This window comes from Pagrus major, chromosome 4 (genome assembly GCF_040436345.1).
Source record: "Pagrus major chromosome 4, Pma_NU_1.0".
NCBI lineage: Eukaryota > Metazoa > Chordata > Actinopteri > Spariformes > Sparidae > Pagrus > Pagrus major.
This window is the reverse complement of record NC_133218.1, coordinates 5,906,666-5,967,613: the sequence shown is the minus strand read 5'-3', so window position 1 is coordinate 5,967,613 and position 60,948 is coordinate 5,906,666. Positions and strand designations below refer to the sequence as shown.

The 60,948-nt window shown below is 39.6% G+C and overlaps 6 protein-coding genes across 14 annotated transcripts; 4 read left to right on the top strand and 2 right to left on the bottom strand.

The window, feature by feature from the left end:
* The first annotated feature begins 3,448 nt into the window (after positions 1 to 3,448).
* dtwd1 (DTW domain containing 1) lies at positions 3,449 to 8,493 on the top strand. 2 transcript variants are annotated; one of them, XM_073464775.1, is made up of 5 exons: positions 3,449 to 3,525; positions 5,458 to 5,773; positions 5,975 to 6,112; positions 7,661 to 7,949; positions 8,092 to 8,493. In XM_073464775.1, the coding sequence occupies exons 2-5, from the start codon at positions 5,516 to 5,518 to the stop codon at positions 8,319 to 8,321; spliced, it is 915 nt and encodes a 304-aa protein (XP_073320876.1). In that variant the 5' UTR covers positions 3,449 to 3,525; positions 5,458 to 5,515; the 3' UTR covers positions 8,322 to 8,493. The 2 variants fall into 2 exon arrangements, with proteins under 2 accessions (XP_073320876.1, XP_073320878.1); XM_073464777.1 differs by lacking the exon at positions 3,449 to 3,525 and adding an exon at positions 3,540 to 3,711.
* Positions 8,494 to 9,373: 880 nt separating this feature from the next.
* On the bottom strand, positions 9,374 to 25,523 carry LOC140994356 (NAD(P) transhydrogenase, mitochondrial-like). Of its 4 annotated transcripts, XM_073463936.1 has the most exons (23): positions 25,286 to 25,523; positions 24,790 to 25,045; positions 24,505 to 24,670; positions 23,510 to 23,739; positions 23,241 to 23,440; positions 21,713 to 21,800; positions 21,487 to 21,575; positions 21,204 to 21,391; positions 19,983 to 20,116; positions 19,688 to 19,879; positions 18,993 to 19,146; positions 17,927 to 18,088; positions 17,731 to 17,841; positions 17,488 to 17,633; positions 16,472 to 16,667; positions 15,423 to 15,656; positions 14,758 to 14,918; positions 14,451 to 14,630; positions 14,199 to 14,358; positions 11,015 to 11,096; positions 10,313 to 10,431; positions 9,845 to 9,960; positions 9,374 to 9,758 (listed from the first exon to the last, which is right to left on the bottom strand). In XM_073463936.1, the coding sequence occupies exons 3-23, from the start codon at positions 24,632 to 24,634 to the stop codon at positions 9,612 to 9,614; spliced, it is 3,219 nt and encodes a 1,072-aa protein (XP_073320037.1). In that variant the 5' UTR covers positions 24,635 to 24,670; positions 24,790 to 25,045; positions 25,286 to 25,523; the 3' UTR covers positions 9,374 to 9,611. The 4 variants fall into 4 exon arrangements, with proteins under 4 accessions (XP_073320037.1, XP_073320035.1, XP_073320038.1 ...); XM_073463934.1 differs by lacking the exon at positions 24,790 to 25,045; XM_073463937.1 differs by lacking the exon at positions 25,286 to 25,523 and having other exon boundaries at positions 24,852 to 24,942.
* A 1,021-nt stretch (positions 25,524 to 26,544) lies between these two features.
* On the top strand, positions 26,545 to 33,168 carry afg2b (AFG2 AAA ATPase homolog B). The gene is made up of 11 exons (XM_073463939.1): positions 26,545 to 26,601; positions 26,815 to 27,426; positions 27,507 to 27,692; positions 28,323 to 28,607; positions 28,694 to 28,879; positions 29,253 to 29,411; positions 29,518 to 29,727; positions 29,833 to 30,060; positions 30,929 to 31,063; positions 32,715 to 32,840; positions 32,950 to 33,168. The coding sequence occupies exons 2-11, from the start codon at positions 26,836 to 26,838 to the stop codon at positions 33,085 to 33,087; spliced, it is 2,244 nt and encodes a 747-aa protein (XP_073320040.1). The 5' UTR covers positions 26,545 to 26,601; positions 26,815 to 26,835; the 3' UTR covers positions 33,088 to 33,168.
* A 203-nt stretch (positions 33,169 to 33,371) lies between these two features.
* c4h15orf48 (chromosome 4 C15orf48 homolog) lies at positions 33,372 to 34,446 on the top strand. The gene is made up of 5 exons (XM_073464849.1): positions 33,372 to 33,454; positions 33,558 to 33,616; positions 33,743 to 33,831; positions 33,953 to 34,013; positions 34,293 to 34,446. The coding sequence occupies exons 2-5, from the start codon at positions 33,578 to 33,580 to the stop codon at positions 34,359 to 34,361; spliced, it is 258 nt and encodes an 85-aa protein (XP_073320950.1). The 5' UTR covers positions 33,372 to 33,454; positions 33,558 to 33,577; the 3' UTR covers positions 34,362 to 34,446.
* A 4,804-nt stretch (positions 34,447 to 39,250) lies between these two features.
* On the bottom strand, positions 39,251 to 51,814 carry slc30a4 (solute carrier family 30 member 4). Of its 2 annotated transcripts, XM_073464183.1 has the most exons (8): positions 51,696 to 51,814; positions 50,845 to 51,367; positions 47,634 to 47,780; positions 45,513 to 45,666; positions 45,097 to 45,325; positions 44,727 to 44,832; positions 44,511 to 44,645; positions 39,251 to 41,479 (listed from the first exon to the last, which is right to left on the bottom strand). In XM_073464183.1, exons 2-8 carry the CDS (start codon positions 51,239 to 51,241, stop codon positions 41,325 to 41,327), a joined length of 1,323 nt encoding a protein of 440 aa, XP_073320284.1. In that variant the 5' UTR covers positions 51,242 to 51,367; positions 51,696 to 51,814; the 3' UTR covers positions 39,251 to 41,324. The 2 variants fall into 2 exon arrangements, with proteins under 2 accessions (XP_073320284.1, XP_073320286.1); XM_073464185.1 differs by lacking the exon at positions 51,696 to 51,814 and having other exon boundaries at positions 50,845 to 51,379.
* Positions 51,385 to 58,513, top strand: bloc1s6 (biogenesis of lysosomal organelles complex-1, subunit 6, pallidin). Of its 4 annotated transcripts, XM_073464189.1 has the most exons (7): positions 51,871 to 51,963; positions 52,202 to 52,302; positions 55,371 to 55,530; positions 56,528 to 56,615; positions 56,722 to 56,808; positions 56,919 to 57,073; positions 57,210 to 58,513. In XM_073464189.1, exons 2-6 carry the CDS (start codon positions 52,239 to 52,241, stop codon positions 57,036 to 57,038), a joined length of 519 nt encoding a protein of 172 aa, XP_073320290.1. In that variant the 5' UTR covers positions 51,871 to 51,963; positions 52,202 to 52,238; the 3' UTR covers positions 57,039 to 57,073; positions 57,210 to 58,513. The 4 variants fall into 4 exon arrangements, with proteins under 4 accessions (XP_073320289.1, XP_073320288.1, XP_073320290.1 ...); XM_073464188.1 differs by lacking the exon at positions 51,871 to 51,963 and adding an exon at positions 51,385 to 51,478 and having other exon boundaries at positions 56,919 to 58,513; XM_073464187.1 differs by lacking the exon at positions 51,871 to 51,963 and adding an exon at positions 51,410 to 51,482 and having other exon boundaries at positions 56,919 to 58,513.
* Positions 58,514 to 60,948: the final 2,435 nt, after the last annotated feature.

Here is a 60,948-nt window from a genome sequence, read left to right as displayed (position 1 = left end):
ATTTAACAAAATGTTTGAGCCCCACTGATACTTTATGGTTACTGGACTGGAAATGCATTCTACAGAATAAATTGTCCCAATGAAATCTATTAACAACAGGGTCTGGGGATTATCCAGAGGAACAGGGACATTGTTGTTGAAAAGCCATGCTGCTATTGAGCTTTTCAAGTTTAATTTTTCAGTGCTTTGATCAGCACAATGAATAACCTGTCCCTCCATTGTGTTGAATATCTGAAAGACTTTGCAAATAAAAACCCCAAAAACCTATAATTTGTTTAAACTTTTGACCTAACGGATAAGTGCACCCAAAAACGAAAATGTAGTCATTATCTATTCAGCCACATGCCGAAAGAAAGTCGGGTGAAGTTTTGTAGTCCACAAAACCGCGTTCTCCTAAACAACTGAAGCAGAATGGGACTTGTTTTTAAAACATAGAAAAACAACTGGGGAAGTCAGGCGTACTCCAAGTCTCCAGAAGCACAGATTTCAAAAGACGTTATTTACACCCCTTTATCAGCCATTTTATGGTGGGTTTTTTTTTTTGGTTGTCTTTTTTACCTTTCAAAAAAAGTCCCCAGCTACTTCAGTTGTTTAGGAGAATGTTGCAATGCTGTTTTGCTGAGAAGCTCCAGGAATGTTTTGTGGACTACAAAACTTCACCAGACTTTCCATCAGCATGTGGTTGAGTAAACACAAAGCTCCCATTTTTGGGTGAACTTATCCTTTAAGTTTAAGTTTTTAACTTGGCTTAATATTCTTCAAGGGAAAAAATCACTCTTGATTTCAGGAGGTTATCCTGAGAGATTGTGTGCAAAAACACACTTTGGGAATATTTCTGACCATGAGGGTTCTTTTCTATATAACTCACCTGCAGTAGTGGGCAAACTTGACTTCCTGTACTGCCAGGAAAAGAGTTTGGGCCTCACACCTGGAAAGAACACCCGGCAACCGTTAAAAAAACTCAAACTTTGTGAAATATGTTAAGTTTGCATGATGTATCATGAGTGGGTGGTCACCTGTCATCCAGAACGTCAAGTCTGCAGTGTATCTGCTGTAGCTGGCTTCCAGTCGCTCTTCTGATTCAGGGAATGCTCAGTAAAATGCTGCTTGGGCAAAGCAGCTTGGATACACCTGAAAGAACATATTTCAAATATTTGATTTTCATTTGTCAGAGGAACCAAATTTATCAGTAACAATTTTGTTTTAATATTATCTGGACTGCTGTCAACAGTAAGAAAACATTCCTGAAATGTGGCTTGATAATTTGTTTTTTCATCCCTCTGTGTTAGACTAAACAATGAATGACAATGAATGAATTTTAATGATCAGACATGTCAGAAACCGTCTGATCATATTTGATGCAGTTGGATGTATCTCTACCATGACATTTTTGTGTCAAGCTATGTATATTTGCAGAGCTTGACCAAACTAAAGCTGCCCTTTTAAAACACTCAGTAAAGGTTTAGATAGCAGAATCACCTTAAACCCGTAGGCGAAGAATCACCAGGTGATGTCTTTAACCACAGCTGCATATTGTAGAAAGAAGACACAAACAGGCTACAAGATAAGTCTGGTGTGATTAGTAATGGTAAAGACTATATTTCACTGTCATGTTTCTGAAAGCAACCTGGCACACAGTACACATCTGGCTGATTTCTGATTGTTTGGAATCTAATATCACAGACACCGGAAGATGTTATTCGACACACATCTGTTTACCATGCAAGTCTGCATGCGATTGTCTGTTTCATAAAAAGTGTGACAGCTCAGGTATATTTGAAATCTAATATAAAACAATCTGTTTTATATCACACCAAGCACATCTGGCTTTGAACAAGACAAATATTAAGGTGCTAGTTTACCTGGAACTAAACTTTCAGGTTTTGATCTGTCATACCGGGGAAATATCATCTGTGAGACTCAATTATTTAGACTTATTTTGCGAATGCAACTTTAAAGGGCACCAGCTTCTGAGATTATAATCAAATTTCCATTGCAGTAGAGTGAAAACAAATTGAAACAATCAAATTTTATTTTATTTGACATTGTTCATTTTTTTTCATATTATTTAATAAGCTGAAAAATGTGGGATGTGGACGGCAATCAAAATCTGGATCCAGGCTATGATGAAAAACACTAAATCAGAATTATGTCAAGAGAACAAGAAATTAGACTATGAAAAATGGCATCATTGCCTACATACGTACACTAAAATGATGGCCTTATAAGGAATGGGATACCCAGGAACTCACTACTCGCTATGCTGACTAAAATCTTGAACAGTTGTAGCTTGCGGGGAGACTGTCAAACAGTAAGGGACTGTTTTATGTACTTTTTAATGACCTTTTATGTAGTGTGGTTTACACACAACATATTTGTTCACAGACAGATATTTTCTGTGGGCTGTCTGGGGACGGGAGTATGTTTAAGGGACTGGGGGGGAAAAATGAGCCATAAAAATTGAAAAATTCCAGTGAAAAAGCTCTTTGGATAGTCTAAAAAGGAGACTTTTCAAGGATTTTAAACATGCTTACAGTAGATAGTGACATGTAGTAAAACTGGTATGGCACTTTAAACATGCTGACACAACATGACTGTTACTGCACCAAGTGCATGTATTTTTCATGTGGCAGCCTTTATGTCTACTAAATTTCCCTCAGGACAAATAAAGTAATGTTGAATTTTGAATCAGTCTGTTGTGTTTAGTATTAATCATACTGATACTTTTCATCCCATATTTTAAGAGGAAACTGAAATCCCTTCATTTGTTTAACCAGTCAAAATGTGTCATGCACTTAATCCTCATGTGATATTGATCAAACAAAATATGGACACCTGACTTGCATAATATATTGTGCAATATTGCATATTGATAATAGTAGTTCCTGCAAGTTTACTTTTTATTTTTTATTTTTACTATGAAATGTTATTGTATACAATAAAATAAGTGTCTCTAATTTTCTGTCATGTAGCACATCGCTCCACTGCTAAAAGAAAAGAAAGCAGACTCACTGCCAGTTGCAGTGTCCTATTTTGATTTGCAGACTTTGTTATTTTTTTGTCTCAGTGATTGTCATTATTAATACTTAATGAATATAAATCACTGGATATAAAAAAGACTAATCAAAATCAGCGTAAACGTTAATGCTTTTTATTATCCAATATGGCGGATTCGCTAAAGTATCGCGGCAACGGCCGTCTACGTATATATATATCTATGGCTTAAACGTCGCGGTTAATTAAAGTAGCAAACCCAAAGTGCTCCGTTTACAGTGACAGTATCTGACGCCTGGCAATGTTTGTCAACGAGCAGTAGCTAAATGTAAATGTTATTCCTGTTTGCTGTCTAGCTTTGGTACCTGCTGTCCACCATCCTCAGGTACAGTCGCTACCCGCCATCTGGAGTCCAGAATTCGGTGCCTAGCAACGAGGAACTGTCAGAAGAACTCTTTCCTTTTCACGGTACAGCACTTCCGGCGTAGAAGAAGACGCTCACGCTGTTGTGCATCATTGAGCCACATACCGGTACACACGTTTTTTGTGTTATATGTGACTATCTAGTGAACAACGTACTGCTTGCAACGTCTGTTTTCATGTAATGTCGCTATTAGCCAGCCTAGCTACCCACAAGATTTAGCGGAAGCTAACGTTACAGATGTTTAGCGTGTGTCAAGCTTGCTAACAGAAGCTAGCTTCACTAGCATGAATCAGGTAATGTTGACTGTACTGTAACGTTCTCTGCGGGCAGATGTCAGTATATAGTCTACCGTCAGATATCATTGGAGTAAAGAGAAAAGAGAGATATACATTGGTATGTAATGGAAACTGCATGTTGTGCTCAGTAAATGTTACTTACCGAGTTGTGTGGGAAGTTAGCTGCTTGTGCTCGGCACGCTTGTCATTCATTCAATAGCTTCTCACCCAGATGCGCTAACATTAGCTAATGCTCTCGATTCAACTGGTGTCAGGTATTAACAGTTTGTCTACTGACTTTATCAAGTGGCTAAAGTCTTGTAGCTAATGGACTGAAGTGAATATCATTTAATGCTGTGGTGACACAAGTTCCTCCCTTGAAAGCTCCCTGTTAAACTGATCAGTTAGGCTATTTTGACTCTGCTTGTTGATGCTGTATCATTTAAACTGGGAATGGCTGATAAGATGTCAGAAAAAATCATTACTTAACTACTGATTATTTCACAGTTAATTAACACTCGATCAGATGTGGAAGAAGTATTCAAATCCTTTACTCAAATGAAAGTACTAATATCACAATGTAAAAATACTCATTTCCGAGTGCAAGTCCTGCAGTCACAATCTTACTTCTACTATCTCTTAATCTTCATAAATAAAGTGTAATCAGGATAATGTACTTAGTATTAAGAGTATGATATTATATATGATGTCACTAGATTATGTCATGCATTATCATTTAGTAGGATTTTACTGTTGCAGTTGGTTGAGGTAGATTTCATTTCAAACTATTTTCCACATGACCGCAATTGATAATTATTTTCATTATTGAGTAATTTGTGTACTTTCTCCAGTAATCAACTGGTTGGTTGGTTTGTAAAATATCAGAATATAGTGAAAAATGCAATCACAATTACCCAGTGCCCAAAGTGACACCTTCACAACATTTGTCCAGCCAGCAGTCCAAACTTCAAATATTATTGAAAATGAATTAACAGTTTTGCATGAAAAATTACCAATCTATTATTAAAATATTTTTAAAAGAACTTAACCTGTTTATGCACACCTGAGAGTAAGAAAGGCTAAAATGTAGTGGGCAAAGATGGATTAATGTTAGAATTTTTCAGCCTGATATATATATTATGCATCTGTACAAAATAGTTGCTGATTATCAAAATTATTGCTAATGAACTTTCTGTGAATCGATTTATCAAATAATCTTTACTTCTGTACCTTCATAAAAAAAATTTTTAAAAAATCCTTATTTATAAATAAACAAGCAACTGAAGCTGTCAGATAATTGTAGTGGGGTAGAAGTAAAAAGTGGCATGAGAATAAAATACTCAAGTACAAGTATGTTAAATTTGCTCCTCTTAGGAAAATATACTTAGTTACATTCCACCACTGCACTCAAATAAGGTCAGAAAATGGTATGACTTTTGATAATAACCATAATTGTGAACATCTAGGCAAACAATAAAACTAATAGATGTACTAATTGTCATACATGTGCATACATACAAGAAAAGACCAACTCATTATCCAGTGTGATCATGCTATTAAGTTACAGTAGTGTGCCCAATATCTCCCAACTCATTTCAACTCATGTGTCTGAAAAAAACAACAAAAAAACTCCTGTATGACCTTCTTAATAACAACCCCTGGCTTGTTTAATGACTTTTCCACATTATTGCACTCCCTCTTGTAAATGTTGGATTACTTCTGTCTACTAATATATGCATGATTTGTTTGGTCATTGTTCCTCAGCCATCAATGTGGGCTCCACATACTTCAGCACTGGTCTGTCAACATTTATAGAGCAAGCATGAGTAGCCTGGATCAAGACCAGCGTCTCCATCCTAGTTGCCGTGACAAAACAACAGTCTCCAGTGATTCATCAGACGTTCGTACCCCTGCCAAGCAGCCTCTTCAAGGTCTAAAATTGGCGTCACATGCGGTGCTGGAGGAAGCGCAGCAGAAGGGCAGGTTGAAATGCTCTAAATGTGGAGGATCAAGGATGTTCTTCTGCTACACATGCTGCTCATTAGTGGGTGTCACCCCGCAAGAAATCCCCTCAATCGAGGTCAGTAAGAGGTTAGGACTCACTCAACTGTTCTTTGCAGAGAAGCCTTCAGCAATAGAGTTGCTGCGATAGAAATACCCTAATGTAGTGGAAAATGTTATGTCTTTTATGTAAGCTCTATGAAATTACTGCGCATGGTGTGGTTGAGATGTAACTGTCTGCTGGACCCGACTCCACATATTCCACATGTGATTTCTTCAGCTTCCTGTGAAGATAGACATCATCAAGCATCCCAATGAGACGGATGGAAAGAGCACAGCAATCCATGCCAAGATCCTCGCCCCCGGTGACGTCACCATATACACCTACCCCTGCATACCTGACTTTGACAAGGACAAGGTTAGTTGTTTATCAACCAGGAATTTAGTTCATATAACTCTTACACCTTTAATTCTTATTTTGAAGCTTTACTCTTTATGGCTCCTAAATAACAACTATTTTTTTTATCACTGATTTATCTGCCAAATATTTTTAATTTTTTAATTGGATGATACGAAATGAGGTGCGTTTGATACATGAGAAGAGAAACAAGACATAACTCTGAAATCAAAATCCCACATTCACAACCAAGACTGGATAATAGTAATCTAAAAATGAACAGTTTGCAAAGTGACAAACATACAAAAACAGTGATGGTATTTTAACCTGATGGCAAATAAAAACAAATTTTTGAATTGTTTGGAATAGGGCTATATAATATCATTGGGAGAAAAAAAAGTCATATTGCGATTAATTTGACAGACACTACGACTGCGATATGATTCACAATTAGTTGGAATGATCCTTTCTGCGTCACAGTTTTCATTTTCACATGATGATGTGACATTTGTCGGGCTCTGTACCACAAGATTTGTAGGTGGGGCATCTCTGCATCACTATAGTGCCTCATTATAATGCAGTTTTTTCACATATTTCACCTTCATCAAGCAACTGCAGCTTCTGCCCATTTGGATGTTGCGCCTGGTCATATTGTGATTTCGTTAATATTTAGCCCTAGTTTCGAAAACAGTTTGAATTGTTGAACTATAAAATCGAAAGAAACAATAGAGAGCGAAAACCGTCTGTTACATTTTTCTAAAGGCCTTGAAAACATCTTCAAATGTCTTGTTTAGTCTGCTAAAAAGCCCATAACTCAACAACTTTTAATTTACTGACTTTATACAAAGAAAAGCAATTCCACATGAATAAGGGCTTGTTTGGTATGTTTTGTTTTACTATTTTCTTTCTGTCAACTAATCAATCAATCAAACTAATTCTTTTAGACTTAAAAAGCTCTTTAATGTCTTCTTATATTTCTTCTTTTTCCCATTGGGGAAACTCACTACGCCTTATTAGCTCTATTTATTTATATTTTCAATGCAAGCAGCTGCTTTTGAGTCTTGTTTTGATATTGTTACTATCCACTAGTTTCACAGTTAGTAAGTAAATTACTGTTTATGAATTATGCTGTCCGGTGTTTGTCATAAGTGATTTTAGATCTTGATACTGTGTACAACTTTATAATGAAAAACACTGGAATCTGTAATAGATTTAACATATTGAGTCAGTTGCTGCTTTTCCATATGTCATGCTTGACAAGTTTGGTTTCATAACTGTAGTTATATTGGGCATAAGCAGATACTGTAATTTGACTTGGCTTACAGAATTATGGTGACGTTTATCGTGTTTGACAGTTTCAAACTTTGAGTTTTTTCTTCTAACATTCTCAACTATTTTATTTCATTTAATTACCTCATGTTTACAGTTTTCAGCTTCATTTTTCTCCTATCAATCTGTATTTTTCTCTTTCTGAAGGTTAGACATACATCATTTACCATATTGTTACTCTAGTCTTGGTTTGTATGATGGCGTTTCACTCTGAATCTGTCAGCTCTCTGCCCTCTCCAGGTGGTGTTGGTGTTCCCTGGTCCAGGGGCCGTCTCAGTTCAAGACATGATGCAGTGTTTGTATGACCAAACTGACAGCAAGTCACATTACACCTCTGATATGCCCTGCACAAAGAGGCGGAAAAGTGAGGAAGTTCAAGGTGCCACACACGCTTCAGACAGCTCAGAATCAGGGACCCCAGATGAAGCAAAGGGCCCAGAGTCAAGGGTGTCTCCCCTCCAGAGGGTGGTCTTCATTGACAGCACATGGAACCAGACCAACAAGATCAGCACAGACGAGAGACTGCAAGGTAATCATAAAAGATTGCATTTGTGCAGATTTTTAAAGAGCTCTGACTGCTGGTGATTATTAGGGGCAAGTTTACCTCACCCACAATGCTGTTGAGCATGATCTCACTGTGTGTTCTCTTACTGACCTGTGCTCTCCTCTAGATCTACTGCGGGTAGAGCTGAATACGAGGAAAACTTGTTTCTGGCGCCGTCAGAAGGGCAAACCAGACACCTACTTAGCCACCATCGAGGCTATTTATTATTTCCTCAAGGACTTCCATGAGCATTGCCTTGCTGAAGACTACAATGGAGAATATGATAACCTCCTCTTCTTCTACTCTTACCTGCACTCAGTTGTAAACAAAGCCAAGATTTCTGCTGGAAAAATCTGAGAGAAAAAACTGGCATCAGCTAAAAGAGACTGTTATGAACTGTAGCTGAATGCAAGCACCTCTGTGTCTGGTTCTATTTTGTATTGCTGAGTGATGTTTTATTTTGTAAGGGATATTGACATTTTTTGTATAAGAATGTGTAATAAAAATCAAAGGGTTTATAATTGCTCAACATGGATGAGATGTGTTTGATACAAGACAAAACTCTACAGTCAAAACAAAGACTGGATAACAGTTTTTTTTGAGTCAGATGGGAAATAGTTTTTTCTTAGTCTTAATTTCAAAGTGTGGAAAATGATTCTGATTCAATCAAAAAAGAAATGGTGTTGACGTTTGATATTTGTGAACTTATTTCGGTGTGACTGAGACATAAATCCATTCTTTAAGCCATTTTCTTTGCTCTTCCCACGTTATTTCATTTAAGTTACAGTAACAGGTGGCAAAAGTACTCAGATTCTTTACTCAAATAGAAGTACAGATACTTGTGTAAAAAAAAAATAAGACTGGGAAAAGACTACTGATTCATCTTAAGTAAAAGTAATTAAAGTACAGGCTCTGAAATGTACTCAGTATCAAAGTTTCCCTCTGAAGGACATTTCTACCCTCCATTTCTGTGCAAAGCAAACTGAAGCTCACGGCATATTAATATAATTCAAAGACTATTAAACTTAAAGGTAGGATCAGTAGGATTTGTCCCAGCTGTTCCTAAACGCACCATGAAGATAGTTGATGGTTGAGTCTCATTCCCAGGACGTCAAACAACATTTTGGGGTAGTTAAGTGCTGTAAATAATTGATAATTTAAATCAAATGCTTTAAAAACTAAAGTTATGAGCCTATTTTGAACATGTAAGGTGGAGAAAGTACAGATGTGTGTTAAAATGTCAGAGGTAAAAGTAAAAAGTTGTCAGAAAAATAAATACTCAAGTACAAAAACATGAAAATCATACTTAAGTATAGTATTTGTACTCTGTTACTTCCCACCTCCTACAGAAAGTGATCTGACTAAATCTAAAACTATAAAATGTAAGGTGCAATAAAATGGACTTCAGATATGTTTAAATATTTTTATTTACAAATCAGTACACATTTGCTTTTGAGTTGTTCATGTCCCATATCTTTAAAACATCATCTTATGCATTTTGGGTATCTTGGGTATCAGAACCACATTTGTTTCAGACCCAGTAAATCACTTCTCCAAAATATATATACTGAAAGCTAATGCTGGAAATATATTATCTGTCAACCTGCCTCTGTACTGTCCAGCTGTTAGCTGTTAGCTGTTAGCGCACTAGTAGTAGGACTCTCTGATCTTGGCCTGCAGGCCGTCACATGTCTTCTTGGCATCTCCAAGCAGCATTGATGTGTTGGGTTTGTAGAAAATGGGGTTATCCACGGCAGCGTAGCCCACGCCCAGGGTACGCTTCATCACGATCACCTGGGATGAAGTTTAAATAAGTGGTCACTTTCTGAAACACAAAGCTAAAATGCATCAAACTATCAAAAGTAAATTTAAAAACAAACCTGTTTGGACTTCCACACCTCCAGGACGGGCATGCCAGCAATTATCGAGTTTGGATCTTCTTGTGCTGCAGAATTCACGGTGTCGTTGGCGCCAATGACCAGTGTCAAGTCAGTCTCTGTGGGCCACAGACGTTTGCACACAAGACAGATGGTCACATAAACAGCAAGCGAAAGGCTCTGCGATTGTCCTCACTAATGTTATTGGGTTCCCCGGCACCACACTTATCTCCCTCTGTCATAAACAGAACCATGTGTCTCGGACTGCATGTCTGGTTGCTAAGAAAACAAGACTGTTGCCCCGATAACATGGCACGTCTAAATATCAAGACAACACGAGGCTGCTCCAAGTGCAGATGAAAGAGGGGTGTGATTATTATACATAATTCATCTCGTATTATAATCAGATAAAGTGACAAATATGTAGCAGTAATTAATCCAACAGAAACTTTTTTTTTCAAGATTTTTCACCTGGGAAGTCGTCGTTGATCTCATCCATCTCCAGGACGATGTCATAGGGAACACCAGCCTCAGCCAAGAGGACGTTCAGCTGGCCAGGCATACGACCGGCCACTGGGTGGATACCAAACCTGGTGGAGACGGATGCAAAATATTAAAGCTCATCAACTCAGGCCAGATGATGTGGCCTAAAAACTCACTACTCCCTGATCAGCGGAGTCTCAAGTACAAATGCACCCGTCTCTTTCTATAAAAGTTTGGATTTGTTGTAAAGTGCTTAGAAAAAAACAAAGTGGTTGATTATTGAGACCTTTTACTTTAAATTAAAAAATCTACTTAAAAGTTAAAAGTACATATTTCATTACTGATGTATTCAGGAAAGCAGCATTTTCATGTTGTTGCTCGTAGAGATGAGGCTATTATTGACTACTTTCTTTATGGTTGGGTAGCTGGTGATCTAAATCTGAAAAGTAACTAGTAACTGTAGATGTCACATAAATGTAGTTAAGTACAATACTTCCTCTTGAAATGTAGTGGCAAAGAAGTATAAAGTTGAATACTCAAAAAAGTAATGTACAAGTACCTGAAAATTGCACTTAGTAAAGAGTTGTTTTTTGGTTATAGAGCCTTTTTTTAATGTATTCAAATAAAAGAAGAAGAGCAGCGGTCATCTAGTTTATAAAAGAGAAGAAGAACATGAGTGTAGACATTCACCTGACAGCCTTGCCCTGCTCCTTCAGCATCTTCACCATATCTGCAATTGGGTACTGGGCTTTTGCTGCACACAGACCCCAACCTAAACAAACACAAACCAGACAGAATAAACATGCAGTAGACGAAGAAAAATTACATTTTAATCTTCGGATATCATTATCTTTATCTAACGAGCATCCAGAGAGTTTGTAATCCGTCCCTCGGTTACTTGAGTCTATTATCTGATAGCATTTCCTCTGGATTTGTGTTTTGGAATAATCATAGTTCATTTTTAAATGAAGCACAGCAAGGGGTCAACAACAATAAAACCAGTGATTCCTCTAGCCCTTCATTCTTTCTTTTGTCCTCCTCTCTGAGTCCTCATCTACCACAAGTCTCTGTGCTGTACTAAATCACAGTGGTTCACAGTTCTGAGAGACGTTTTTCTTAGGAAAACTTTTGCATGTGTGGGTCCCCTGCGTGCAAAGAACTGCTTTCCCCGGGTCTGCATAACCCCTATTTAACCCTGGTGGTCAGGTACCTTGTAGAGTTCAGCATTACCCCTCATCGAGTTTTTGAAGCCAGTTGCCCATAACCCGTATCTTCTAATTCCCCAGACAATGGGAGCCTTCTGTTTCCTCACTGCCGTGCTTTGTTGTTGACAGCACATGGAGGAGTCTCGAGTCTGGACTCAATAGCTCTCATGACTTTTCACTGTTTCTCTAATCAAACCAGCATGTTGGACCACACAGCTGTCCTTGCGTTGGTTCGGAGCCACTGGAAAACAACAGCAAGCATCCAAGAGAGGTTCCTCCCGCTCAGGCCACTCAACAACCACTCATTTGTGAGACAGGTTTGGCTTTTTCTATTCAATTAATCAAGACGTGTTCACCATCTGACACTCAAACCCATCATCCTTGACTCTTTGTTCACAAACATGTACTGAATCATTCGCTTTATTTACACCGCAAGGGTGTCAGCAGACCAGGTAGCTGTGGGATCATTTGTGTACAAACTGCTCCCTCTTGTGGTTTCCCTGTTTCAATATTCTGACTAATCAATTACTACCATATCAATCATTCTAAAATCAAGACCTTTCACCTTGCAAAGCCTCTAGCTTTCTCAGATCTGCTGCGAAGACATATTTGAGACAGATTCTGGCAGCGCAGTCAATCTCAGCCTTCTTGTCAGGTGAAGACAATCAGATCAGAGAGATAGTTGATCGATCCAGACCATGTGAAACGCTGCAGCTGGAGTGCAGAGGAGGATCCACGCCGTCCAGTGATGAGAGAATCTGCTCCTCCTTAGTCTCTGATACAAATGTCTCTCCCAGAGGCTTCAATCCTCACAAAGTTTGTTTATGTATAAAAGAAGTGTCTTTAGCTGATTAAAATTATGAATAAAAAAGGCAGACTTGCCATATTGGCTTACAATTCTTTGGAAGGGTTACATTTGAATGGTTTGGTTTAACCAAAATTCAAACTTTCCCTATTCTCAAACTTTATTCATGTTGACTACTGTGTAACCATTTTGATCAAAAATGCTACTGATTAAGCGGTCAGCTAGATTGGATCCACACAAAATGGTGGTGTTTAATTGCTTCTCTGCTGTCCCTGTGACACAATGGTGGCTAAAGTTTTGTGGCGTTACAAAGAAGTGAGGTTACCGGACCTCTGTAGCTGCTCCTCATCTCTGCTTTAGGCTAGCAGCTTAAGGTTACATTAGCCGCTACCAAACTTTTTACATTCGAGTGACTCAAGTTGAGTTGTATTGTGGATAATGAAGGCGCTTGGTTTTGTTAAGGAAGAAGAATGCATGAAATGATAAAAAGACAATATCTCTGGTCCTACCGCATCACTTTTGATATTATCTTTTGGTAATTGTCCATCATGAGTCCAACAATTTTACAAGAGCGCAACTCTAGAAAGTAGAGTAGTCTTAAAAAAGGTGCGCTATGTAGTTTCTGAAAAAAAATCTAACTCTAAGAAAGTTAATATTTTACAAAATGAATGAGGTAACAATATAAACTCAACAATAGTTATTCAATATAAACAAGCCGTCCTCGAGGGGAATAAAGGTCTCCAGAACAGTTTGACATGAGAAACAGCTATTTAGGACAGTCCTGCTTACATAAACAAAGTAAAACAGTATTAAATTGTGTTGTCCTCTGAGGACAAGTTTATTCAGTCATGATAATCAATAAGTGAGGATTTTTCTCTTCCTCTAAACTACATAGTGCACCTTTAACAGTTTCATGTTGTGGTGGTTTTTTGACAGAAGACAAAGGTGACTTTTAAAGTCAACCCGTCACTTTGCTTACCATACAACACATAATAAAAATGTTCTCACACACATACATCTATAAAAGTGTATGGATTATTTTATAAAAATGTGTTTTGGACGTTGAGCCAAATGTTAATTCTGGCCACAAAGTTGGAAATCACATTGCTTGTAAATACCCAGTGGACTCTGTACATGCAACTCAAAACAAGGAATTTGTGAACAGTGGCTGAGGTCCAATACCCATACAACCATACAATTAAGTATGGCAGAAGACTCAAGAGTTCAACGCCACTGCAGAGGTAGACAGACTTTGATGAGCGATCTTGAAATTGAGAATGAGGTTCAGTTTTTTGTTCCCGTCTATGAGGACAAAAGGAATGTACTCTTTATTCAAATGTCCTCCATCTGCTGTGTTCTTTTGGTTGGATTAAAAAAAAAAAAAACACTTGAGTTGTGCTTGAGAAAGGGATTCTTGTTGTAGCAGATTTTGTTTGCCAAGCTTGGAGACAAGGCAGAATATCTTGTTTGAGATCAAGCTGCAAAATAACCTTTAATTTTGTAATGAAATCAAATGGTAATGAAATGTTTGGCCACTGCAACTGTACTGTACTTGATACGAAAATCAAAGAAATCGAATCAGTATGTCCCAATACTTAATATGTCAAATTCAGTATGCCAGAAATACCAGGATGTCCTAATGCATCCAGTTGCATTTTACAGTGTGTAAGCCAGCATGCTTTTCTGGCTATTCTGACCCACAATCCTCTGCACAGTGGAAGATATGCGACATGACTGAGCCGCTGAGAGAGCACAGACTGTGACGGCTGTTTGAAGAAGAGGGTCAAAGTTCAAGGCACAATATAATGAGTAGTATGTCCCAAATGTATGCCAGCTGCAGTATGTACTACAAGTAAGTGTTTACCTGGTGTGATGATGATGCTGCTGGCCTCTTTGATTATGTCAATGGTCTGGTCCAGGTTGACCTCAGTGTGAGTGCCAACAATCTCCATGGGCTTACCACCCGCTGTGGAGGTGGTGCCGTACCCACCCAGGATCACATTGGGCAGGGAGCGGTTCATAGCCTGAGAGGAGAAGAGGAAAATAAATCAAGTAACTGCAGCGAGTAAAGTGTGTAACTTCACACATGTGGCTGGATGTGTGTTTGTGTACTCACCACACACATGATGTAAGAGAGGATAGCACCAGAGGAGCCAATCAGAGCTCCGACAATTGTCATGAGATTGTTGTCTAGCAGGAAGCCCTCAGCACAGAGCGCCCATCCAGAGTAGCTGTTCAACACGGTGATGACCACGGGCATGTCCGCACCCCCGATGGCTGCTGTCAGAGTTACACCCTGTGGGGAAGTCATTTAAGTGCGTCTTATCTCTTATAATTAAGTTTTTTTTCAGCGTTTCACCATTTTAACATCAAATTTCACTTTCTGCTTCACCTGCTCAGTTCAGTGAATCTTTGATACTCACCATAATAGTGGAAAGTCCAGACACTCCCACTAGACACCCCATGCCAGTCCCATAGCTGGAACTGAGCATGAAGGGGATCATGCCTCCTATGGACGCTGCCATCAGACTGGCGTTCAACATGTGACGTCCCGGCAACAGCAGGGGGGCGGAGTTCAGGATGCCTGCAACCAAAGAACATCTTCAACAAACATTTTATAGAAACCAGAAATGATTCCAACTCGTTTGGAAACAATTTGACAAGATAAAAACATGTAAACACACTTTTCTTTTAAGCAGTGTCGAGTGTCTTTGGACCGCGGAGGCCTCTAATCATCTGTCTAAGAGTCTTTCCCATCCACCAACCACAGCCATGCAGTCATGGCCTTGCCCGACCCGTAACAAATCACCAGAAAGCTTCTCATGTGTTCCTCTTGATCAGTCGCACTACAATGTAAATTAATGACTCCTGACACATGCACACAAACCCCACAGTCCAGGCCTGGATTTAGAAGAGGATCTTTGGCTTTAACCAGATGAAAGAGACAATCAGCATCAGAGGACACAGAGCTCAGTGTGTTTATAAGGGTATCAGTATGTGTGTGTCAAATAAAGAACAAGATGAGCTTCTAAAAAGGACAGAGTCACATGAACAATATCTGAATGTACTTAAATTTAATTTCCATTACCTTGAAGCTTGCCGTAGGCCACCAGCGAGCCACTGAAAGTGACTCCTCCGATGTAGGTGCCCAGATACGCCACGGTCTTGAGCACACCGGCGGCCGGATGCGCGTCCAGGTGGGGGTACTCAATCATGAACTCTGCGACACAGGTAAGAACAGCCGCCAGCCCCACGAGGCTGTGGAAGGCTGCCACGAGCTGCGGCAAGTCTGAGATTTCAATACGCTTGGCAATGGTGAGACCTGCAGCCGAGACGTGAAGGTCAGCCAGGAAGAGGGGAATGAAAGAGTTTCGGTAAAACTCATTGAATTACTACACAGTGTCTGGCTCAGTGAACCAAACTTCTCATGCACATTGGCTACATTTGAAAAAAAACAAGTTAACATATAAAAAAGGCAAACACCTGTTTTTAGTAACTAGACACTTAACAAGCAGGCCTGATCTTCAAAGCCGATCTAATGAGGCCTGAGTTTAAGTGCGTTTTCTCCAAAACATTGGGACGCTAGCTCTGAATAAACTGTCATGCTCTGCTGCCTGTGAGTGTATGTATTTTGACTGCTACATCATTCATCATCCCACTTTCTTACTTAAATTACAATTAACATGTACAACGTTCACACATGATGGTGAAATCCACTCATCTCTGTATCTGGACAGGATGATTGATGTTCTGTTATGAATTAGCAAAAAATTCACACTCTTCAAAGACAGAGGCGTCGCATGCAAAGTTAATAACATGTAACTCGTTCACGGTGGTCTTGTGGTTTTCTAAACAAACTGTTGGACTTCAAAAAGAAGCCGTGCCAAGGCTTTATTAATTTTGTTTTTTTTTTAAGTGGAGACTGAAACCCACAGATGCCTCGTTGATGGTGAGATTCCTTGCTGTGATACAGCACAGCTACGTTGTGGACAACAACAAGATCGGTTCTGAAACTAAATTAGGCAGTGATGAAAGATAATGCAATAGTAGGCAATTTTTCCATCTAAGCAATTTTCTGCGATCACGACATCATGTTCATGTCAATTGTAGATCCTCTAAACACAGGAAGCTACCTACCCAGGGTTCCTCCAGTGGCCATGGCCAGAGACATCTGAGACAGCAGCTCCGGTGAGGGTTTGAGGGCACCCAGTGTGGCAGCGATGCCCCCTGCAACTCCCATCATGCCAAGGGCGTTCCCCAGGCGACTGGTGCCCTGAGCAGAGAGGCCTGCCAGCGCCCCAACACAACACAAGCCTGAGCCCAGGTACATCATCTGAGGTAAAAGAAAAACACAAGTCAGGATAATTTGTGTAGGATTAATCAAGCCATTCTTAGAGCAATAATAACGCACAAACAAATTAATAAAACGAATGATAAAATCAAAAATATGTAATTAAAATACTTGTGGTTGTAATGCACCTCAGATACTGATCATCAGCTGTCATTAAAATACAAAGAAGTAGAAATACTATAGTTTGAATTAGTTGATTGACAGAAAACATATTAGCAACTAGTCCTAGTTGACAGGTCTTTGGGGGTACTACTGCATATGTGAAAAAGTAGTATAAAGCCTTTTGTGCTCAAGAGGAAGCTGCATGTAATCCGATAAATCGCCTCCATTTTACAAAAGCAGTCCACTGGTCAATCATTACACTCCTATTACACTGTTGGACAGTTTAAAAACAAATGATCAAAATCTAATTTTGCAGAACGAGATTAATCCCCTTTTCATTCCACACATTCTTCCCTTTTTAAAACCGGGTGCCTATATTACCCACAATGCAATCACTGGAGGCAACTCACCAGATTTGTTCAGCTTCATCCTACACACTGGAGCTTTTTTGTTGGTCATGCAAGTTGAATATCTTTGACATTTTTTAATATTCCCGGACAATTTATACTCTTAATGACAATACAGCCCAAAGAATCATCAGTGAAATCAACAGAAGAACACAAAATTGACTATGAATACAACCAAAGTCATCTTGAGTATCACAAACTTTGGCAATTGATCCATTTCACTGACAGGCTACCTACATATCTTTTTAATAAGAACAAATCTGATGGGAATAACAGGCTCCGTGTCCTGTCACCTGCTCAATGTTGTATCCAGCAGCCAATGAGGCTCCATATCCCCCAACAAATGCAGTCGCAGGCAGTGCATACAGGTAGTTGTACTCAGGAGGGTCAGTGGGACGCTTGAACATGTCCAACATCCTCTGTGTGATCAGGAAACCACCTGTATGTCAGCAGAAAAGAAGAAATTAGACTTTTCTCAGTTGACTGGTCTTGCAATTAATCTTCTCAATTGTTACATTTGAATTTAAGTGTCAGACCAGCAATGTTGATGGAGGAAACAAAGGCAGCAGCAAGAGCCAGACTCTCAGGCAGAGTGGAGGGTGTGAGACCTCCACCCATGAGCACCAGACCTCCAACAGCTGTCAGACCTGACACACAAATAAAAAAAACATAGAAAACAAAGATTAAAGACATAATGTCACAAAAAACTAAAATCTGTTATCGACTCCTGACCTGAGATGGCATTGGTGACAGACATGAGGGGTGAGTGCAGAGCAGGGGTCACGCCCCACACAGTGTGGTATCCCACAATCCCAGCCAAGCCGAAGGTGGTGACCATCTGAGTGAAGGCTGCGTTGGGGGAGATGATGCCCAGAGCCAGACAGGTGGAAACACCTACAGAGAGACACAGGAGTGTTGTTGTTGCTGTACGGCTCTTTATGGAAAAAAAACATGCAGTTTTTGATGTTTTGTTCTGTTCTCTTTTTAACCTTTACAGCAACGGAATAACTGAAGAGTAAAAACAAACACTTTTGCATTTTCCTAGCAGGTTATGCAAGTGTGGTGATTCATAGTTTCTCTGAAGCTTCAAAGAACTGAACTTTGCTGAATAATGTATTCCCCACCGTGCTTTATTGTAATGGAGTGTCCACATTAAAAAGACCCATTAAGATCGAGTGATCTCAGTGGGCAAAAAGGGCAAAACTTTCCAAATAAGATTTTCTTTGGAACTCGGGCTGCAACTAACAATCTTTTTGATTTTTATTAATGAGCCTGCTGGTGATTTTCTCAATCAATCTGTGAACCGTTAAGTCAATACAACATCAGAGAGTAGTGAAAATCTCAGTCCGAGTTTCCAGAAGGGACATTTTCAAGCCAAACTGGATGTCTTTATATTGCCTTTTTTCTCTGACCAAATGTCCAAACTCAAAGAAACTTTATTATGATGTCAGAGGAGGAAAAGCAGCCAATCCTCACTTTTGAAAGGCTTGAAAATGGACTTAAAATTTGGTTAATTTTTCTTGTCAGTCAAATAATTGATTGTACTCTGTTTGAAACTACTATATATTGTACAAAAAGGCCAAACAAAACTAAAGAATTATCTCCAAAAATGTTTAAATTTTATTTTTTCTCCAGCAGGAAAGTGTCACAGACATTGGGGGAAAAAAGCTCTATGGGGATCTATGAGCTAATGACATCTATGATATCAAATTCCTTGTAAAATAACCTCATAGCACATAAAATTGTGCCAAATGTCTCATAGTCTGAATATTTTCGCATTGATCTGCACGTGTCTGACCTGCAGTGTAGGCGCCAGCAGAGGTCATGGTGCGGTGAAAGGGAGAGACCTCAGCCGCTTTCGCAGCCTCCAACTCTGCGACTGTTTTCTGTTTGACAGGGGCGGCTGGAGGGGCTGTTTTGGGGAGCGGGGAGGGGAATATGTTCTCGCCTTCCTGGACACATCAAGAAACACAGAGGACCAGTGTGAGAACCCAGAGGACGTCCGCAGAGATATGCGTGAGAAACACACATCAAGACTTTAGGGTCCTGCACTGTGGGAGATCTCGCCTGGACAGTGGGAGCACTCAAAGTACAAACTCATGGACCACATAGGAGATTACACTGAACAAACAGCAATCACAAACCAGTTAGCCGTGGTTTGGAAAGATAAATTCCCTTTAAAAAGGGGCCTGAATAACGCTGAGTTTAACAAGGGGTAAACTGATATGTCCTGTCGAGATTGCATGCTTTCACTGCCATAAACAATGCGTCAAAGCCAAAATTCCAGGAAAAGTATATTTTGAAACGTTCATAACATTCTTGCTGGAATCCAGCATGAGCTATTCCCAGCTGGGAATGGGTTTTTAGTACTCATTTGGCGCAGTATCGGAGCATGACGGGCTCTGACAGCTCACGCCGAGAGGGAGCGAGGGATGCCAGCGGTGATGGAGGCTGCCAGTAGACAGTTACAACAAATAATAATAAGAACCCCACCTTCATAACAAGAGTCCCACGGATGACATGGTCAATTGTTCCATAGTCAAATTCGTCTGTGGGCTGGTAGTGGAAGTATTCCTTGTCTGGGCTGATGGCCTTCAGCAGCTTCAGTACGTTGTTTGAATACAGAGTGCTGGCCTGGGTGGGCATGCGGCTGGGCAGGTCTGAGAAGCCGATGTGTGTTACTCCCTAAAAAAGTATTAATATAGTGGTGAATAAAACATAAAAACAGGCTTTCGAGGAGTTCTTTTGTTTTTTTAATTCAAATCTGCTGGCTAAGCAGAAACCTCACCTTGTGAATGTGCAGTTCTCCAGGCCTGGTGGTCTCGATGTTGCCCCCTGCCTCTGCAGCCAGATCCACCACCACAGAGCCATCCCTCATCGACTCCACAAACTCCTTCTTGATCAGAATGGGAGCACGCTTTCCTGAATGGGAACAGGGAACAGAAGACAGGTGAGATGCATGAAATGTTCAGAACACCATGAAATCTGAGAAACAGGAAATTTAGAGTCTACATTAAAGCTGAACTAATCCATTTTTGGCCACAAGGGGGCAGAAAAACACCTAAACAAGCCATTAATTTCCTACTTACTTCATCAACACACAAAACAACATTAATTGAAGTCATGTGTTTGGTTGTGTCATCACTATACTGGAATTTCTAACCTCAAGACAATACCTTGAAAAATATCGATGTTCAATACCATGGTCGATACCACGGAGAAAAATTAACTCAACATTGAGGGCATAACATTTTTTAATTTTAAAAAGAGATGAATTTATCAAGGAACGTGGACTGCGAAAAATTATTATTGAAATGGTGTCTGGCCTCCTCACATTAGCCACGTTTCCACCTATGCAACCACTGTATATAAACAACAATTGTCATCAGTCCACTGGTTTGTGGCTGTGGAACTGGTGGCTGAAATAAAATGCTCTTACTACTCGACTAATCAGAAATGTTCAGCCATGGAAGCAGGAACTTTTTGGGGGCAAAATAATGTCCCTGGGGCTTAATTTAGACCCTGGTCCCTGAATTGGAAACACACAGAGGTCCACAAAAGGTTCCTAGTCCCCGGGGAAAGTTACTGCAGTGGAAACACAGCTATTGTAAGTTCTACGGTTACTAAAAATGCAAATCTAATAAAACCCTTTTTACTCCAACTCCTAACAAAAAAAGTCTGGGTCTTTAGCTGCTTGATGGTCAGCTTTGTATGATCACCAGCCAATCTGAAACTTCATCTGTCGGCTGTAGGCAGGAACACACAGGTTGTTTATTTGAGATTTTTGCTGCCAGTTGGGAACGAGGAATAGCCGCTAAACCAAAATAATAAGCTAACAGAAGCAAAAAAGCTCAGCACACTTTTTGGGTGGTAATTTTCAGAGGGCTTCATCACTATGAATGATCCTGTTCATATGGTTCAATGTTATTGTACCATAAATACTGATTAGCTTTTAACACCAAAAGATAAAAGACAAGAAAAGGTAGTAGAAGGTACTGGTGAGACTGACCTGGAATCAGAGCAGTGCTGATGACAATGTCGACCTCTTTGCACTGCTTTGCGAAAAGTGCCATCTCAGCCTCAATAAACTCTTTAGACATCTCTTTGGCATAACCTCCAACCCCCTCGCCAGACTCTTTGAGGTCTACTTCTAAAGGCTCTGCCCCAAATGACTTAAACTGCTCAAGGGCTGCCGGCCTGAAAGTCAGGAAACACACAGGTTATTATCAGAATCATGATCATCACTCAGTCTGCAGACTGAGACGTAATGTCTTTTATTGTTCAACTTATACCTGGTGTCAAATCCTCTGACTATGGCTCCCATCGACTTGGCTGCGCCTGCTGCTGCCAAACCAGCAACTCCACCTCCAATAACCAGGACCTGTGTACAACAGAGACATCCACAATGTAGAGGAAAGAGACTGACCGTCCACTATTACACATTTTATTTGAGGTACAGAAAACTGTGGGAAATCCCTCATGCTGACTTGCATATAGTATTATGTAGACATTAGTTACCTTAGCTGGTGGTACTTTTCCTGCAGCTGTGATCTGACCAGTAAAGAACCTGCCAAAGTGGTTGGCAGCCAGAACCACAGCTTTGTACCTAGAAAACAAACCTTCAAGTCACATTTACTGGAAGCAGACATTCCTGAACAGCTACAACATTAAAACCACGAACAGAGGAAGTGAATAACATTGATCATCTTGTCACAATGCAGAGTTCTGCCGGTAAACCTTTGGCAGATGCTACTTTACAAGCACTGTTGCAGCCCAATCGTACCCCCACTCGACAACAACACTCCCTGGTGGTAGTGGCTCCCCCAGCAGGACAAAGCCCCCTGCAATGCCACAAAAACTGTTCACAAATGATGCGAGGCCTCCAAATTCTTCAGATCCCAATCCGATCAGTCCTCAGTGGGACGTCCCAGACTAAGTCCGATCCATGGAGGCATTGATCCAACTTGGCCCTGTCCCTTCTTGGCATGGACACGGGACCTCTGGGGGTGTCCTGTCGTGTCTGGCACCAGTGCATTGGTTGAGTCTAGTGGCTTGCGAGGTGGGGCCTCAATGGATCAGTCATTTTCTGGGTTCTCCTATGGATGCTCAATTGGATTGGGATATGGAGAATCTGGACAAAATGTCAACGTCTTGAGCTCTTTGTCATGTTCCTCGAGCCATGTCCGAGTGGATTTTCCAGTGTGGTAGGGTGCATTGTCCCATTAAAATCAGGAAGTGCTGTGGCCATGAGGGGTTGTACTTGGTTGGTACTCCCTAAAAACGTATTTCGTTCAGTGTGTTACATTCTGTGTCATCCAGGTGGCATTTGGCGTCTTATCGCTTGTAACCTCAAACAGAGGGTATTTTTTTAGTTTTTGTGATCATCACTCTTCGTTTCCAGTGTGAAAAATTAATGTTGACCAATAATTTTAATCCAAACCATGATCGTTTCCTTAACCTTACCAAGTAGTTTTGTTGCCTAAATGTAGCCAAACCGCAACACAAAACTGAACATCTTCTTTTAAATACCTGAAGAAAAATTAAACTTATTAAGCCTAAATGTCAAAATCAATAAAAAAAATGAAAAAAAAAAACTCCACACAGGAAATGATCTCCGGCTGCCCGTGACTACCTCAATCCATTCATCGATCTCAACTCTTTGTGCATCTTTATGGTATATCACTTAAACGCCTACCTTTCCAAAAGGTGTTCCAGCTGAGAAAGTCTCGTATGACCCAATAAGTAACATAATAAAACGGTCTTACATAGATTAGGTTAAATACACAAATTATTGAAAAACAATGTGCACTCAGAGTCTAAGGCTGAGATGGTCACGTAGCTTGTCCAGTGTGCAAAACCACGCCCATCCAGGTGAAATACCAAGGTTTTAGTGAGACCCATACTTGGTCTGCAACAGTTTCTGATTGGGTGGTGCGTTTCCCAGCAGAACACTGTATTGTAATCAGATTATCACTGTCATTCCCTTTACCTGTCAGAACAGATGTGTGGTGAAAGAATCCGCATGTAAATGTATATTTTTCTTTACCCAGCGATGTTAGCCATGGAGCTGAGTGCGTCGTAGCCCTGTGCGATGGTGACTCTGGGCACCTGGTCCATGGCCAGCACATTGCTCTGCCTCTCTGACAGCTTCTTCATCAGCTCTGGGTTCTGTGCCGGATAGATGAAGCTCACCAAGGTGGACTTGGGCTTCAGGAGGTCTGCCTCGCTCAGACTGGGGGCTCGTACCTACAGAATGAAAAGGATGTTAGACGAGTAGAAATGCAGTAATATTGAGACCAGCAGATGTGTACGAACCTTGAGGACCAAGTCTGAACCAAAGGCTCCCTTGACGTCAGTGATGCTGGCTCCAGCTTCTTTGTACTGCTGATCGGAGAACTTGGCTTCCTCTCCAGCTCCGCTCTCCACCTGCACCTGGAAGCCCTGTTTGACCAACGCCTCCACGCCGGCAGGAGACAACGCCACACGTCGCTCATTCTGTAACGTCTCCTTAGGAACACCGACTACCAGGTCCTTGTAGAGCACACCTGAACACACAAACCAGCTGATAGTTGAGTCTGCAGCACATTAAAACCCATTTCTTTCTCTTCTTTCTTTAAAAACAAAAACATTTTCAGATGAATATTAGAACATTTCACACAAAAAGTAACATCGATCTTTTTGTGCAACAACAGGAGAGCATGTGCATGTACGGCCAAGATTGTGTGGCTGAGACCAGTGTCAGGTTACACATTTCTCTCCATACACGGCGTGGTGACCTCGCCGCCATGGAGACATTATTAGCAGGTGATTGGCTCAGAGCCAGCCCACACAGTGAGGCCTGCACTCCCACACCGACACGCTCAAAATTCAAACTTAAAAAGCACTCGGCAACTCACTGAACTTTCACAAACCCTCGATGACATGTGCCAAGCTAACAGCATTTACTCCCTAAATAAATGTCTGTGAACTGAATCTGCCAAACAGCAGTCAAACTTTCACATGTCACCTTTAACTGACCTCTCATTTGCCCTCACATGTTAGCAGCTCCTACAGCTCAGTGAGCACAGCCACTACAGCTCTCCCTATTTTGGGAACTTCTCTAAAAACCAAACAGTTCATGATCTGTGGATTTTTTCCACTCTTCTGGCCAGAGGGAGCGTGTCCTCAAGTGAACTGTTACGCTCTCATTCCTCAAGTCAAGACAGAGGAAATCCAGACCAAAGAAAGCATGCAGGGCCTGGATGTCCTCTGGGAAAATAAATATTGTTAGATTACACAAAGTGATTTTAACAGACAGGCACAGTTCCTACCTCTGGAGGCCTTTTGGTCCCATAACGTGGGGAAAGTCCTGAAATTCCTCCTTCCAGGTAGCTTCTGACGGACCCCTCGCTGAGTCAAAATGAGGGAAGAACTGGAGATGCAGCGCAGGAGGGTCGACATGGCCTCTGAGCTTCCTCCCTTAAACTCCCTCTCGCTCTTGAATATGAACACAAACAAGATAAGCGATAAGTTAACACTACTTCTACACCTTCTGTTATGAAACAAAGCACATTTTAAACCCCTTCAAGTAGATCCTGAGCCTCCCAGTCACACACTCAGGTTGCTGCGAGGCCTACAGACAGCAGAGTGACACTTCAGCTCTGCAGGACACACACACCGGGCCCAGGCTTGATTACACACTCCGGGCTTGTTCGCGAGATCTGGAATTATGACGGCACAAGAGGGAAACTGTGCCAAGTCTGGCCTGGTTGTTGTTGTGAGGAGAAGCAGCTTGAACCGGGCAGAGAAGTCAGATAAAATGTTTGGTGCTACAGGGGACAGCTCAGGACTCGAGACACAAACACAAGCAAACTGTCAAAAAAAAAAAAAGAATGTGGTGTTTAAATATTTGTCCTCAAAACACACAATTTCATTAACACAAGTCAAAACAGACTGTGGAAACTTGTAGTACTCTGCTTGGTGAGTCAGACCAGTTGTTTCTGATCAAATATTTGATTTTCATTCAGTCAGTGAATCACAGAGTTGTCATCCTCCACCTAGTACTGATTCATTCATAAACTGAAGGATTTGTTGAAGTGTTCTCAGACTTGCCTTTCAGATTTGCAGAAAGAGCAGGTTCAAGTTTCCCTCAGCAGCAGGGTACACCTGTGAGACGTCCTACCCAAATCCCTCCGTCTGCTCGCAGGAACACACAGACGACCTTCCGCAGTTTCGATATCACCGCTGCACTATTTATGTATAAATAGCGGAGCCATGTGACCTCACTCATGACCACCCCTGAAGCAGATAAACACCTCACGGCCGCTGCTTCAAAACTCTGCCAGACGACCTGCGAATCAGAGCCTGGATTAACATGTTTATCAGAAATACTCCTTTGATTTTTTTAAAAGCTACACATTTGTGGACGGTCTCGCGGTAGTTCCTCTCGCACCCTACGCAGCTCTAAAACATAAATTGTGTTTAAATAGCATATACACATATTTATTGAATATCTAACAGTCATGTGTTTGTCTAAATCTTTCAAAGTAGACTCACCGTCCCGGTATTTTCTTTTCTGGACACAAGATGGCGCCAGAGCGCCAGAGGAAGGTGTAAAACTAAAAATGTTGGACGACCAAGACTTTTCCGGAGCTTTCTCTCTTTTACATCCTGATGTCAATTTATTTATTATTCTTTTTTTTTTAACATTATTTACGTCATCATATATATATATATATATATATATATATATATATATATATATATATATATATATATATATATATATATATATATATATATATATATATACATATATAGGCAAATGTATTACTTTTTACTTCACTACATTTACTTAAAAGTTTTAGCTACTAGTGACTAGTTGACTTTGTAAAAGAGCAAATTATAAGACAGAGCAGTTTTTCAAATATCTCGCCTTATATACATGTATACAGTAATAATGGCATTAAGGATAAGCTCATATTATTTTATGATTTCATAATAATTGAACAAAGATATAGAATTTCTGTGTATCATAATAGTATTATAGATTAAAGGTACATTTTATATACACACAAGGTAGTTGGTTTTTTTTATTCCTCCAAGTTCTGTGGCATTTAAAAATGACTCAAAAATCGTTTTGTTTGTCTGTGTTTTTTGTGAGTGTGTTAATTTCCTGCTTGTTAAAGTATGCTGCTTGGGATTATGTATATTAAAAGGTGTATTTAACAATGATAACGCGTTTGTTCTTTGAAGTCGTTTAATAAAGTTTTTTTAAAACCAGGTTTGTCCAAATATAAATGGTTCCGGTTCCTTCTCGTCTCGCACAGGGAAAGGTTTTGGTTGTCCATCTTGTTTTAGCGCCACATGGATATTGTAAACATCAGTGTGTTAAACCAGCAGCGCTCCTGCTGATAGCATTTTACCTGGTTTGTACCTGTGTGACTGTTTTAGCAGAAAAGTCGTATTAATCGCAGCTAGGAATGACGTTGTTGCTAACAGCTAGCTAGTAGCATGTAGCTGAACACTGCAGCTAATCGCACTACTAGCTTCACGAATTTGTGTGTGTGTGTGTGCGCTGATAAACTAAAACGTCGCTGCCCATGAAGAACTAACTTTATCTTTACCTGTCGGTGAGTCAGGTGTCTGTTGGGGGGACCAGGATGTCTCTGCGGCTGCTGTCAGTGGATCCATCAGACCGCGGCTCTCAGAGATGCAGGCTGGGTCCTCGCTTGATGTCAGCGCTGGGTCTGAGTCTGGGTTCCCCTCTGCTGGTGTCTGTCCCCGGGGGAAGCTGCCTGTGCACCGCCTGGCCCCGGCCTGACCTGGCGGAGGGCTTCCTGCAGATGGACCTGAAATGTTCCTCTCCCGGTCTGATCTCTCACCCACCAACACATCTCAGCCTGGACCCGGGCCAGCTCACACCTGTACCCTGCCCCAAACTGAAAATTTTGAAGATAACTGTGGTGGTCCAGAGTGTTGAGTTCAAGAAACACACAGCTCCTCGACTTGTTCATGAGCTTGTGAAAGACATGCTGAAAGGTGTGTGTGTGCATGAGAAACATGTGATAAGCCTGGAGAGTTTTGATACAGAGATTAGATATGTTGTTATTGAAAGCATCAGTGTGGATTCTGGTTCTTCTGGAATTATCACCTCAAAAACTGGTGTGGAGATAACTGGCATCCAGACAGTCCGGCATCACAGGAGTCAGCTGCAGGACCAGGACACGGTCCCACTGGGGGGTCTGGAGGAGGTCAGTGTAAAATCATTTCATTGGTTTTCATCTACATTGTTTATTCCCACTGTGTGACATGTGTTTTTATGGTATTTTAGGTGAGTGCCTCCCTGAGAGAGATGCTGCAGCTGCCCCTCCTCTATCCACGCACCCTGAGCTCACTGGGTGTGTCTTGTCCCAGAGGTGTGCTCCTGGTGGGGCCTCCAGGTGTGGGAAAGACCCAGCTGGTCCGCAGAGTGGTGGGAGATGTTGGAGCCAGCCTGGTGGTGGTCAGAGGGCCTGAGGTACAAAATGACTTCCATCAATTACATCCATGTGTTCGCATTATAATATTGTGTTAAACATGTTTACGATCTGTTTAATTATATTTAGCAAATACTATGTTTATTATGATGTAGGGAACTGTTGGAAAATGCAAGTGAGAAGCTGCTGAAAGATAAAATAATCAGATTATTTAGGCTGACTCGAGAATTAATACCTGACAAATCAAGGAGCTGCATGGCATTGATGCAACAGTCCTGTAAATTCAATATTGACGTTGGGGCTAAAACTAACAATTATTTTCATGATCGATTGATTGATTATCAAAAAAGTTGGCAATTCATTTTCTTTCGATCAACTAATCATTGCAGCTTTAATTGACATAAAGCCTTCAATACTTAATGTATTGTGAAATTAAAGTAAAGCATTTGTTTAACCCTTGTAAAGGGTCATTGTAACTGATAATAACAATATTTGTGTAAAACTGTGAAACCATGATATTCTCACAGATGGTTATTATCATACTGGGAAAGTTGCAGTTGCAACCCTACTGGTGTGGGATTTAACACCAGTCAACAGGAATACCCAGGAATATTATTATATTATTATTATTATTATTAATAGTTATTGTGAATTGTGAATGATTATTTCAGGTGGTGGGATCACGGCCGGGAGAGAGCGAGGAGAAGTTGCGTGCTGTGTTTGAGCGGGCTCGGTCTGCAGCTGAAGAGGGTCCCTGTGTGCTGTTCATGGATGAGCTGGACTCTCTGTGTCCAAGGAGAACCGGCTCGTCGGCACCAGAGAACCGCCTGGTCGCCCAGCTTCTCACGCTGATGGATGGGATCAATCAGTCTGATCGCTTCCTCATCGTCGGAGCCACCAACCGGCCGGATAGCCTCGACCCAGCCCTGCGAAGGCCTGGGAGATTTGACAGAGAGGTACGGATGATGAAATATAGAACCTAATACATAATAATAAATGTGTAGAAGTCTTTGAGTCTCTCATTTTTACGTCTTTCCTTCAGGTTATCATCGGAGCTCCCACCCTGCAGCAGAGAAAGGCCATCTTATCAGTTCTGTGTGCGAGGATGCCCGTTTGTCCGAGTGTGGACGTGGCAGAGCTCGCACAGAGAACCACAGGATATGTAGGAGCGGACCTGAGTGCCCTGTGCAGGGAGGCTGCCATGCACGCTATACGGGAGAACTCCAAGGTAAATACAGTTGACCTGCAACGAGTATGTGTTTTAATCGATTAGTTGTCAACTCTTAAATTAATCGGCAACTAATAAGTTTCTTCCTCCTCCGTGAGTAAACTGAATATATCTGGGTTATGGACAAAACAAGAAATTTGAGGACGTTGTCTTGGGCTTTGGGAAATATTGATGAATCTTGAATTGCTCAGGATGCCTTTTGTTTATTGTTTGTTTTGATTATATATGTATGTTGCTGGAAGGCAGTATTAATACTGAGCAGATTCTCCTGGTAAAATAAATTGAAACTGAAATTGACACCAAGTGAAAAACCTGCTTTAATCCCCAGCGACTGTTGAAGATGCACATTTTTTTCAAATGTTGTTGTCTGCAGGGTTCACAAGAGCAGGTGGTGGGTGTGAAGCACTTCCAGGAGGCCCTGAAGTCGGTGCGTCCCTCCTGCCTGCGGAGCAGCCTGGGCAGGACGGAGCTCTCTCCGGTGACTTGGGAGCAGATAGGAGGCCTGGATGACGTCAAACTCAAACTAAGACAGGTGAATGAGTGGCAGCACTTTAATTATACTACTTAAAACACAAAAAGTAAGAGAAAAGTAAGTGTGACTGGAATTAATTGATTTTATTTTCCTTCCTCCATCAAAGAGTATCGAGTGGCCAATGAGATACCCTGAGGCATTTGTTCGTCTGGGTCTGCGTCAGCCTCGTGGTGTTCTGCTCTACGGACCTCCAGGATGTGCAAAGACGACGCTCGTCAAGGCTGCAGCCGCCTCATCTCACTGCGCCTTCCTGTCTGTCAGCGGTGCTGACCTCTACTCTCCCTTTGTTGGAGACTCAGAGAAGGCTTTAGCTCAGGTGCTTTCTTTTAACACTCTATAATAACACCTGTGAATGGCTGCTGTGTTTTTGTCTCTTGTCTGTTTCATCCATAAACATCTGTACCTGTCTGTCCACACACAGCTGTTTCACCAGGCTCGGGCATGTGCCCCCTGTCTCCTGTTCCTTGATGAGATCGACTCTCTGATTGGCTCGCGGTCAAACAGTCAGATAGGTAACAGCGTACAGACACGCCTCCTGTCTGTGCTGCTGAATGAAATGGATGGGGTTGGTCTGAAGACGCTGGAGAGGAGAGGGACGGAGAAGATCCTGCAGGCGGAGGGAGTGGAAGAAGCTCACACACAGGAGCAGGTCAGATAACATGGAGATGGGCCTCACTCCTCTTTTAGATGCTCACAGGGTAACGACAGTATTTTTCAATCTGGACTTGGACCACTGACAGTATGGAAAGGATCCCTACAGAGATAAAGCTCTTTATATCACAGTAAGATCCTTTTTGTTTAACCAGAAACAGCTGTTCTATCGCTTTCGCCAAAGCCACCAGACTCCATATGCAGAACCAGTCATTTTATCCTTATAAAACACACTTCATTTAACTTGACAGAAAAACAAAATAACAATCACCAAAATCATTGTGGTTCATCTTCTGTTCCAACAATCACCAATTCTTACTTGTCTGAAATAAAACCCGTAATTCCCTCTAAGATGTAAAAAGATATGGAGAGGAGTAAGAGGAAGGGTAGACATCAGAGAAGTGGCGTGGAAAAACGGCGTACAAAGCCAGAATACTTTCACATCTAAAGCGGTGAATTAAGGATTTATTTCAACAAAGAAATGTTAGTGATTGTTGGAACATGTGGAAAGATGACCAAGATGGTTTTGGTGAGTTTTATTTTGTTTTTCAGTCGAGTTCGAATGAACTGTTTTTTATGATAATAAAAATACTGTTTCTGCAAAGGGAGTCTGGTGGCTTTGGGAATCGGATGTTTCTAGTTAAACAAAAAGGCTCTGTTGCCCACAAGGACTAAATCACAGCCCAATTTACAGCTGTCGTCTGCAGCGGTCTCACACAACAGTGGAAGAATTTGGAAAAATGTCCCCATTTGTCACTTAGACACTAAAACATGGGTAAGTGGGGGAGGTTTAAAAATTCTGAAGTTGCCGTTTCACATAACATCTGATCCGTATGTAATGATTGATCGCTTCTGCTCTTCAACAGTTGGACTTCCAGGAAGTGTGCAACAATGATGTGATGGTTGTAGCCGCAACAAACAGACCTGACTGCTTGGACAGTGCCCTGCTCAGACCTGGCAGGCTGGACCACATCATATACGTGCCACCACCTGACCAGCAGGTAACTTATCTGTGTCAAAAAGTTACTCAACCCTGATTCCACGAAAGTTGTGATGCTGTGTAAGAAATTTAACAGAATGTTGTAATTTGTCAATCCAATATATTGATTGTTTTACCTCGTCAACTTAATTGATTTTCGTAAATATATACTTATTCTGAAATGTGTTTCAAACAAGTTGGGACAGGAGCAACAAAAGACTGTAAAAAATGTGGAATGATCAAAAAACATCTGTCTGGAACGGCTCGGTCGTTCACATGCAAGGATGGGGCGAGGTTCAACACTTTGTGAAGTGTGTTTCAGAAAACAACTGTTGTTGGTAATTACGTACCAACAACAGTATGAGTATCAATACTTTCATTGACAATGAATCCATCAATCATTTTCTGGATTAATTATATTTATATATGTATGTATGTATTTATATATTTATTTTTATATCTATCTATCTATATAGATAGATAGATAGATAGATAGATAGATAGATATAAAAATATATATATACATATAAATATATATATATATATATATATATATATATATATATATATATATATATATATATATATATATATATATATATAAAATAATAATTTATAATAGTTTAATATGTCTGAAAATAGTAAAAATGTCACCCATAAATGTCTTCAATCATTTTCTGGATTAATTATATTTATATATGTATGTATGTATTTATATATTTATTTTTATATCTATCTATCTATATAGATAGATAGATAGATAGATAGATAGATAGATAGATAGATATAAAAATATATATATAAATATAAATATATATATATATATAAAATAATAATTTATAATAGTTTAATATGTCTGAAAATAGTAAAAATGTCACCCATAAATGTCTTGTTTAGTAGGGATGCAAATATTAAGCAATTTCTTTAATCGATGGTTGGCTGCCATTATAATCGATTATAGGTTAATCATTAATAATATATGAAATATGTTTTTCCATCAGAAGACTGTTTGTAGAGTACATTGGGAGTTAAAAGAACAGATAAAGACACCAAGTCACTTGAATAATAAACAAAATAATAACATAATAAGCCGAGCGCCCGTCTGTCGCTATTCAACAACAAGCCCAACAAAATCCAACCCTCCCTGAGGCAACTTAATGGCTAAAATGTAATGAAATCAGCTGTATCGAAGACTTTTTGCATTTTTTTAAATTACAAACTAATTGCGTGTTAATTAAATACAATTTCTCATCCCAGTATTTTGGATTATATTTTCATATATTTGATAAGCAAATATTGTGTAAATTATAACAAGATACTTTTTGATGTGTTTGTGCCTGTCTCTGATTGTCGGTTAATACGTTTCTGAAAAATTCTTTAACAGTGATTAATCCACTAATGATTAATCATTAACATCCCTTGTCCACAACCAAAAGATATTTAGTTTACTCCCAATAGAGAAGAAAAGAAACCAGAAAATATTCCCTCAAACCAATTAATTGATTATCAAAACATTTGGCAATTAATTTAACAGTTGAGAAATAATGGATTAATTGTTGCAGCTCTATGTTTTACACAGTATCCCAGTTTTTTCGCAATACTGATCGTAGTATAGCACCAATCTTTTACGTTTTTAGAGCTGATTTGATAACCAGGCCTTTTTGTGTGTCCAGGCTCGTCTTTGTATCCTGAAGTTGTGTACAGAATCCATGCCCGTGGGTGCTGACGTGTGTCTGGAGGAGTTGGCCACGAAGACGGAGCTTTACACCGGAGCTGACCTGGAAAATCTGTGTAAAGAGGTAATATGATACACACAACTAGCTATCCAATTCAAAAGGTAATCCTGGTCCTGGATAGAGACACAGATAAATAGAGTACGAATATCTGATGAATATTTTTGTTTTCCAGGCTGCTCTGTTGGCGCTACAAGAGGAGAACATGGAGGCTTCTTCTATCAAACACACGTACTTCCTCCGGTCCCTCAGCAAAATGAGCCCCTCTCTCACTGCCCAGCAGATCCACACATATCAGACATCTCCCAGATGACAAGCAACATGTCCTCTGCGTTCATAAAATGTATTATTATTACACAAAAAATGGTTTGAAATAAAATGAGTAAAACTTAAACTTTGGTGTCTGGTATCTTTTATGTTGTTATTGTCACTTACAAGCATTTAAAGTACTTCAAAGCCTTTGACTTTGAGCTTTCACATGTGGCCACAAGAGGGCGCTGCACACTGAGTAAATGTATTGATCATCAGCAATGACGATCTGTAGCCAAATCAGAATCCACTGTAGGACGCTGTGTCCGTCTACGTGCCTTTTACCTCGTACAACCTCTCCTCCAGCCTACATCAGCCCAGCTCACAGGATGCTCTGCTGAGAGACTTCAAGGACTTCACAGCAACAACAGGTGAGAGCTGCCACATGCACCTGCCTCTTAACTTGTTGACTTTAATTCATGGATTTGACTCTGAGCCTCATGTTAAATAGAAATATGGTTATTTTCTCTTTAGGTTTCTGAGAATTTTGAAAAATGGTTGGATTTTTTCAAATGTTGAGGAAGAGAAAGGAGGTGAGCTGCTGACATTTTTAATATGTGAAGGGATTTTGTATTGTGGATTGGTTTTGTAGGCTGTTCTATGCTTTTTAAACATTATGATGCACTTTTAAAAACATCATTTTTACATGTGTGTTCCAGCTGATCCCTCTGATAGGGTTCATGGCTTTCGCTGCAACAGGAGCCACCTCTGCTGCTATCTACTTTCTATTTACTAAACCTGATGTTATGTGAGTGTTATTGTACTTATCATTAAATTATGCTCGTGTTTTCATACTTCTGAGCTCTATCAGCCTTTGGCATGTGGGAAATTGTTAATAATGATGTCACATTTTCATTCACTGTTTTTAGTTTAAATAAGACCAAAAACCCAGAACCATGGGAGAGAATCGACCCATCAACACCCCAAAAGGTAACATCACATAACATTTTGTAATGTTTGGATGGTCGTATTTTTTATTCTTATTGGCACTCAAATACAAGCAGAATCTTGCGGCTGCAGCTGCAATCTGCTGAGTCACTGAGGAGGAAACGTTATCAAATTAGTACCAGCCTGCTCGTGTGACATCAGAGTAAAGATGTTTATAGAGATATATGCCACTATGCAGCTAATTGTGTTAGTTTAAGTTGGTGTAACACTTTTAAACGGGTTAGGAGAAGCCTCATTTTTATTTCTTGCACTTCTCTGCAGCTCATCACCATCAATCAGCAGTGGAAACCAGTGGAGGAGCTGCAGCTGGTGAAGAACCTCACCAAGTAAAAAAAAAAATGCCAGACAGATCCTCAGTCTGCCTGCCTGCCTGTCTGCCTGCCCCCCATCAGTCTAACAGAATCCTTTCTGCACAAACTAGGATACTTTGACAGTCAGTGTGCGGAAATGCTTCTGCTCCACTGGTGGGGTTTCACCCTGCTCAAGACATCCATCCACAACGGTAGAAAGCTATTATATTAGTTACTCATCCTGCCGTGAAGTTTAACACACCCTCGGTTTCTGTGATTACTTTTGTTTAATTATCGAGTTACTTGTGGTGTTAGAACTGACAGGGAAGTTGGTATCACAGCAACGCACAGCCGATGTGAGTGTATGATATTGTCTAAATGTGAAGGGCAAAATGTAAGTAATGTACTGTACAGTGTCAATAAATTATTATTGTGATCATCAGTGTTTCTTTTGGTCTCATATGTTTAAGAATGTATAAACATATTTATGCAGAAATATTCATATTCATGTCTGCAGTCTGGTCTGTGTAATAGAGCTAATGGTGAAACGCCTCATGACCTAAAAATACAGTGCTAACAGGTTAAATGAAGGTAGTAGAGGTGCTGCCTCTCCTCTTTTAATGTAAATACATTGCAAAACATAATAAAAACATTTTTAATTATACTGTAGCATGAAAAACATTGTTACTAATTTACTTAACCTTAACAATGGGTCCATTTTATTCAGGCTCGGCAGTGAGCCAGTATCCACAAGCAGCTACATGGAATTCAGCCACCATGGAATTTATTGTTAACACCTGTGCATTTCCTGCTGTGACGTGACAAAACGTCCTGAAAAATGGTTTGGTGTTTGCCACAAAAAACTCATAAATTAGTCACATCTTTGTGCTCTGTGAGACGTTCCTCCATTTTGATGAACATGGGCACTGTAGTTTATTTGAGTTGATCAAAGGTGCACTACAGGTGCTATAAATACTTACTAGAGCAAAAGAAATGTGTATTAATCCACCACTGAAATTAGTTCCCAAAAAAAACACTATTTACTCCAGTTTGAGGAAGATTTGCTAAAAGCTATAATGCCCAGCTGTTTAAGGACATTACTGGGACCTTTTTAAAGTGAAACTAAGGCCTGGACCCCTGTTTGTCTTGAGTATGAATTTGACAAGTGACCAATTCTTACATACCACACCTTTGCTTCGCTCTGTCCATAGGTAACATAATCCTTCTACCAGCACCTTTAAACCTGACTAATTGACATGTTACATCACTTTTGTTTCATCTGTACAAAAACTGGACTTAGTCCTGAAAAAAAAAACCCTGTAAAACCGAAACTTATTTTTATGGATTAAACAATCGAAATATAACATTAATTAATGAGCTTTAGAGCTGCTGGCTGTGGGATTTTGTTACTTTTGACAGAGAAAATATCCAGTTTTTATGCTAAGCTAGGCTTACCGACTCCTGGCACTAGCTTTATTAGCTTCTAAGCAATTTTGCATCCAGGCATGACAAGGGTATTATCTTCACATCTGTCTCTCAGCAAGAAACCAATAAGCATATTTTCCAGAGTGTCGAACTAAAGACTGAAGAATTATGTTTTCACTAGAAAACAACTGAGTGTGTGGCTGAGTGCCACAGACAGACTGGAAGTCATAGATTGGGCTGAGAAACTGATGTGAGGTTGATTTTGGTATCTTCCTGGAATTTGTTTACAATAAGAAAGATTAATGCCAGCCTGTTCTTTAAAGTCATGCAAGCCGGCATGAACAAAACACTTCCCTGGAAAGGACACGCCTAAATGGAATGCAGCCATTATCAAAGTTAATATATCTGCGTGTGCTTCCTGGTGTGCTTTGAAAAGTCAAAATGTGTGTGGTGAGAAGGGTCAAAGGTTTTAAAGGAGTTTAAATCTGATTATTTAATTGATACATCAAGGGCCACATGATGTTCATCAGCAGATATTTTGCCATTGGTGTGATGAGAATGTGTATATTTGTGTAACTGTCTGAGGCTTGTCATTTCATCTACAATTCTCTCACCTTTAGGTTGATTTTATTTGATGATTAAAAATACAGAATAGCTATGCAGTAGTTAGCACCTGCAAAACAGAAAAAGAGTTACATCCCTTTTGGTCCGCCAAAAAAAGCTGAGACTGTTTTGTCAACTGTCTTCAAGGTCGAGAATTAAGTTTGAAACTCCACACTGAAGTAGATGGGGACTTGTTTTTGCCAGAAATGTTCTGTGGACCACAAAACTTCACCTGACTTTCCATCGACAAGAGGGTGAGTAGATGATGACTGAATTTTTTTCTTGGGTGAACTGTTCCTTTAAAAGACGCAGTCAGTATTTATTTTATTGGTGTTTGCAGACAAGAAAAATGGTGTTGGCCGGGACAGCTGTAAAGTAATCAGAGCAATCTGATGATTGGCAAATGCACTCATCTTCTTAGTTTATGGCTGCGTGGGCATTCACTGCTCCCATTGTGTTTCATAATCAGAGATGATCCTTTTATCGTCCATCTCGTATCTCAGAAGAGAGAGAAAAACACCAGAAAGCCTCCCTCCTGCAATGTGGCGTACACAGCCTACTAGACTTTTGGCTGCACTGTGAATCTGAGAGGGTTTTTCATGAATTATTAAACTCAAACCAAACCAAAGGGTGTGAATGAAGGGAGAGAGAGAGAGAGGGAAGGGTGTGCACGGGTTTTATTTCCTGATCTGTGTGAGTTGCTCTTTTATCAGGAAACATTATCCTATTTGGTTACTCCTAAATGCATGCTGGGTTCTACATGCAAGCGTGTTTTTAACATTTCCTTCCTCTTTACTTTGAAGACTTTTCAGCCCATTTCACAGCTTTAAAGAATGAAAACAAGCAAGTCATGTGGACGACCCATGAGTGTTTATGGCTGGAGGTCATTTTCAGTACTCTTGTATCATGCAGTCAAAAATAGTGAAAGGGCAGAGAGCTGAATCTCACCTATTAAGCGACTGAAAGGTTATTTTGGGAAACAATGGCTGAAGAGGAAGGATGCAGTGTGTGTACGTGACTGGGTCACACACATCATGACACCACAGACCATGTGACTAGAGACATACTGCTCACGTAGTGATAGATGGAATTCCCCATGTGTTCTCATCAGTGCTACAACTCAATGCTGTAACTACGAAACCACTTTCAGAAAGTGAAGTATCTTGACCTGTGACTTTTAAACACATGCCTATTGTTTCTTTTAAGCAGTTTACTGTAACTGGTTCTGACACTAGAGAGTGAGACGGCTCATTACAGCAGTTAACGATGGTGTAAAGTGAGACAGGGCGGTCAGGTGGATGCTGTAAACTTCAGCCTCTACTGTAATACAAACAGAGGAGTTGCCTGCATGTAGTTCAGTGGCCTTTGTTAACACAGGTGTTGCTTGGAAACTGAGACACTCCCAGTTTACTCATGTTACCAATGATAAACTTTTGCTATGTCAACATTTTGATCGTTAACTTTGTTTTGTGTGAAAAGACCAAAGTAGTTGATGTTTTAATGTTTGCCCATTTACATGACCTGCTAAAGGAATTTACCCATTTCAGCCATATATTTATGTACTTGTTGATCTATGTTCTATGTTGTTTATCTATATATACTTGTGCACCAAATAATTAAAGAAAAACTACAGTTTTCAAGTTTTTGGAGCACTCAAAAAAATAATTATGCCCAAAACATTGACTATTTATCATAATACATATCATCATGCACTTTTATTGTCAGTATATCCAATACGTATTCTTTGTTGCCTTGCACTACCTCTACTGCTCTTTGCAGTAATTGTACTTTTTTTTTTTTTTACAATTGTCTTGTATATAGATTATTTGGTGTATTTAATAAATTATATATACACCCACTTTTACCCATATTTACTGTACAGTACTGTCCTGTGTTATTCAGCATCCTTAATTCTTTGACTTCATTTGTTCAGTTTTTGTTGTTCTCGATCCAATCTAATCCAGTTCCAGTCTATTTATGTGTTGTAAACTAAGAGCAATGTAAACCAATCATATTCCTTGTATGTTTATACATACTCGGCCAATAAAGCTGATTCTGTTTTTATTAAGTATTTTAGTTATATCTAATTTTATTACACACGTTCAGTGTTTTAAATATCACATTTAATGCAGTTTTTCTATCATGCTGAGTCAGTTTGTATAAATTAAATACCTTGATGTGTGATTTATTACAAAAGTCAGAATAACCAATTTAAAATTCAAGACTTTTATGTATAATACTTACAGCTTTATCAAGCACATCATAGTTATGTAGAAATTCCTCTTAACTTTATATGTAATAACTGAATGAACAAATACAATTTATGTTTATGTTTCTACTAATTTAATTAGACCAAGTTGTTCAACTTAGCATGATGGAAAAACTTTGCATTAAATGTGACCCATTACATTGAACTTATATAATAGGGTCAGATGGAAAATGTACAAGTCACTAAAATACTTAATAATTGTTTTGAGTGACTTTGATCATGTAAAAAATGAGCCATTTTAGACAGAACTATGTGTATTTGTTTTGTTGCAGTTCAACCCATGTGTGCACCAGCATTTAGAGGGTTAAATGTAATGGTATTAAATAGGGAAGTGTAATGCAAACTATATATATTTATGCACGTTATCTTATCTACATGGTCATGAAAAGAATATCTCAGCTATTGTAAAAGTACGCCACCCAGTGTTGAAAAAGGACAGCAGCAGATTAAGGATACTACAGTATGCAATCAGCTACATCTGACTTACGATCGCAAATTCTGTCTTCATACTTTATCATTTTTTGTTTTAATTCATTTGTTCATTCAGCAACAATGACTAATGCAGTGAACATTAACTTTCCAGAGTGCATGAACATGAAGCGGTGAATAACAATGGGAAGCTGAGAGACACAAAAGATTAAATACTTTATTATAAACAAAAACAGTGATCCAGTTCCTGATTTCTCTTGATGATTAAGATCAGAGACGTGGAAGATTTACCATAAACCTCCACACAGCCTCTTAACACTTGACAGAGAAAACACAATTAACACCATTATTGGCAAATTTTAACTCACATCTCCCTCCCAGTAACACACTGCAAATACTGAACATTACCCAAACCCGTCTGCATCATGATACTGTCAGTTAATGATATGAAGAAAGCTGAGTATAGAGTGTAAGGCTGAAACCATACGGAAGTCTTATTCAAAGTCAGTCACACTTTGATTGTCAGTTGCTTGCTCGCCACAACTAAGAGACATGCTAGAATACAATGAGTGTTAAAAGTGTCAATATCTAATTTTGTCTTTATTGAAAATCTGCCTTACAACTACGGCTGCCCCCTAAGAGTCAAATAAATCGATGATGTGAAGAGTCTTAGTCGACCAAGTTTACATTAGTAGCTTGCTCGCAGAAAAGATCCTCACACCCCATTCCGGAGCTGGGCCCTGTCGTAAGCACCGCAAAGAAAGTAGAGGACGGTTGCAACACAGACCTTGCTAACTGCTGCTAACTGTAGCTCCTAGTAGCTCAGTTTGCCATGCAGCTAACCATGAAAAGTGTGGGACCATAGGGATCGAGACTGATGGAGACCAGTTTTTTATTGACAGGGAATACAGTGGCTTTCACTGGAGTGATTTAAAATTGCAGTGTATGTGAGAATGTTAGTTGAAATCATTCAAACACTGATTAAAATTATCAACAGAATGTAAATAAATAACAAATTTGTTATAGCTTCTGTATACTGAAATCAGCATGTTAACCTGCTAGCCCCAGCCCATCCAGGTCCAAAGCTCCTGAGCTTAACACCAACATTTCCTGAGCTCCCAGTCTGGACTACAAGCTGCACAGATAACTGAGTTAACCAGCTTACAGTATCTCCAGTTAACATCATTCTTACATATTGCACCTTTAACGGTACAGTAGCTCTGACCAGGACTCCAAGGACAAATAAGGCGGGTTCAGGTGGGGACAGGAAAGGCATGAAGCGGCAGTGGAGTGAGTTTGGAGTTAATTTGTAAGTATACATCCTCCATTGTGTCAAAAAAATCTGTGAGTGTTTGTTTTTGTAAAATTGGAGGTAATTCCTATGTTTGAACAACGTCTAATGTTATACTGTTTTGAATAAATTAACACAATGTGCAGTCTCCTGTCTGGACATCGTTATGTTACTGCTTTTGTCGTTAACATTGTCACTAACAGGCGACTTGCTTCGTTTGTGCCCCAAAAATATATTTCTTTAACTGATTAAATTATTAGCATAGACATGCAGTGAATAGCTGACTAATAGTTTGACCTAACGACTACTAAATAAAGACTCTGAAAATCTTTATTCAGGGGCAGCCCTACTTCCAACAGACTTTAGCTGAAGTGCAGGAGATGAGCTGAAACGTCTATAGAGAAACAACGATAAAGGTGTGTTGCCTCACTAATTCCAGTGGTGAGGAATACAGCTTAAATGCACTATGACCACAGTTGTTGTCATATGACATGAGGTACTGTTTTCATTTGCTGACATCCTCAGTAAAATAATAAAATAGGACACAGTCCTCACACCTAGTAACAAAAAGTTAAATTTAACATCTGATGACAAAACATCAGTCGTGATAAATCAACAGTGAAATACAAAAAAAGTTACCTGTTGGGATAGGCTTTAATGGTGAATTAAGAGCAAGATATTTTTCATTCTTCTCGGCTGAGACTTTAAAATTCAAACTCCAATCTGAGAGCTTTGCAAGCATAAGAGCACAAGGTCCCTGGAGGCTGTAGTGATCCTTTAATTAAAAATTTGCATCTGCTGTTGTTCTACTGACTGTCCTTTGGCACCAATCTCTTTCCACTTAACACTGTATATTGTTGCTCCTGCTGTGGCACTGAGCTGCGACAGCGGTGCGACATCCAGGCCCTCTGTGTACTGTGTCGTCTGCCATCTGGCTCCATGAGATGCACTGTGGAAGTCAATGTAGGAGTGAAGAGTCTCTGTCTTTAGGCGCTGGGCTGCTGGCAGTTAGCACAACTGCGTAACAGCCTCTGTCTGTGTGTCTGGACCTGCACTGTGCACCTGGTGAGACCATAGGTGTGGAGCAGCAGGTGGCGGGCCTTCGCCTGGACGTCCTCCCAGTTGTTAGCACTAGAGGGCGCTGTGAAAACAAACATGCATGTGAGTATAAATGAAGCAACACACAGAATGTCCCAATAGACTCTATTCCCAGCAGACGTTTTGACATGTCACAGCAGGAAAAACTGAGGTGTAATTAATCAAACTAATAAAGACTGTTTTAATCTAGTCAGGCCAGTTTCAGCTTACTCAGTGAAGTTTACTCTGGGACAAACTGAGCCTTCGTCATTGTCATTAGTTACACTTGTGCTTTCCTGCAAAGTCACAACAAGCTCGTTCAAGATGAACTGTGCCTGTTAGATCTGATTTCTTTTTATATAATGTTATCAGACCCATATGTAAGTTTGTAAGCAGCTGTTTGAATTAAGACGGGGAGCCTATTAAAATGCTATACAGGTGATCTGTGATTTCTGTTCATGGTTCACCCTCCATTTTATATGAATTTTCTGCTGTATATAAATGAGCTGAGCAGACATGTCCTTCTCAAACTACATAACTTAAAACGTTAAAATAAAAAACACAAAGGAAGAAATACAAGAACATGACTAGTTTTTTGATCTGTCAGATATTTTGACTGTCTGTAGTCTATTCCCTTCTACATACTATTTCTATACAGTACATACTACTTGTCTTAGTATTATGTTTCACATATTTAACTTTTTTTTTTCTAACAGGAAATGACAAGATGTGAGCAAAGATACATGTCAATCAAACTGCTAGCCAATTCATGTGGTGTTGGGAGTAATCAAAAAATGATTTTCCAACTTTGAAAATTCATGAATGTCCCCTCAGTTAGAGAGCGTGCAAAAATGTTGGTACACAACTTGCTGACTTCATATGTGCAGAAACATGGTTGATAAAAGTAAATGTTTAGTTGATGGTATGTGTAAATGTTTTACTAATTCACACACTTTGGGATGTAAAATGATTAATAATTAATCAATTAATTGCAGTCAACAATTTAACCAGTTACAAATGTATGAACTGATGGGGACAAATGCATCAATGTATCTTGTTCCAAACTACAAAACACTTGCTCAAATACTGCACGTCAAATTAAAATACAAAATGCTAATTACTAGAAAATGTAATTAATAATAATTTGTGAGTTAAAAAATTCAAAAGAAATTATAAACAAACTGAAATTATTACATTTTAGCCATTTAGTAGCCTCAATGAGGGTTGGATTTTGTTGAATAACGACCGACGGGAGCTCCACAATTAAAATGAAGTCATTATTTTGTGTTATTTAGTTTATGATTCAAGTAACCTTGTGTTTACTTTATTTGTTCTTTTAACTCCTAATGAAGCCTACTCTTATTTTGCAACCTATTTCCTATACATAATTAATGATTAACCGGTAATCAATTGTTAAGGCAGTCGACTATCAATTAAAACAAACTGCTTAAAATTTGCATCCCTGCATATCAATTCTTTTCTCACAAGTAATTTGCAATATGGTATTTGGTCGTAACTGTTAGTTTGCTGTCCATGTAGAGTGATTTAGAGGAGTTAGGAAAGTTATGTATTGCATTACCCTTACAACAAGTCAGGTAAAGCTGTATTTCAGTGGTTTTAGGGAATGTGCCGAGTTATGAATACACAGTGCAAGTTTGAAAAGTTTCTGCCAATTAAACTTTTCAAGACATCAAAATGTTTTTGTTTTTATTCTGGGGTGCTCATAAAGTTCTTAAAGGTATATCTACTATTTATTTGAATTCATTCAATTTTCTTTGTGCATTTTATTGTAAAGAATAATGTCCATCAGCAGCACACACACACATCTCAAAGAACTCACACACAATCAGAAAGAGAAGCCGCAGCGGCAGTTTAGACTGACGTGTCGGCAGATCCAGACTGCTGCATCACTTTTGTTTCCTGTAGTTTACACAACATGCATGTGCAGAACTGCTTTGAATGACCAAACAGCTGCTCAAAACAGCTGCTAAAGCAAAGACAGTGATAAGACAGTCATTGTTTGTTTTGTTTTTTTAACATAGACGGTTCATAGACACTAAAGTTTGGTGAGAGATGAAAGGCAAATATATTCTGTGGTCCGATAAAATGAAAACTGAAGTCAAGAGCAGTGCTGCAGCACGGTATATTTGGCAGACACAAGTCTCAGCACATCACCCATCTAACATCATCTCTACTGTGAAGCCTGAGGGTGGCAGAATTAATAAAACAAAGATTCAATCCAAATACAAGCAAATTCCAGAGATTTTCTGCTCTGACATTTAACACACTACCAAATAAGCAGTGGAAACTATCTACATCAAAGTGTTCAGGCCACAAGCAGCTGAGCCAGATCACTGATATGTATCCCTCTTTGGAACGCCTTGAAGATAGACGTTACTAGATACACTCGCCAAAATCCAGACACAACAAGCCTCCAAAGCCAATAACACTTCAAGCTGTAATCACTGCTTGGGGTATTTCTAAATGTTGACCTGTTTTAGGGGTGGGTGATCTGACAATTTAGATTGTGCTCGATCTTGAAGGCGTCCACAATCTTTTTTCCAGGTGAATCGTTGAGATTGCTGTAATTTTCTTTTACTTCTGTTTACGAACTTCACTTAACATCACTGACAAGCAGAACCACACTACATGAACATTGCTGATTGAATGAATTACTTAATGTGGCTGTTGCTTGGGTGACGTATTGTAATCAATGCTACACAACAGCGGCATCTCAATCTAACTCAGGCCCCTAGGGTAATCACATCGGGGCGCAGCAAGGCTACCAAACAAACACAAAATAAAGACAAGATCATATGACGAAGCATATCTTGTCCTCGGGTTCACCAGAAACACAAGAGGAAATATTGTAATCTAATCTTCCCCACAGAAAAAGTTTAGAAACAACTGGAGTAACTACTTTGGGGGTATAATGTTAGTGAAAGTATTGTTATTAATGATACACTTTGAAAAAAATATTTAATTGATTAAATTGAGGGTAAGCTAGTTAAGGCAGGACTTTTCTTCCTGGAAGTTATTGTATGCAAACATCTGACTGGTTCCATTGGGTGTACTGATGTCATGTAGCTACTCACTGAGCTGGAGATGCACCAGTGCTGCAGTCTTGTCAGCTGTCAGCGCCCACACATTGAGCTCGTCGACGGATTGGACATCTTCCAGCTTCAGGAGGTCCTCTCTGATTCGCCGAGTGTCCAGATGCCTGGGAACACCTGACACAGGAGGATGAAAGCAACATAATGCACCTACACCACTATAAACACTCTAAACAACATAATCTGACAAAGACTCACCCTCCAGCACGATGACTATAGTGTCTCGTATGATGCGGAATGTGGTGATGAGAACCAGAACGGAGAAGATGTAGGTACAGATGGGGTCTGCCAACTTAAACTCCGGCTGTGAAGTCAAAGAGTTACATCAGATCAACTAAAATCCATTTTCTTTCTACATTTATTGATGCATAATTACTTTCTTCAATTCAATCAGTCAAGCACCTATTGTATGCTCACATAATCTAATATACGAAAATAACTGTTCAATTATATCAGCTCAAAGAGATTTAAAGTTTTCTAAACAATGATTCTAAATACTAACATTTAACAAATACAAGTAAACCATGTTAACATTCGTGGACAATAATTGTTTAAAAAGGCAGGGTACCTTGAAGCGGACAACGTAAGCAGCTATGAGCACCCCGACACTCTGGAGAAGGTCTCCCAAAGCGTGGATGAAGGCAGCTCTTACAGCCAGGCTGCCGTGTTGCCTCTGCTGCTGACCAGATCCACCTGAATGTGAATGTGAGGCAGCTGCAGAGCCGTGAGAGTGTCCATGACCGTGGCTGTGGCCGTGGCCGTGGAGGTGACCACCTTGGTTTAACAGGAAACCCATTCTGAGACACAAGAAAACAAAGAAGGAGGGATTTAATTTAATTAACGTTAGATATAGTGTGTCCAATTTTAGACAATACTTTGGACTGAACTGATATTCTAGCCTCAGGCATTCGTTCATCGTTGTCATGTCGCTGCATTGTAAAATCCTCACAGTTTTCTCTAAACAGAAACATTTCCCCCACTTACATGAGGTTGACAGCCACTCCCACAGCTGCAGTGATGAGCATGACATCTCCATCTATGTTGAAGTCTTGGTGTACCGTCCTCTGCACCGCCTCATAGACCAGAACAGCCGTCAGAATGTAGATGAGCAACACGCTGAGGACTGCCGATACTACCTCTACGACAGGAAATGACAAATCAGAAGTGCATACAAAACATATCCAGAACAATAACAATGGCTCACAAAAGCTGTGAGAAAAACCTGATTTCCAAAGGCAGGTTAAGACAAGACAAATGTCTGTGTGCCTGAATATCTATTGGGGCTTAGCTGAAAATATTGGGTAAAACTGCTTAGAAATATCTACTACGACTAAAACATGCCTAATATATTAGATTAGAGCTGCAACAACTGCACTATCAAATTGATCTCCAACTATTCTGAGTCCAGCTTCTTAAATGTGAATATTTTCTGGTTTCTGTCCTCCTCTATGACAGTAAACTGAATATCTTTGTGCTGTAGACAAAATAAGACATTTAAGGATTTTATTAGATTTGATTTAAGAATCGTATCAAACAATTTGAATAATCCGCTCTGTTAAAATGTAATAATTATTAACCATGCTTTAAGACATCAGACTACTCCTATTTGAGATGGTCTTAAAAATGTTCAATCACCTATTTATCCATGAGAACTATAGAGAGTCTCTATGCTACATGCTGTTTGTGATCAAGTATATTTTGTGTTTATGACTCCTGTCCTGCCCTTAGTTATCTCAAGTTAATCCTTGATGAAAATAAAACAAGTCATATCCTGAGATATAGATTACATTAAGTTACAAAGCATATCTTCACTCTGACTGGGTTTAACACTGAGAGAGGGTTAGAATACAAATCTCGCTGCATCTGGCCTCTTGGGAAATTGCTTCACATTTAAATATCAGATAGAAATCCCTGGTGGTGAACTAAAAAAGACGCTGTGCTTCTCGTACAGAGAACTGACGTGACGAAAGAGAATTGTAAAGCAGTTTGCTTCTTTGTTCCTGTATCATAGACATGTTGTCTCCACTCTGAGGCCCATAGTTTCATTAACTATTTTAGGTATTTAATGTATTTATTCACTAATCCCTTGTTGGACAGTTTCCATCTAATATATTATATTAACTCTGGTACTGTGGCCCACACTGAACCCCCTGCAGTGACTGGTAGTTACTTAATGAACCATGCGCTAGGTCTGATCTAGCAAAGACTGCTTTTAGCTGTCCTCTACAGTAGTGGTCCTCAAACTTTTTCATGTCAGGGACCCCTGAACTGACACAAATTAGACGGAGGGCCCCCATTTGATGAGATTTTGTCTCAGCTGTTACATGTTTAATTACAGAAAGTGTTTGAAACACATAACCAAAATACTCATACATGTTTTTATTGTGTTACTTATGGATAGAGTTATAATGAAAAGGAATTATTCCAATTTTTGCTGGTGCTGTGAACCATTGCCTTGTTTCTTGTCTATGTTTCCATTCTAATAATGACTCTCTCTGTCCCAGTTATTTGATTTTTCTTCTTGTTTCTTCTTTAATATTCTACTCTGTAAATAAGGGTCTGTTGTGTGACGGTTTGCCTCTTACAGGGAAGCATTAAAGGAACCAACTGCTGTAGAAAAAATCTTAAACAAAGATGTCTGGCAATATTGTGCCAAAATCAATAAATAAAAGCTATTTTTTTCTGTATCTGAGTTTAAATAATTGGTGCTCATCTCCATGAATTATTGCAGGCATTTGGCAACAGTGTAGCATTCAGTTAAAAATCACGAGATGTACTAACTAAACAGTATTTTGTAGACATTTATTTTTCACCAAACACTGTAAAAGGTAAATTTCGTTAGTGGAATCTAGGCACACAGCCCACATTTAGACATGGGTCTAAATTTAACAGCTACTGGCAGAAATTTAAATGACCTGCTTGTGTATCCTATCTGGAATTTGATCCATTTTGAACACTGCTGAGCACACACTTTCCTCTTTGAACATGATTCATCTGCAACAAAACAAGACGCGCTGTATCCGTTTACCTCACACATGACGAAAGGAGTGGAGAGAAAAGGGGTAGTGGAAAGAGGAAGTAAGGCATCTGCAATCAGACACTCACCGAGGCGATGCAGTCCGAAGGTAAATCTCTTGGTGGGCGGTTTGGTGGAGAGCCAGAGGGCCAGCAGAGAAAACAAAATGCCCACCACATCTGCTAGCATGTGCACAGCATCAGTCATAATGGCTAAGCTGTTTGACAAGTAACCACCTGAAAATAAAAGACAGTGTGAACAATTAAAGTTACGTTTGCTGAGAACTATCTGAGCTATTTGTACATGCACAATTTTACAGATATAAAGTTTAGATAGGTGCGGCTCCACGCAGATATAAATCAACATTGACAGAACTGAACATGGTTAGATTTCTAGATATGATGTGAGACGACATGATACTCTTTGGAGCCACAGGTACATTGAAAGTTTTCTGTTTGTTTGGGATAGTTCACTTGATGACAGTGCCATAAAACAGCATATAATTTAATGTTCCTCTAGGAGAATGAAATCTAGTTTTTAAAAAGTGGTGAACAGTCACACACTTTCAGCAAACAATCAAAGTAGCTATGTTCCAGTCACCACTTCCTCATTAGGAAACATGGCTCATGAAGAAAACAAAGGCCCTCTATCTCATGTGGAAAACACTGAAAATGATGAGCACATGTTGACCTAATGGTTTTCAAAACAGCCAGTGCATAACACAGGCATTTATATGTTTGTGCCTTGTTTATTTATTTATTTTTTTTTTGGTATAACAATTTATTACCAGAAAAGGTTATATCCAAAGATTAGTAAAGGTAAATCAAATAATCTAGCAAAGGCAAGTCAGCAGGACAGTCCCCTGACAGTCCCTGAAATAATCTAGCAAAGGCAAGTCAGCAGGACAGTCCCCTGACAGTCCCTGAAATAATCTAGCAAAGGCAAGTCAGCAGGACAGTCCCTTCAGCTGAGGTTAAAATGAGGGCTGGACATGTCTAATCAATAAAAAGGACTTCTGGCTGCTTTCCTTTCCATTTCCTTTCAACAAAAACTGCAGTGACTATGATCTTGATGTAAAGCTGGGAGCAACAGCCTGATACAACAACCCTGAAACAAATAATGGCTGCACGATACTGGATCTTTTTCTAATAAGTATATTGTGATACGAAATGATGCAGGAATATTTAAAGAATAACTGAAAAAGCTCTATTTGGAAATAATTATTATTCTAAAATGATTGGGGCGATTTTTTAGGGGGGTGCATTTTATCAAACAAGTAAAGTAGGCCCTGCTTTGTTTGATAAATTGGTCAAGCAAAATAGAGTGGTTAGTAATGAGTCCTAAAACTTCTGATTTTTGGATTTCTGATCCAGTTGGCATTTTTGCACATCAGGTTCCCTCATCTCAAAGTTTTTAGAATTGCTTTTTGGTTAAATGCCTGAAATAGGGTCTGTGGTTACCACAGGCTTGAGATATTTACATGTTTTGTTCTACGTCATAAAATTTGTGACCAAAGTGTAGTCTGTTTATAGCCTAACATTAGCTTTTTACTTCTAGCGATTTCATTTCTGCTTCGAAAATCACAAAAGTGGTGTTCATCTGTGAAGATTATCTTGCTGAACAAAACATGTCAGTATCATAAACTTGTGTTTGCCACAGAGATTATTTTGGCACTAATCCAAATCCAATTAAAAAATCCCATAGGCTTTTTGTAGAGGGAAACCAGAGTGATGCTAACTTTCGGGTTGGCCTCCAAAATACGTCATCCCAACATCCCAACACCACTCTAGGATTGTGATTGGTGGTTCGGAATGTCACTCACAAGCAACAAACTCCCATGCATCCAAAAACCATTCAATCAGACAAAATTACGGAAAGTCAGACAGACTTTGCTCATAGATAAGTCATCACCATCTCTGAGGCAAAAGTGTGTGAATATATTGTATTGCGAATGTATCATGTCATCCTGGGTTTGAGTCATTCAAACAAAAAAAAAAATAATCAGACATCTGTATCTTAGATTTATCCATCCATCACAATACAACAGAGGTGATTTGTGGTGCTCAATACACTAAGGAAGTACATGTCAAACAGAAGCCACACTCACAGCAACTCTGCTACATTTTCCTAAAGGTTAATGTTTTATGATGTTGGTGGAGGTAGTCTTTGTTTCAGGCAAGGTCACCTACCTAATCAAACATTGCTGGAAACTATGGCTGCAAGATATTGTCAAAAACAATCATGTTGTGTTAATTTGTCCTAACGATTGCTATATGATTCAAGATTACCGTAAATGTTAATTTTTTGCACCAAAACTTTAATTTTTACGAGGAAAAAAAACAAAAACAGGATGACTGGACATTTGTTGGGGTCTGTACCAAACCAACATGTTTTCAAAACCCTGATCTGCATCCATACTGACATACCACTTGGGGTATGTACGATCATATTTCATTATAATCTTTGTAAACCAACCCTTTACAGGATGCTTTACAATTCATTTTTTGCAACTTATTTGACTGCTGATGTGAAACTAAATGTCTCTTCTGTTCGATCATTTTAAGGTACTGGCATTATTCAGTTGTGTTTATCTGAACAACCTGTCCCGACAAACACATATTAAATGTAGGGCTGCAACTTATGATTATTTTTATTATCAACTAATCATTTAGACTATAAAAAGAATATATTTTTAAAATGTAAAAAAACGCTCATCACAAGTTTACCAGAACCCAAATTTCTTTTTTTTATCTAACCAACAGTCCAAAACTAACTATCAAATCAAAAATTAACTATCAAAGCAAAGCAGCAAATCCTCACATTTAGGAGCTGGAGCCAGCATTCAACAACAAAATATTTGGCGTTCATTTTCTTTCAATCGACTAATCATTCACATTCATCTTCAACCTCTCTTTGACAGGTCAGCCATAAAGTTTCCTGCAATAATTGACAAGTCACTGACGGACCAGCAGTGATAAAATAATGTATTAAAGGGAAACTCCACATTGAAGTGTGTTTACAGGTCCGAGGGAGTACTACTGCATATGTGGAAAAGTGGTATAAAGAGTTTGGTGGCTCCAAATGAAGCTGCATTTAATCTGATATATTGCCTCCAGTGTTGTCACTCAGTGGCTAAGTTGCATTATATCCTGCCTGTGTGTGTTCATGCTGTTGATGCAGAGGCGCTGGTGTGCAGCATTACTCCCCAACACCTGTAAACACACTTTAATGTGCATTATCGGTGGACTCACCCTTTAAACAAAAAAAATTTAGTGTCAGGATCATTCTGCACACACTTACCTATAATTTCACCCGTCATGAAAAGGAAATACAGCACAGCTGCCATAACAAGCCTCTTCATCACCCTCTTGTGCTTGATCTTCTCCCTCTTCTTGGAGCAGCTGTCACAGGGGTCCATGTTTAATCCCGGGCTGCCCAGGCTGGAGGAGGACTCGAGCAGGGAGTCGTCATCATCCGCCACCACCAGCGTGTTCACGGCCACCCCGTTGGACGGAGCTCCGGCAGAGTAGTCGGACATCTCTCCGGAGACCACGACCTTCAGCTTGTTGAACTTGGGCGTCTCATCCTCCACCAGCTCGTCGGAGAAGTCGAAGGGCGCCGTGTCGCTCAGGTCCCAGTCGTCCCGCTCCCTTCTAAAGGCGGACCGCACCTTGCTCAAAAAGTTCCCACCTGACATCTTTAATAATATCCAGGTGTATCCAGGTGTGTTCTGGCTTTAGGTTACTGCCTTCTGGCGGGAGTCATTCGCATTCTCTGCAGCGAGGTAGGGCTGAAAACGTGCATTTCTACTCCATTTTAGCACCTGGAGGAGAGCGGCGAGAAAGGAGAACGGAGCGAGAGCATCGTTTCACGTCAGAACAGCTCAGCAAATTCAACAACGAGATCTCAACGAACCTGTTCATGTCATTATCAAGTTGGTGACTGGATGTGTTATATGTACATCCCTGTGTCACTTACGTCCTCGCATGAGCTGATAAACTTTGAGCTCAACAGCCCTCTTAAAAAACATCCTTGGCTAAATAGTAACAAGCTAGCTAGTAAAGGTTAGCTATCTTGTCATGTCAGTCCGCGACAAACAGACAGCCCTTGTAGTGTGGTAGTTTGTATGAAAAATAACAAGGAGCCCTTACCTGTAGATGTACCTTCAGTTGTACAAACTTAGCTGTTTTTAAGGAGATACTGGCATGGTAATACTGGTGTAAACATCAGAGTCGCAGCTCTACCTCCGCACTCGGAAGTAGCACTAGCAAGTTTGGTTTCACCGACAGTCACATGATGACGCAGGAGTCACATGACGTTTGTTAGACGCAGCAACAAAAATCCTGCGGTTGATTCTTCAGCCTTCGGTCAACATCAATCTTCTCACCTACAGCTCAGCTTAAATAGACAGTCAAACAGGTAAGAAGATGGTGCTGACTGAGCTGAAGTGTTTATAGACAGCGGAGCAGCTAAGGCGAATGTGTCATGATGTAGATACACATCATGAAGCAGCTCAACAAGCTAGCTAAATACTTCCTCAACAGTTAGATGCTCGGTATTCAGATAAGCTAACGTCATGACAAAGAGGTTTAACTGAGGATTTCCATCAGATAAAGCTGTGGGGTCATTCTGCCTGATTATTTGTGTCTGTTCTCAGGTTATAAAAGCAGTCTGGGTCGACAGAGTGGTTGCAGATGGAGGTAGAGGAGATGGAAGATGAAGGACCTTCATCTCAGAGTGAAGAAACACACAGTGAAGGTATGTGATGCTGTCCACACCTGTCAGGCCTACAATGACCAGGCCTCCTGGAGTTAAAGGAAAAGTTCACCCAAAAATGAAAATTAAGTCATTATGTGCTCATCATGCTGATGGAAAGTCAGGGGAAGTTTTGTTCGTCAACCTAACATTTCTAAAGCTTTGCAGCAAAACAGCGCTGCAGCATTCCCCTAAACAACTGAAGTAGATGGGGACTTGTTTTAAAATGTCAAAATCAGTCAATTTTTTTTATATAAAATGGCTCCAAACAGCTTGTTTGGTGTAATCCAAGTCTACAGAAGCCCAAAGATCCCAAATTAATTTGAAGAGACATAATTTACACCTGAGATGCTTGGTCGACCCGCTTCAGACCAAGGATGTTACATTGAAATCTGGACACACACGTTGGAGGCAGAGCCCCCGTCATTCCTATGACAGCCGCTCAGCGACGTTTTGAAGCCAAAAAAGCTGGACTTCAGTGTTATGGGGCCCATAGAGTGTGCGCACTAGAGTTGTGTAGCAGTGATGCATTTTTGTAGGCTAACCTGTAAGTAAGCATCGCTCTGGTTCCCTTGTCAAAAAGCTGATGGGGATTTTTCTATTGGATTTTGGAATATCCCCAAAAATAATCTCTGTGGCAAACACAAGTGTATGATACTTACACGTTTTGTTCAGCAAGATAATCATCACAGATGAATGACTGTTGTTTTTTTAAAGTGTAAATTAAATCGCTAGAAGTAAAAAGCTAATCTTAGGCTTTAAACAGACTACATCACGGTCACGACTTAAACATCACCACCACTAAGCGTCTTACTTCACAATTACTATACACGTTTTCTATAAACTGATCTCGATACAAGTTGTAAAGTTAGAGTTAAAATAGTTTGTAACTAAAGTCGGCCTGTAAAGACGGACTAGTGAGTAGATGAGTCTCCGTGTTCACTGTGATCAGGTATAATGTCTATGATAACATCTGGTGTCGTATTTAACCACTTGTTAGCAACCGCTTTATAATTAAATTGTGGGACATTTAATGATGTATTATATGTCGAAGGCCAAAATGTGTAAATATCTTAAGCCTGTGGTAACCACAGACCTTATTTTGGGCATTTAACCGAAAAACAATTCAAAAACCTCATGGATTTTGAGACAAGGGAACCAGATGTGCCAAAATGCCAACTGATTTCCAGGTTGTGGGACCACAAACACCACCACTCTACAGAGACTTCCGCCGACCGAGCTGACTAATTTCCGGTTTAGCGCCCGGCTAATTTGAATAGAAATAAAATAATTTAATCTTGTGGCTCTTCTAGACTTTCCCAATTTTATTGGACCGAATGGCTCAAATTATGAATCAGACAAGTCATTTTGCGGGGTTTGTGACTTTCTTAAGAAAGAGTGTAAATAACATCTTCTCAAATTAGTTTGGAGACTAGGATTACACCGGACAAGCTGTTTGGAGCCATATTTTGCTTTTTGGGGGGGTTGTTTTTTTAAAACAAGTCCCCATCTACTTCAGTTGTTTAGCAGAATGCAGCAAAGCTGTTTTGCTGTGAAGCTCCAGAAAAGTTCTGTGGACTACGAAACTTCACTTGACTTTCCGTCAATGACTGAATTTTGATTTTTGGGTAAACTAGGATTAGTTTAGTTGAATGAAAATGTGTTTAAGTTAAGTATAGATTAGTTGAATCCAGACCTAGTTTGTGCCTGTCATCGGGCAGCTCATGCATCCTCATTCACTTGTGGGTGACTGTTACTAGCTTGTGAGGGTGAGGCCGTGAACATCAAAAAGATGTTTCTGGTTAAATATTATACATACACTTTGTTTTATATGTCTGTTTAACCTTTCATACGTAGTAGTATTAATCAAATCTGAGTGACACATTTAGGGACACAAATTTTTCATTGTTAAAATCAAAGCAACAGCAGAGGCTGAATCATCCTGGCCTTTAGTCCCTTCTGTAATGCTGTGTTTTAGTCAAAGTAGGAGAGAAGGGGAGAACTTTGTGTAGCGTCCCACTACCTTTTCTTGTAGGAGGGTAAGCCCAGCTCCAATAAACAGTTGATCCAGCACTTCCATAATGCTAGTCAAAAACATCTTTGTTTACGCTGTGTTATGTCATATAAGAATTATCATAATTACCAGTTCCTGACTGGAGCATTTATGTTGACATCCAGGCCAGGATTATGACTAAGAATGTTCTCTGAAAGCTCTGATTATAATCGTCTTGGCACCTAGAAATTCAGAAGTGCCTGAAAACCAAACAAGCATGAATCCCTGACATTAACTAAAGTGTGTTCATCAAACCCAAATATAATGCATAATGTGTTATATTTTCATTGCTCAGCTAACACGACCAAGTCTGCAGTCATTCAACTGGTTAAACATGGAAATCTTTCTCATCTCTACTATCTCTCCTATATGACATGAAAGCAGCATTAGACCCTCCCTGATGTATAAATTCTCATGTTTAGGTTTTCAGGTGGTGTTGCAAATGTTTTCATGAGGTTGCTGCACTTACAGTAAAAGCAGTCTTTCCTGGATAGTTTTAGTTTTGGATTCCTGAAGCATCAAACTGTGACTGCAGCAGGTTAGACCAGAGTTTCAGAACAGCAAAGATGAGATGTAAGAGTAGATGAGATTTAAGGTAGTCTTCCAGGTCATGTGTACAGACATATGCAGTACATTATGCAGGATTCAACAAATTAGTTCAACAAATGCAAGGCAAAACTTCTCTTCTTGCATGCTTATTATGTTGGCATTGTCCAGTGATTATTTTGGTAATGAATAAATGAAATATGGGATGGAATGTACAATGTTTTCAGTGCAGCTTTCAGCCCTTTTCAATGTAAAAGATGTGACATTACTTAAAACAACGCAATCTTACATCTCAAGTGTCAGAATAAAAGAGGTGAAAAGTCGCCTGTCAGCTTTGAAGGATGTCAGTGTGAAGTTTGTGAAGCTAAAATTACAATCAGTAAATTGGAAAATTGGTTTCTTCATTGAAGGGACTTTGGTGGCACAATACTAAATGCTTTGAACATTTAATTTGTTCTTGAATATTTGACAGATCTCCAGCTGGCACAGCAGGACTCACAGCGTCTGGAGAGCTCAGCCCCTGTAGAGAATGTGTTTGTGGATAAGAAAGCAGTGGTCAAACTCACAGGGGGATTACTCTCTCACTACCTACCAGATCTACAGAACTCTAAACGAGCCCTTCAAGAGCTCACGTGAGTATTTCCCAGCTTATTGTTTTATCACACACTTAACCTTTACACCCGACGGTCTCCAGCAAAGTTAACACTTGATAGGAACTGCAATACTTTCTAATACACTTGTTGTTTTTCATCCAGTCTATTTGAGGTAAAACTGCAAGATAAAAGCAAAAAAACACAGGGCAAGTTTATGACCATGTAATATAAATATGCTTGTATATTGTCTTTTGACATGTCTTTTAAATATTCTAATATAATTAGAAAGAAAGCAGTGAAAAGCTAGTCTTAGAAAACATACAAATTTCCTTTACAAATTTCTGTCAGCATGTCTCCGGTCAGCTCTGTTGTGTTTTCAGCCTCCAGTCAGCTTCACATCTACCATGAATATGGCGGGACTACTAACAAGGCGTTTCAGGAACAGTGTTTTCTGTGGGATAAAGGAGCTTCTGTTGGTGCAGACTTTGGGTTTTTTAACTTTCAGGACCTTTGACATGCACAAGAACATATAAAACAGTGAAGGAAAGGAAAAAACTGAAAAAGCATAAAAGGTCTCCTGTAACACCAATTTGAAACACGATAGCCTCATACTTCCACCAATTTACTGGAAAAAATATCAATGGATTAATGCTTAATTATGCTTGTACTATACTTGCTGTAAAAAAAATTATAAAACTCTACTGTGCACATTATAGGGTTAATTGGTGTTCAGACATAAGAAAATAAAAAAAAAATATGCAAAGCATGTTTTGAAACAAGCTGTCTTTGCCTGCACAGCATCTGTTATGTGATACACACACAGATAGCAGTACACAGTAAACAAACAGGTGGTGCAGATAATCATCTTCAGGCAGAACTGGATGGATGGGTTGACCAGCTGCTTTAATGCTGGTAGCACTGAGTGTGTTTTGTTATATCTATTGACCTGTTAATTATTCAATGGTGTCCTTTGAAATATGAGTAATGTTTTGATGACATTTACGTATATCTTTCTCTCCATTTTTGTCTCAAACAGACAAAATCAGCTGGTGTTGTTGGACACACTGGACCAAGAAGTCACCAAGTTCAGAGAATGTAACACTTTACTAGACCTGAATTCACTGGTATGTTTAGCCTGAGTTATAATCTCATTTGTGCTCGTGTTACTCTTGTTTTTACTCTCAACACCAGCCTGCAGGAACGACTTCTAATCCTGTTTGTTGTCTTTAGTTTACAGAGGCGAAGGTTTACCACAATAAACTGGTGAATATAAGGAAAGAGATGATTATGCTTCACGAAAAGACAACTAAACTAAAGGTATCTCCGATCTCAGTCAGATTAACAATGTGTTTTATTGGCATATGGAGCGACTATTGGTGGATGGGTGCAAATACACAAATTAAATGTAGACTTTTGTTTTCTGTCAGAAAAGAGCTTTGAGGCTGCAGCAACTGAAGCAGAAGGAGGAGCTGGAGAAGGAGCAGCAACGAGAGAAGGAGCTCGAGAGAGAAAGGCAGCTTATCGCCAAACCTGCGAAAAGAACGTAGGATCCCCAAGTCTGCTGTATCAATGGAACATACAGGTGGTTTTGCATGTCTTGGCCTATTTATTGCATATCAACTATACCGTGCATTACTGCTGCTGACCATTTTCCAAAGTGCAAGTTTATTTTAATATTTTTTAATTTATGGCCCATTTTTGTATTTTAATTTTGTTAGAATACAGCAGAGAATCAAAGTCAGGGCAGGAAGAGGGAGATGAGACGCAGCCTTCGACCAGGAACGCTGTGGTCACATCATAGACTTTGCCTCAACGCCCTGGGCTTTTTACGTCTTTGAATGCATTTCCCTGCCATCCAGGCATTATCATCAATCCATTACGAAGAATATCAACATGTATTTGAATATTTTAGGGATGAACAATCCGTCATTAGCGATCTGCCAGAGAAGAAGAAGAGCAAGCGCAGCACGCTATTGTTGCAGTGTGGAAAAATTATTGCAATTTACAATACAAGTTCTGTAAGGGTTCAGAGAGGAGGGAAAAAGTCTACGAGTTTCAGCCCAACTAATCTTATTAGAGCTATGGAGTATTATATCATCCATCTTTGCTCACCACATCTCAGCCTTTATTACCCTCAGATGTGCATAAACTACAGGTCAGGAACTTTTTTTAAAAATACAAAAATGTGAAGTTATCAGTATCAGCCATGAGAACCAGGTAATTATTGGTATCCGCTGAAAAAAAATCCATATCGTGCATCTCTGCTATTTTTGTCCAACTTAAATTATTATTAGGTGATATTGTAGTCGAAGGTGCTCATTAATGTGACAGGTTTGCACCCAAGTGTTGCACAATACCCCAGTTAAGATAAAACAATAAAAGAAGAGCTGTTTTATACAATGCTTTATAGCCTGTCTCTATAGCCTGTCTCTATAGCCTGTCTTTATAGCCTGTCTCAGCAGTTTTTATAGTACAGACCAGCATAATTGGAATTGTGTAACTTGAGTCTAAGTTTACCACCCGTTAGCTATTGAAAACTTTTTTGGTCGACTGCTCTGGTATGATCCTTTATGTCCGACATTTGCCAAGATGCCCACAAACCAAAGACATGGACTGAATCATCAAATGCTGGTACTTCTATCAACCTCTGGTGACACGAAATGAACTGGAACAAAGAAACTTTTGACAATGAGCAGGAGGAGAATCAATGCGTTTGCTGTCTTTTGTTTAAGATAAAGTGTTAATATATGTTGTTGTTGTTGGGCTTTGTGCCCAGTTAGTATTGAATGTTATTAAAAAACAAAAGGTATGTTGTATAAAATCAGATAGGTCTGTACTAAACTTAACTGACTGTATTTCTGGTGTCCAGATTTTATGAGAATGGATGATAAGATGTACCAAACTTCGCCCCCCATCATACAGAGCCATCTGTCAATTTGTTTAACAGACCTTTCAAAAGGCTTCTATGCACTACTGGATCTCCACTGTTTGTATTATTAATAATAAAAGCGACACAAACTGATTTGTAGTAAAATTACGTTTGTTTATTTTTTCTGGATTTAGTTAAACGTCTTCTAAGTTTTGTTACTTTTTGTTATGGTTGCATACTTTTTATATTATAATGTAAAAATGGGCTTTCAAGAGTTTGTGCATGTGTACCCACGGGTGTAAACTTAATCTTTTCAGGCCGCACGTGCTCAATGACTGATGAGCTGCATTAAGTGTCTCAGTCCACCAGGTGTCAGCACAGACCAGCGTTCAATTCACCAAACCTGTGATGAGCAACCGTGCTCACTGGTGGGCCCGTTTCCTTTCCTCGCACCAACTGATGTTACTGATTAGCACAGCTACAGTCAGAGAGAAATATCTAATAAGTGAGTTCAGCCTGTGTAATATTTGGATTTAGTCTGTCTTCCATGAACCACACACAACTGAACAGAATGTTGAAGTGATGTAGTGAAGTAGTGTGGGATCATGGGAGTTGTTGTCCACCTTATTTGGTCCAGACTTTCAGACTTTTCAGTTTGACCTTGACCAAAATTTCAGGTGTGAAGCCTTCCCTGGACTACGGTCCGCACCAAACAGCCAAACCTTAGTCTGACCGAAAGAGTGGTCTTGGTACAGATCAAACAGAACCATTTGGTAGGATAACTTTATACTTTTTAATAGTCAACTGGGAAAAAAACTCAAAAAACATAAAAATGACCTTATGAGACTTTTCAATTGTTTTCCGAGAGGACACACATGGACGGGAGAGCAATGGCACCAGGAAGAAAATGCAGTGGCACAAAGGTCACAACGCCATTAGAAAACGTGAAGGCAACCCGCTGACGTCAGACGCACGCCCGTCAACAAACCAATCAAATGGATCAAATGTAGACAATGTAACAAAAATATTAAACTAAGTTTGAACCTTGGTTCTGACTTTCAGGTGTGAAAGCACCCTTAAACATCGGCCTCTGTCGATTAAAATCTATCTCACATTACGTTTAGTCCTGTTTGTCGTCTTCCTCCCTCACTCTCTGAAGTATCATCTGACGTTTCCCTGATGTCATAGCAACAGGAGACCAAATGAAACGCACTGTTACCGTGAGAAAAAAATAGGGATTTCTGTGGTTTTGAACATTGTTGGAAATATTTTGTATAATCTAAGTACACAACTCAACAAAATATATAACAAAAATATGATTGTTTTTGCACATTTTAATGCAGAAATGTTACAAATTATATCTTTAACAGCAATTAACAAGCTGGTAGAATGAAGTATCTTGGTTTTCTGACCCTTGTTAAAGTTGTTTCCGAATTCACCCTCATCTCTCCCCCACATACATAAACCTTAAATTGTCCCTGAATTGGTAAATACTAGACAGATGTATTCGACAAACATAGCCTCTTGTCCCACACATTTTATACACCATTGTCACGTACGAGCCATACAAACAGCAGCTTGTTGACAGGAAAAGTAGGTTACATTTCTCTCCAACCCAACACAAGCATGTGTCTGTCCCACCCCCGTCCAATCACATAAAACTCTAATTTTATACTTACTACTACTGCAGGAAACTCAGTCAAAACCAACATGGCTCGGTCCACCGCCCAGTCCCTCTCACAGCGGAAACTGCACCACAGTGTGGCCGTGAAGGGGTCCAGGCTCTGGGAGAGGGTCAACCTGATGCCACACTGATGAAAGTGAGGAAACCACATTTTGAATTATAGTTTTCAGTACCTTGACTTTAGGTTTTGTTGACATTTTCTCTCTCTAAATACAGTGGATGTATATATGAAGGTCTTTTGCAACAACTGTTATTTTTTTTCATTTTCTGAAAGTGGGTCAGTGTAATGTGAAGGCCAAAATATATAAATGTGTTTGGAAGGCGCCACTGGAGGCAAAGATATCCCTGAAAACAAGAGGAGAAATCATGCAGCAGTGATATTATTCAATCAGATTTGAATGATCAGTCTTTTTTGGTTAATATGGCACTTTTATTTGATTTACCAGATACAAGCATGACAATTTGTTGTATCCATGTATTCTGAAATGGTATGTGTATATATGCAAATGAGGCATTATTTAGTGAAAAATCAGATTCAGATCCACTTTGTCATTTCCCGTATTTGCATACACAAAATGAAACGAAATACCGTTTCTGCCAGCTCCAATGTGTATCAGTGCTTTCAACTGTAATATCTATGTAACACAGTTAAAAATGTACATATTTGCATATTTCCAGAACAAAAATCTGGATTTTGGAAGGAGCCATGTTCACAATTCTTGTATCATTTTGTTGACATATTAGGGTCAAAGGTTTTTACAGAGGGAACTTTTGATATCTCATTTTATCACAACATAAATCAGAAAATATTGCCATAACAGCCATAAAAAAAATTTTTTTTGCTATGTTTTCTATGAATAAAATGTTCTATAAATCAGGCTATGAATTATATATGAACAACCCC

Bases quoted from the DNA above. Each gene is read 5' to 3' on its own strand.
- dtwd1 (XM_073464775.1), top strand. From the start codon at position 5,516: ATGAGTAGCCTGGATCAAGACCAGCGTCTCCATCCTAGTTGCCGTGAC. The intron at 5,774-5,974 runs GTCAGTAAGAGG...TGATTTCTTCAG, and splicing joins AAGAAATCCCCTCAATCGAG to CTTCCTGTGAAGATAGACAT. The intron at 6,113-7,660 runs GTTAGTTGTTTA...TGCCCTCTCCAG, and splicing joins CTGACTTTGACAAGGACAAG to GTGGTGTTGGTGTTCCCTGG.
- LOC140994356 (XM_073463936.1), bottom strand. From the start codon at position 24,634: ATGTCGACCCTCCTGCGCTGCATCTCCAGTTCTTCCCTCATTTTGACT. The intron at 15,657-16,471 runs GTAGGTAGCTTC...TCTCGGCTGCAG, and splicing joins GGCCACTGGAGGAACCCTGG to GTCTCACCATTGCCAAGCGT. The intron at 14,631-14,757 runs GTGAGTATCAAA...ACTTCCCCACAG, and splicing joins CTGGACTTTCCACTATTATG to GGTGTAACTCTGACAGCAGC.
- afg2b (XM_073463939.1), top strand. From the start codon at position 26,836: ATGTCTCTGCGGCTGCTGTCAGTGGATCCATCAGACCGCGGCTCTCAG. The intron at 29,412-29,517 runs GTGAATGAGTGG...CCTCCATCAAAG, and splicing joins TCAAACTCAAACTAAGACAG to AGTATCGAGTGGCCAATGAG. The intron at 32,841-32,949 runs GTAATATGATAC...TTTGTTTTCCAG, and splicing joins TGGAAAATCTGTGTAAAGAG to GCTGCTCTGTTGGCGCTACA.
- c4h15orf48 (XM_073464849.1), top strand. From the start codon at position 33,578: ATGGTTGGATTTTTTCAAATGTTGAGGAAGAGAAAGGAG. The intron at 33,832-33,952 runs GTGAGTGTTATT...CACTGTTTTTAG, and splicing joins TTTACTAAACCTGATGTTAT to TTTAAATAAGACCAAAAACC. The intron at 34,014-34,292 runs GTAACATCACAT...ACTTCTCTGCAG, and splicing joins ACCCATCAACACCCCAAAAG to CTCATCACCATCAATCAGCA.
- slc30a4 (XM_073464183.1), bottom strand. From the start codon at position 51,241: ATGTCAGGTGGGAACTTTTTGAGCAAGGTGCGGTCCGCCTTTAGAAGG. The intron at 45,326-45,512 runs GTAAGTGGGGGA...CTTGTGTCTCAG, and splicing joins GGAGTGGCTGTCAACCTCAT to AATGGGTTTCCTGTTAAACC. The intron at 41,480-44,510 runs GTGAGTAGCTAC...TTGTTTTCACAG, and splicing joins ACTGGTGCATCTCCAGCTCA to CGCCCTCTAGTGCTAACAAC.
- bloc1s6 (XM_073464188.1), top strand. From the start codon at position 52,239: ATGGAGGTAGAGGAGATGGAAGATGAAGGACCTTCATCTCAGAGTGAA. The intron at 55,531-56,527 runs GTGAGTATTTCC...TGTCTCAAACAG, and splicing joins CGAGCCCTTCAAGAGCTCAC to ACAAAATCAGCTGGTGTTGT. The intron at 56,616-56,721 runs GTATGTTTAGCC...TGTTGTCTTTAG, and splicing joins TACTAGACCTGAATTCACTG to TTTACAGAGGCGAAGGTTTA.